General features: G+C 37.9%; 1 protein-coding gene across 2 annotated transcripts; it reads left to right on the top strand.

The window, feature by feature from the left end:
- The first annotated feature begins 2,971 nt into the window (after positions 1-2,971).
- On the top strand, positions 2,972-36,326 carry EDEM1 (ER degradation enhancing alpha-mannosidase like protein 1). 2 transcript variants are annotated; one of them, XM_088134323.1, is made up of 12 exons: positions 2,972-3,710; positions 8,131-8,203; positions 9,870-9,973; positions 18,365-18,536; positions 18,976-19,159; positions 21,532-21,706; positions 24,583-24,703; positions 25,370-25,540; positions 28,078-28,151; positions 29,219-29,315; positions 31,038-31,223; positions 32,903-33,015. In XM_088134323.1, exons 1-12 carry the CDS (start codon positions 3,253-3,255, stop codon positions 32,978-32,980), a joined length of 1,893 nt encoding a protein of 630 aa, XP_087990449.1. In that variant the 5' UTR covers positions 2,972-3,252; the 3' UTR covers positions 32,981-33,015. The 2 variants fall into 2 exon arrangements, with proteins under 2 accessions (XP_087990449.1, XP_007436393.2); XM_007436331.4 differs by having other exon boundaries at positions 2,975-3,710; positions 32,976-36,326.
- The last annotated feature ends 26,640 nt before the right edge of the window (positions 36,327-62,966 follow it).

The raw sequence follows: 62,966 nt of genomic DNA, 5'->3' as shown, positions 1-62,966 counted from the left end.
TCTAATTAAGGCAGTCCTTATAGATCACATTAACAAGAGAAACAAAATAAGCATTCAGGGGATAAATCTTCTATAATTATTATTCAACTCCTAAGAATTCAGCCATCTTGATTCCTAGTTTATAACCATTTTTATACACAGCACTGGTTGTTAATAACTAAAATGTATATTTTCAGAAATGGAGTATTTCTTAAGATTTTCATTCTTCTTAGCAGGCTTAGGACAATCTAATGAGCACAATCTAATACTACTGGACTTAATGAGACCCAATATAAAGGCTCTCCAGCATTGTAATTTGGTACCAATGTAATTTGGTACATTTGGTACATTTTCTCCAAGATCAACACATTCTTTTCCAACAAACTTCTTGAAATTCAAAAGCTTGCAACAATTGTCAGTTGTTTTAATATTACTTCCCCCCCCCCTTCATTGCTTCACAGCCATCACTGCTTTTGATATTTTGTTTAGGATGTGTGATTTTTCTTTGCTTTGTCATTGCCTTTTTTAAAAAAAAACAACGTACAGTGGTCAAGGCCAACTTGAGAAGAATATAACTCTTAGCTCATAATCCACAAGAAGACTCCTGTGCTGTTGAATGTAAATGTTTAACTGAAATAATGGGTCTTTCTTAATTCAAAAATGATTCCTCCTAAAAACGGAACTGCTGGTTTTGGTGCTGAGTTTCATAGCAGAACAAAAGCTAAATGCAAATTGTCTAAGTACTCTCAACATTTGGACCCTTCCTAACAGTACTTCTGGTTATGTGGGTTATGGAATTATGCTATCCATATTATTCTTGTAAAATTACAAACAAGTTCTAGTTATTTTCTGAAGCTGCATGCATATATGCCCTTCAACAGTAAATAAATTGCATAGCTTCAGAGTAATTTCATAACTTGTAGTATTTAGGGAATATCCATGATCTGGTTAGCTGATGAAAAATGGATACTTCCTGGTCTGTGTTTGTATAATACACTGACACAATCAACCAAATGCATTGTACCTGTGCATGTTGTGAGAACCCAGAAAACTGAGAAATAATGCTTCATTTAATTACTTAGTTTCCCCCTCAAGTCCTGCTATGCTGCCTCATTGTTGTGGGGGGTGGGGGTGGGGGGTATTCCTGTGAGGGATGAGCAAAGAATGCCGGATACCAAGAATATATACTCCCAATAGGGTCACCCAAGGTGTGAAGGCCATCTCTGTTAAAGCAGGCAGGCACTTACAGTGTATCAGGCATCAATGGTATAGGACAGTATTGGTGGCAGATGATCATTTTAATGATAACAGCAAGGCATTTTATACTGCATGGGAGAAGGCAACAGTAAACCATTCCTGTATTTACCAAGAAAACCACATGGATAAATAAGATAAAGTGATTGATTATACAGAAAGCTGTTAAAAGATGCAGTATTAAAATGACATCTGTAAAAACACACAGAAGATGGAAACAGATACGGAAAGATATGGAAAGTCTTCCAAAAGATCTCTGAAGAAGGTTCCAAACTCAGACTGGTTTTTTAAAGGATGGCACTGGACAGATAGTAACTGATTGCAAGAAGATCAAACAGGGATGGAAGGAGTGTCCTGAAACTCTGTAAGGTAGAGATGTCAACATCTAAGATACTTTAGAAGATAATTGTCTCCTTACAAGAACCTCTAGTACAGGCAGTCCCCAGTTTAAGAACAAGTTCCATTCCCAAGTTCTGATCTTAAATTGATTCTGTATGTAAGCCGGAACAGTATTGTATAAACTGTATAAGTAGTATTGTGTAATGAACTCAAACCATTGTGTATTTAAGTCAAATCATTGTGTATTTAACTCAAATTTTGTACAATAGGCTCCGTTCTTAACTATGGGTCATCCTTAGACAGGGCATTCTTAACCCGGGGACTACCTGTATTAGAAGATGAATTTAGATCAGCCATTATCAAGTCAGAAGGCTACAGGAACTGATACCCACAGAAATACGGCAAACAACAGAAGATCAGTAAAGGTTCTAACCAAGCTATGCCAGCACATCTGGAGGACGACACAGTGCCCAACAGATCAGAAGAGGTCAGTCTACATATAAATACATATAAAGACTTAGCAGTGTCTGCAAACTATTATACAGCACTATCCTTAATTTCACATGGTAGCAAAATAATGCTTAGGATCATCCAATGCAGATTAGAGCCCTATGTGGAAATGGAGATGCCAGATGTTCAAGGTGGTTTTAGAAAAGACAGAGGAACCAGAGAGATTAGTGTAGATGTACGGTAAATAATAGAGAAAGTCAAAGAATACCCAAAAGGCAGCAATATTTGTTTCATTGATTATAGATAGGCCTTTGACCGTGTCACATCAAGCTGCAGAACATCCTTGAAAAAATGGGAATCCAAGAACATCTCACTGTCCTCATGAAAATCCTATACACAGGACAGGAAGCCACACTCGGCGTGGAAGAGGAAGATGAACCGAATTACAATAGCGATGGGTGCACCGTGGTAACATCTGAAGGGCCAGGTTGGGGATAGATCACCCAGGAGAAATTACTCACGTGGTTGCCATCCGTGAGAAATTACTCACCGACTTGATGGCACCTAACCGAAAAGCATGTAGTGAAAAGATGGAGATCAGCATATAAATAGGTGGAAAGGCATTTAGGTGGGGGGGGCAAGAGGTTGTGGGGGGGGAGTTGTAACACGTAAGCTTTTCCCCGCTACACAATTAGTTAAACCGCAAACATCGGCCGCGCTGACCAAAGCGGCCGAAAGGCCACCGCAAGCCAACAAGCTTGCAGAGCCGCAGAGATATCGCTCCGCCCGAAGGCTCTGATTGGCTATGCCGGGCCGGGAAAAAAAATCGCAGCGTGCCACATCACTATTTGTCAACGGAAGCCCTTCCCTCGCGCTCAAAGGCGACAAACGCCGTAGACTGACGTCATTCTCATCCGTCCGTTCTTTGGTCGGAAGCCTATCGGGAAGTTGTGGAAGGCGAATCCAAAGGCGTTCTTCGTGAAATGTCGCAATGCTTCCTTTCTGCTCCGTCCTCCCCCCGCCCGCGGCCGCATATCACACCCGTCGGTCTTAAAGGAGACGCGTCACTCTTTGGACCGAGGAGGAAGAATTGGAGGAGGTGCTGAGCGGCTTCGCTTTCGGCCCCCTCCCTTGCTCCCCAGGCGCGGAGCGTTCCGAGCGAACCCTCCGCGAGAAGTATGCGCGTGAGAGGAGAGCGCGGAGGCTGTGGCGGCTGCGACTCCTCCGACCATGCAATGGCGGTCGTTGGTGTTGGCGCTGCTGGCCCTGAGGCTGGCTGGGCAGGCCCTCCTGTGGCTGGCGGGGCCCAGCTTAGGCTTCTACCAGCAGCGCCTCCGGGCTTTTTCCTGCGGCAGCCCGGCCAAGGAAGACGCCGCCCCCAGCTCCCGGTGCCTCAAAGCCCCCCACTGGGCCTCTTTCTTGGGCCGAGCCTGGGGAGGCGATAGCGGCGGCGGAGACGGCCCCGGCCCCGGCCCCACCGCTGCTTCTTCCGGGAAGGCCGGCCGTGGCGGCGACGAATATGAGCAGCGCTACAGCCGGGCTTTCCCGCCTCAGCTCCGGGCCCAGTTGCGCGATGCCGCCCGCACTATGTTCTCTTTCGGCTACGACAACTACATGGCGCACGCTTTTCCGCAGGACGAGCTGAACCCCATCGACTGCCGCGGGCGCGGGCCCGACCGAGCTGACCCGTAAGTTGGCGCGCCGGGCTCGGAGGGAGGGTAGGGAGTTACCCGCCGTGAGTTTCGAGGCTGCCTTAGCTTTGCCTTTCCCCATCCCCGGCTGTGCTCAGGGCAGGGGATGTGGTTTGCGAGAAGAGGTGGAAGAAAGAGGCATTAGGTTAGCATCATATGGGGGACAGCAGTCTTCATTGCAAGTTAAATGGGCAGTGAGTGTCTGCGGTATGGCAATTTAGGGATTTGGCTTTAGAGAGAAATGAGACATACGGAGCAGCTTTAGAGTGCACTTTTTCAAAAAGGAGATAGATTATGAGGACTGAGAGGTACACTGAAAGTAAATTTTAAAATAACTTTTACCCTTTTGATTCAGTTCATTGCTATGCATTGCATATATAAGAACAACTAAATGTCACAGATACTCTGATTTAGGAGTTTGAAAATAGCAGTAATAGTCCCCAATAGTATGTGTGGAAAGGAGTGCAAGGATGGAAAATTTGAAGGACACGCGAGTGAAGCTTGATTTCAAGATATGAACAGTTGAAAAGTAGAATTAGTAATGATAGTGATAATAAAATATGACTACTTATTTTTTACTGAAGTCAACTGGAGTGCCTGTCTTCCACTTCTTTGAAGATGCATACAGAAGGAGCTGCTAGAGGGTGACAACCACTGATTTAGTAGAGCTTTTTTCAAATTCTTTTTATTTGTTAGATTTTACAGTTCTGATAAAAGCATCTGATAGAATTATATTGAATTTGGTGATAATATTTTGTGTGTTGTTTATACTTCTGAAGATCTTTGACCTTCTTGAAAATTGCATAAGCATTGCTTCATTCCTCCCAAGAGGAATCTTTCTCAGGTGTAAAGACTAAGCTTACTGCTTTGAAAGTACTAATAATTTCTGTGTGAGCCTCTCTCTTGCAGCTACATATATTAACATCAGATTGCTTCTGAATAGTTGCATGTGAATGGTGTAGTGCACCCTGTAGATTAACAAATCTAAGGGGACATGTCTCATTCTGTATACTTTTGGGCAACTTGATTTAGAAGTGAGTTTTATAACACCTTGAAAATCAATACAGTCTTTTCTAAATAATGCAAACCTGAGAATATAATAAAAACCCTGTTGGATAATGCCTTTTCTAGTCTAACATTCTCTTCTCAGAATGGCTAATTCATAATAATAATAAATAATAATTTATTGGACAATAGATCATCTTTAATGTTGTTCTCAACAAGTGGCATTGATTTTGGAGATAGGACATGTATATATGTGTGTATAAAATTCATCATAACCAGTAGGTACAAGTCACTTGGAATAATACTTTGTGTGCAGCAAAACCATGTGTGCAGCAAAACCATGAGTGAAACATTGCTGATTTAGGCAGTTGGTCTTGCCAAAGGTTAGCATGGCCACTTTAACAGCTATACCTATGAGTACATTCATAGATTTCAACTTTGTTGGGACTGCTGCCAGATTGAAGCAACCTTCCGAATAATTTCTATAGCCCTAATGAATAATAGCTATTGATAGCTGCCAGTTCAATATAGACTTATTCTCTATGGCTATGCTTATATATTGCACTATAAGATTCGGTAGTTTAACAGGACATGGCATGATTATTTTTGACAATCCTAAATGCCCCTGTACTTCATTGGATGCTCCTAAAATCTGCTAGTTTGAGTTATGAGAAAAGGATTTTTTTTTTACACATATTTTGGCTGCCTTTTTTTCTACCTTTCATGGCTCTAAAATCTCCTTTTTTCAGTCTTGGTGATTAACATTGCATATAGTGTTCCAAATGCAGTTGAATTATACATGTGTACTGGTATTATAATGCATACAATATTGGGAGTCTTTATTTTTAGTCTCTCTTCTGGCGTTCCCTATATGGAATTACTTACACAGGTGCCACAATACTTTTCATTGAGTTATGTAACACATTCCCCAAGATCTTTAATCAACTTGGTCCTCATAAGAATATTTATAATGTTAATTTTTTGCTTCCATGTGCGTTCCATTTTACTTTGTAACAGTGATCTTCATTTGCCATTTTATTTGCAGTTTTGAAATATTCTTCTGAAGCTTCTTGCATTACTTTTTGTTTTTAGTAATCCTAAGACATTAAGGTCATCACCAAATGTAGCCAACTCACTGTTCATCCTTAACTCCAGAGATAATTCTTGAACAGTTTAAAAAGCATTGGGTCATTGAGAGATACTAGTTATAGTATTTCTATGTAGAAAAATTGCATGATTTCTACATAGTAAGTAATCAGTTAGCAATTCTCATATTGCTATGAGCATAAGTGGGTTTTGAATACTGTTTGAATAGAAAATAGTGGGAAAATGCCTCCTGCCTAACTGAAATATCATGATCTATCTGATTTCTAAACTATTTTTTATAGAAATAACAATATAAATCTGGGATCAGTTATCAGTTTGGCAACTGACACAAGTTGTTACTTATAGAAAGAATCAGTGTGAGGTTGACTTTCAAATTTGATCTGAACTAAGATGCTTGGAGCATATGGAATCATTCAGATTTATACATTTTTGTAGTCAACTTGATGTATCTTTATGGGAAAATGTTTTATTAAAAATTCTTCAAAAAACCTGACAGTTTATTGCAAGTGAATTTTGTCAGTGGAGAAATTTGAACCTTTATTAGAAATAAAGTAATATAATGTGATGTAGATTTTACCCATGTTATCCTTTTAGATGTTGTAGTGGCTATTTCCAAATGTGTGCCAATAATGAGTACAGTTGGTCAGATTTCTGTAATCGTTCCTTCCAAATAGCCTTGTATAACCTGATTTTTGTGTAAGTTACGTTGTAGTGCAATTAGCATAACACACTGTTGTGCAGGTACCATACATGTGTGTGTTATGTATATAAGGACATATGCTGTATAAGGAAATATTTGTGTAATTTTTACAGATTAGGTCTTCTATAATGTGGACAGTGTTTTAGCAGTGTTTCTGGAGTCATTTTGTTAGAATAATGAAGCATTAAAGTAAATATTAAAATTTTCTAAATAGCAAACTGCAATTTTGCTTATTTTTTTCTGGGTGTGTATAAACTCCCCAGTATTCTTGGAGTATTTTATGTCTTTTTTTTAGGGCAGATGCTCTTTCTATATTTTTCATAGAATTATCATAGATTAACTGTAGCTCAGTATACTCAATTTTTTCATCATAAATAGTGGACTATAATTGCTTATAGACCACTTGGTTAAATACAGGGACGTAAGTTCCATTTCTTGAAACAGAGAACATTTAAATGTGATCTTTACATAAATAGAGTTGACTATAGATATTTTTCTTCAAAACAGCTATTCTTAATCATTAACATTCTAAAAAGAAACTGTTTACTGTATTAAAGTGAGAAATGAGGCTTTTTGCCAAAAATAATTGATAACAGGGCTGCTGCATGTTAATTTTTGCTTTGGAAAATTTAATTACCAGATAGAACAGCTTTTCTTTCTCTATCATTTCTAGCACTGCATGTGGCTCCAAGCTTGAGCAATTACATAAATATTTCATATTTTCTAAAATCATGTAATGTGCTGTATAATGTGGAGGCTAGTTAAGAACAGTACAAATGGTCATAGGCCAGTTTATCTATAGGAAAAAAAAATCTGCATGTTTAGAGAGCTTAACGTGAAGTTTTTAAGGAAGTCTTTATTTTTAAAATGACAATATGCTATTTGGGCTGAACAATGGCTTGTTGTCTCAGCAATTGCTGTAGCAAAAAACTGCAAATTATGCTGTGGTTATCTGTGCTTTCTTTGGATCACTAAGAAACTATTATTACATGCATTATGACAAAGAAAACTCCATCCCTTTACAGTCTTGGCATTAATCTTTAGTGTTCACATACCTAAAGAGATAGAAAAAGGTACTTAATGGATAATAACTGCTGTAGGATGAGCAGTTTTGGTCCAGTTTTTCCATAGGTCAGCTTGAGCTGAAATCATCCTGCTTAGAGTCCAATACTTAATACACTGGGCTATATTGGTTGTGATGTAAATAATAGATTATTGTTTAAAATTTCATATGTGCCCAGTTTCTAAAATCAGACTTGCTGGCCCTGCTGCAATTCACTTGAATATTCTTTCTAATCTAAATTAAAACTTCAGTGGAACGTAAGTCCCACCTACCTTGGTCTCAAAGAAAGGTTTCATGCCATGACATTAAAATACAATTCCAAAATAGTTTGTCTGACAATGAGAGTGTTAATATTAGGTTTCAGCTATGTGGCTGCAGCTGCAATCTTTTATGCCCTTATCTAAGAATATTTCCCTTGAAATTCTTTGGGGTGTTCTTCTAGATAATGGTGTGTAGAATTAAGCTAGATCACTTATAGTTTACATAAGCGAATTAAGTCTTTTTAAATCTGATTGAACTAACTCTAACAAAATTTATTTCAGTTCAAATCTGAATATCAATGATGTCCTGGGAAACTACTCGCTTACTCTGATTGATGCATTGGATACCCTAGCAGTGAGTTAAATCTATTTTTTTTTTAATTACTGAAAGGAAAAACAAGTATTATCACAAGAAATATATCAAATAATAAAAAGTCACAAAAGTATCTTCATTAACACAATTCCCAATTCTTCAATTTTAGGAAAAGTAAAAAATAATCTCAAGAATTGTGCATTCTTGCTTTCTTGTCTTAGCTAATGAAGATGTTTCTGGGCCAATATTGACAATAGTCCTCATCTTGCAAGGTTATGGGAGGATGCCTTTCTTTAGCCTGTTGTAGGGAGTTAGTTCTTTTTTGTTCATGCTTGGCTTTGGAGATAGGCATGAGCAAGAAGAGATTCTTTTCCGTGTGCCACAGATTTAAGGAGTGGAGAAGTCTGTAGCAACCACAAATATTTTCAGTTAAAAAGTTTTGGCACTGAGGTACTGTTCATATTATTAAGTAGTTTTATACTTTAAAATATATTGTTTTTCTATCTCAAGTTGTTGCGTTAAGTTCCTTGCTAGCAGGGATGGGGAAGAAATGATTTTATATTAAAATACTTCATATTTTACTGTAAAGCTACTCAGTTTATGTTTCTCAATCTGTATGTAGACTAAACCACATTCACCATTTTACATGAATAGTTTTCCAGGTTTTGTGATGCAGTTATATGAACAAAAAAAATATGTATCAAAATACTTGTCATAAAGAAATATATAGTTACAACAGAACTCTGCAGGTGGCCCTTGTTATTTGTGGTTCCATTGCCCATGGTTTTGCTTATCTGTAGTTTCTAAAGAGAGACCACACTTTCGAACTTGTGGTAAAGGTTTTCACATATCTGCAGTTTTTGCTTGGTTTTTGTTACTTCCTGCACAAGCAAAATGTTTGTTTGCATGTACTATATGTAAAATACATTTCTTCAAGGGTTCATTATCTGTAGTTCTTTGGCTGGAATGGAACTTCTGCACATAACAAGGACCACCTAATTATTAAAGGGAATGAATGTTGCTTATAGAAACAATAAATTAAGAAAAATATCACATGAAGTTCATATTTTGTGGCAAGTATTCATAACAATGCATAATTTTTGTGTGTGTGGATTTTTTAAAAAATTGCATTGTGATGCAGAAATTGAATAGAAAATGTAACTGGAAAGGAGAATTGGAATTGACAGATTTGTCCAACTCTGTTTTAATGGGAGACTTCTATTTCAATTTAATCATATTGAAATCATCTGATTTTATTGCACACTGATAATTTTTTTTTTTACCTCAATATTACTAGTAAACAGAGTCTGTTCTAGCTGGGTGCTATAACTAAATATTTTTTAGTATGTTTTTAAATATTTTTTAAAATGCATGTTATGCATTTAATGCTGCTTCCTTATACTTTGTAAGTTTTTGTAGTACATTTCTTTCTTCCCTCCCTCCCACTCTCCCCCTGTTGCTAGTTAGAAATTAAATTAAGCAGGTTATGTAAATTAACACTTGGTTCCTCTGTTGTTTTGTTTTACCCTAGTAGGCCACTATTATCTATAATAGTATCATGAAAGAGTTTCTAGAAAATCTTTATAATAGAAATACATTTATATGACATTAATTGCAGATACTTATATTTATTTTTCATATTTAAAAACAAATTTGGTATAAAAATGTATGTATACATTTTTCTCAGATCTTCATTTTTTTCTTAAAGGTAATGGGAAATTCCTCAGAATTCCAGAAAGCAGTGAAACTTGTGATAGACACAGTATCATTTGACACAGATTCAACTGTTCAAGTCTTTGAGGCAACAATTAGGTAGGATGCTTCTGAAATTTGAGAACACTGAATGTGAATATGTTCAAGAAATTATGAAACAAAATTAACTCTGCTTGCTGTCCAACCTACGAGATTCATATTATCAATGTCATAAAATAATGATAAGTTTAAAGCAACATATTACAGTTTAATGAGCTGGACTCATATCTAATTGTTCATAAATTATTATTTAAGACTAATCCTCTTAATGCAAACTGCTTATTAAAATGATAATGAAGTATTTTATATTTTATACTTCAAATTTAGTCACCATTTGTCTCACTCAAGAGCGACTCTGGGCGGTTTATTGGCATCCTATTTGGCTCAGTCTTCTCTAGTAAGATGGTATATGTTCCACCAGACAACTGTGAAATGCAGGATTGAGGGAAAGGGTCAAAGCTTTCTGATTAAGGAATACTTATTTGTTTTGAATGAATTTAAATCTCCGGGAGCACATGAATTACATTCTTAAGTACTGAAGGAACTTGCTGCTGATCTGGCTGAACCTTTATGTATTATCTTTGAAAAATCTTGGAGAATAAGTGAAGTACCAGATGCTTAGGGGAGGGCAATGTAACTCTTACCTTCAAAAAAGAGGATCCAGGCAACTGGAGAAGGATTCTAGCCAGATAGTCTGATAAGTATATGGAATGGTCTAGGACTGATCTGTATGTACCTTGAAAACAACATGGTGACCATCAGAATTCAGAATGAATTTGTTAAGAAAATGTTTTGCTAGATTACTGTTATTTGTGGGACTGCTGTAGATGCAATATATATTGATCTCAGCAGAGTATTGAGAAAGTACCATATGACATGCTGATTAGCTAGTGAAGTATAACCTATATGGTATGACAATTAAATGGATGAATAGCTGGCTGAAAATTAGATTCTGAGAATGCTCATCATTGGTTCTTTATCAAATTAGAGAGAGATATAGAGTGGGGTGTCACACATGGAGTGTCAAACCAAGAAGAACTAAAAGGAGTTTATCAGGGAGTTCAACAAGTAGAAGAGAGGAGAGTGACCAGAGAAACTCTGTTTTTGGAAGGATTTTGTTCTGGACTCAGAAAGGTGAAAAGGTATAGGTGCTGAAGATAGAGCTCCTGGTGTAGGTTCTCAATAGCTGATGAGAAAGGAGGAGGATTTATTGGTTCAGAGAAAGGAGACTTTAAAACAGAAACTCCAATGCTCCATAAGAAAGACAAAAAGAAGCAAGCCCAGTGGATGACAGTAATAGGCAGAAGCAATAGTAATAGACAATATTTTGCACTACTGGAACTCAGTGTTTTCAGGCTCTTGCAGATGAGACAGGATGTGAGCATTCAGAGGAAGAAAAAGAAATACCACAGGATGTATTGTTTATATCATTTTATTAAAAATTTGATTATAATAGTAACATCTAATACAAACTAAACTTAAAGGAAAGAGTAGAAAGGAGTAAAAAGTGCAAGAAAAAAGAGACAGAAGGAAGAAAAAGAAAAAGGATATAATAAAGAGAATATATAAAGAAATAACTTCCAACCTTCATCACAAGTATAAACGAATTTACTGACTCTTCACCCCCTCTAAGGTTACAAACATTTATCTCTTCATCCCATATTTTATCTGTTATCTATAAAGAAATCCATAAAACATCACTTTTTCAGTCCTGGTGTCAGCAGAAAGTCCATAAAGTGTTGCCAGAACTAACAACATATCTTGTTTTACCCTTGATCAAATAAACAAACTTTATATTCCTTTCTTTTATTTCTAACAGTCTTAATCTTTAGTTCATTCAAATATTGTCGTAGGATTTGTTTTCTCTTCATTTCTTCTTTGTCCCATCACACAGAGTTCTTCAAGGCTTTAACAAGCCTCTTCTGTAAATTCAGTAGGAAAAAATTATCCAGGTCACTCTCTTGGTGGTGTCATTTGTATTTCCCTTTTAAATTTTAAAATTTAAGAAACTCAGCCAGTTTCTTTTGTAGATTCAGTGAAGCATCCTTTTCTAAGTCATTCTTCTGGCCTGTCAGTTGTAAATCCACTTTCAATACCATCTCTATCTTGTCAGAAAAAAATTGTTCTGCATCTGTCATTTCTTCAATAATATCTTTTGGATGTAGTCTATCCATAGAAGCAGACATCATTACTGACATTGTTGATATTGTGGCTACTATTTTCTGATTCCATTCTTCAAAAGTCCTTCAGTATTTTCATTGTTATACTGTTTTACAACATTTTACAGGCTTGTAAATCTTTCTTCTATCTAAAAACTTTAGTCCCCTCTAGTGTTCAGTTTTTGACATCATGAAATTGCTTATCTTTGTTTAGTCTTGTAAAAACCAAAACAGAATCTTTTTCCACAAGAAGTGTTTGTTCATTATAATTAATTCAAAATGTTATTATAAAAGTTCCAATATTCCAATTTTATCTGGACCCTTAGTCCGTTTATGACTTTCTAAGATTAAAATCTTATTTATCTTTTTGCTGTTTATTTCAGATTCTTTAAATTCTTAAGCTTATGATTAAAAATTTCATTCAGGATTGAAGGCAGACTCACTCATTGTTTTCAAACTTCTTGTTCCGAAGGTCTCTAATAACTTAGAAGTAGTTAATGAGCAATTTCAGAATGTTATTAAGAAAGTGAGGTTTGCGAAAGTCCCTGCTGTGGTTGTGAGCAAGATGGCTAATACCATCGTCTCCTGGTTCTCAAACCTGCAGAAAACCACTGTCCTGTGGTCTCCTGTGAGGAGCACATGTGGGCAATCTCCTGTCTTCTTATCCAGAGAGGTTCCAAGAATCTACTTCCTTCTACTCACTGGTTCCTTGGTCTTTGCTGCGGTCATCTTCAGTTTGCCATATGTCCCCCAGAAGTCCCAGGAGGATCTATTATTAAAGGGTTCAGAGAATGAAACTATGCTTTAGAAGAAAGCAGAAAGAAGAGCCATGTTGATGTTGGCTTATGATTGTGAGAAATTGAAGCAAATGTATAGTGACGAGAGTCATTGCCTTGTGAACTCTGCTGTCTGCCAGGAAGAAGGATTGTTAGCAATGACAGGTTAATCCAAGGTTATCAAGTCTACTGGCAAGTATCTCTTCCTGCTAAAATGCATGGGGACAAATAATAACTGCAAAGAACATCTACAGCTATCACCATGAACTTTGATTAATTGTGCCTCATAAAGATTGATTACAATGTCTTTGGCAAACACGTTAGCCAGATTGATTAGGTTGGCTTTAAACTGAATCCTGTGAGGATAGAAGTGAAAACCCTGAGTATGGACCACAGGTAAACCCTTTTGCACTATAGAAAGTAGGAGTGTTGCTGAAATGGGATCTTTAAACCACTCAAACAAAAAGAAAAGTAAAAAAGAACATTGGACCATTAGGCATAACAGAAACTGGTGGGATGACTCCTGCGACTGGAATATAGCAATTAAAGTGTACAATTTGTGAAACAGAAACCAAAATAATAAAAAGGGAAGAGAAGTTGCACTGTGTGATAAAAATATTGATCCAGCCTCAGAAATACGTATTAATGAATTTTTAATGCTGTCAAGAGCATTTGGGTTACAAATAAGAAGAGGAACAAATAAAAGCAATACTGCTTTATTGTCTGTTATCGCCTTCCCAGCCAAGAAGATGTGAGTTCTTCCACAACCAAACTGCAGTTCTTTCAAAAAGGTATCAGTTATAGTAATGGGAGACTTTAATTTTTCTGACATAAGTTAGAGCCCATTCTATCAAACATTTATTTTTTCAGGAGATTCCTGACTTGTTGATGACAACTTTCTCCTTCAGAGGATGGAGAAAGACACAAGATGGTAATGATACTTGAAGAAGTGAATATAGCAGGAATGTTAGAGGAAAGACATCTGGTAGTGATGGAGTTCTTATTTTAAGAGAAACTAACACTGATTAGATTTAAATCAACTCAGAACAATGTTAAGTGGGATCCTATGACAGGAGAAACTAATGGAAAAGGCACTCAAGACAGGTGGAAATTCCTAAAAAAGGAGATATTAAAAGCACAATTGCAAAAATTCTAATGCAGAAAAATAGTAGAGGACAGCAAAAGAAGCCAGTGTGATCACAGGTAGTCCTCGTTTAGTGACCACAATTGGAACCAGCAACTCGGCTGTTAAGGTAAGCAGTTGCTAAGTGAAACCATTATTATGCTTATGATCTTACTTCAGCTTTCCTTTGCTTTACAGACCTATGAAGGTTGTAAATGTGAGGACTGGTCACAAAGTTACTTTTTCATCACCATCTTAACTTCGAATGGTCGCTAAACTGGTTTTTATTGTACACAGTCCATAGTTATGTCTTGTGAGATGGGTGGCTATATAAATACAATGAATGAATAAATAAACCAGGCAGTCGCTAAATGAGGACTACCGGTACATAAAAAACTGAAAACAAAAAAGAACACACAAAAGATGGATAGAAGGTCAAAGAAAATGTGCCGATCTGTAGACCTGGTATCAGGAAATATGAAACTCATTATGAGCTGATGTTAATGAAGGATGTTCTGAATAACAAAAATGATGTTTTATAAATATGTTGAAAATAAAAAAACAAGAAAAATTATCGGTGTGCCTGCTATTCACTGAAGACAGAAGAATGCTAGTAGTAACAAAGAGAACAAAGTTACCCACCCATATTGGTTCTGTCTCCTTCACTAAAAAGGTCTGTGTTGTGTGAAGAAACAGGGATGAGCTGAATGAAGGGGCAGGAGTGAAACTTGTTACAGGTAGTCCTTGATTAATGACAGCAGTTGAGACCAGAATTTCTGTTGCTAAGCAACATTATAAAGTGCTACATCACATGGCCGTGCCGCTTAGTGATGCAGTTCCAGCAGTTCTGGTTGCTGTTGTTAAGCGAATCCCACAATGTCATTAAGCATGTCACATGGTTGCCGTTTGCGACCTTCTGTTGGCTTCCCCATTGACTGCTTGTCAGAAGCCAGCAGTGAAGGTCACAAATGATGATCACGTGACCACAGGACACTGTGACGTCGTAATTGTGAGTGGGTCACCGAGTGCCCGGATCATGATCTCATGACCATGGGGACACTGCAACAGCCGAAACTTGGAGGACCAGTTGGAAGTACCGTTCGGAAGTAAGTTCAGTGCCGTCACAAGTTTGAATGGTTGCTGAACGAGTTGTTAAGTGAAGACCTGTACTGTCAGAAACATAGTAATAGAATATACTTTTAATTTAAATCTCTAGGTCTAGATGAACTGGATCTTAGCATATAGAACAAATTATCTGATATCTTGGCTGAATCCATATGTATTATCCTAGGGAAATCCTGGACAGCTGGTGATGTGTAAGTTCCAGCAAATGACAGATGTCAGTCTGATATCAATCTAGACCAGATCAAAGAGAGGGTAATTATAAATATTTTTGAAAACAATGCTGTAATTACAAGAAGTCAGTGTGAATTTATCAAGAAGTCTTGCCAGACTAGTTTTATCTCATATTTTGTTTGAGTAATTTCCTTAAAACTTGTAGGGCTGGTGCAGTGCTTTGCACTTGACATCCAAAAAGTGCTTCAGAGTATAAATGTAGTATTCTTTTACATCCTCTTAAAGCAGCTATCCCTTTCCTTGGGCTTCTCAATATTTTTGTTAGACTTGAGGGCCTAAATGGCTCCAACTCTGTGTTTCTAAGTTCAGTCTTGGGCTGTCTATTCTTCAGCATTTGTATCAATGACTTGCATGAAGTGATGGAAAGAATTCTTTAGAGATTTGTATAGCTAATAACACCCTAGAAGACAGTAATAAAATATGAAACAATCTTGATAGTGTTAGAGAAATGGCCTGAAAATAACAGCATGAAATTTAACAGAAACAAGTACAAAGTTCTTCATTTAGGAAATCAAATATTCAGATATAGAATGGGTTGGCAGTGGTAATAGGTGATTGAAAACTGAATATGAGTTGGTGATGTCACTGCAAAAACAGCAAATGCATTTTTAGGCTACATCAGTAGAGGTATAGTTTCTAAATCACAGGAAGAATAATTCCACTTTTATTCTGTGTTTTGAGTGTTATGCGTGTGCATATTTGAATGGTAGTTCTTGTTTTTACTGAATATCATATGCAAGAATATAAATAAAATATAGAACACCATTTAAACACTCCAGCTTACCTAGAGTAGCAAACATTTTCACTCATTTTCTAACATCTCATAAATTAACTATGTCCAGAAACAATATATATATATATATGTATGTATGTATGTATGTGCCAGGTAGCATGCGTGTGTGTATACACACACATACACACACATGCTACCTGGCATATACCTGGCAAATTTTGAGCTAATTCACTTAAAGACTCACTTTCAGTTGTCTGGTTTTCTTTTTGTCTGAATGCTGAATTGGCTATTTGGAAGCCTCTGTGAATTTTTAACATAGGGCAGATAGAAGTACTTTATCTAAATTTGCAGGAGGTCACATGCAGGCTCAGAGCTGGAGCATAAGTCCCAGAATAAACAGGATTGAAGATTTGTTATGCCATATGCTCCCAGACTCCTTATACACAAACTAAGACCAGTTTGAGAGTGCAGTGAAACAGAAACATTTATTTAAACAGCAATAATTGTAAAAAAAAAATATGTTGGGACACTACCCAGTGTTATGATTTGTCTGTGACTTTAATTTACACATTTTCAGTTATACCTGATTGTCTTTGAGTCACTATACATCCTCTGGCTTTTGTGGCTGAGCCAAATGTCATTTTGGTATTGCTTTCCTTTTTTGTAAGAAAGATACCAGACCAGGGATGTATATTTTGTTCTACTGAGAGATTTACTCAGCTTCTGATTTACCAGTTCTCAGTACTGGGCCTCTGTATAATAATGGACTTTGCATGCAAAGGACCAAATTTACACAAAAAGCATAAATTGTATCAATTTACATTAATTATCTAATAAAGTTATCATGCAAATGATGTAAATCCCAGGACAGCATACTCTCCAATTTAACTGACAATTGGAAATAATGAACACCACCTCCCCATTGAACTTGGTCTATTAAACTGGGGTTTCTCTCTAATAGTAAATAGTAAGACTATAGGTTAATGGTGGCACCGAAGCCCACTGATCTACTAGCTCTTGTCTCAGTGGAGTGATATCTGAAATAGCTTGAAGATTATATTAACCTTTGGAATGGATTAGGAAATTGCTTGCAAGATTTATACTCTTTAAGCTCATTTCAAGTTGTTAGTTTGAATCAGCTCAGTTTAGTCCAGTACTTAAAATTAGATCAGATAGGTTCTTGCCTAGGATATAGAAGAATCTTAATTTTCCTAAATCAAAAGTTGAGCAGAGGGTGTATATGAAGAGCATTATAATGTGTTCAGACAAGTGGAGAGTGTTTATAAAGATAGTTTAATACATTCATTTCATACATTTGTTTTCTGTGGAGAACATTAATTAAATTTTGCAGCAAATATAAATGAATAAGTAAAAACCTTTTGCCAAAATACCCCAAAACAACATACCTCCCCACATTGAGGAAGGTATTAAATAGCCTATAACCTTTTCCTCTGTTACAGAATATTTTAAAATGCTTCTGCAATAAAAGAAGCATTTGTAGACCAGATTTGGAAGGATTTTAAAATGCTGGTGTAGAAAAAGAATCTTTCAAATAGCTGATTCTTGAATTGGGTCTGGAAGTAAATAGGCAGATAGTGAAGTTCTTTCAGGTCATTTTGTTCAGTACTGTATGAACAGGCTTGGCTTGCCAAAATTCAGTGATCAAATTTTAGGCCAGTTCATGGTTCCAAGTAGTCTTTAGGATCATCCCAACTTAAAATGCATTGCAGATCTGACCAGATGGATTTTGAGAGCGTATTATCACTGTGGCTAAATGATCCCTGTCCAGAAATGAACAACAGCTTGTTAAAATTGGAGGACATTGTAACTACAGGAAACTTTGTAAATAATTGGCACAGCAGATACTTGATAAGAGTATTGCAGAACAAGAGTTTTTTCCCATGGTAGGGATAACCAAGGTCATACTTATGAAATACCTTCTCTTTGGAAGATGTTAGGATGCTGATATCAGCTGGTGCTGATACTATTTTAAGACCTGGCTGATCAATGCAGCTTTTGAATCTTTGTGACCATAGATTGACTGTAACTTTTCTTCTCTTTATGTTGCATAGTGGAATTTACTTTTTGGGTGTTTCTATTGCTTTATTGCACTTTTCTGCCTTTTAAAAAAATATCTTATTGTTCTACCTTGCCTTGAGGTCCACTGATACAGACAGACTATACATACTTTCATAATTTTCTTACTCCTAATATGAAGTGTGATCATAATTTTGTTATTTCTGTTACTATAATGTACACATATACTGTCTCATTTAAAATAATAACTCATCTCATTTTTTTTAGGGTTTTGGGAAGTCTGCTTTCAGCCCACATAATAATTACAGATACCAGACAGCCTTTTGGTGATATGACTATTAAGGGATATGATGATGAACTCTTACATATGGCTCATGACTTGGCAGTAAGGTTACTTCCTGCTTTTGAGAACACCAAAACTGGAATTCCTTATCCACGGGTATGTATAGAACAATTGCCAATTTTCAGGCAAATGAAATTAAGTCTTTAAACACAAGGTGTAACTTGTTAAATATCTGGATTTAACTTTATCTTTAAAGATAACCTCTGTGTATATCCCTTTCCTCTTAGCTCTGTCCACAAACTTAAGCTGAATATGCAGCTGCCATTGTTTAGATATGTTTTGGAAAGGAGATTTTGTAGTAGATGTACTGAATGAACTGCTGTTTCCTCAAGGATTTCAGTGTTCTGTTTTTTTGATAGCTAAATACTGACCTGGTCTAGCTACCCCTTTAAGATAATTTCCCTGTGGAATATGATGCAAGTTCATGACAGAGCACTGATGAAACATCTGTCACTAACTTTGAAACTTGCAAAAGATAGTAATGCAGCTGCTTAATCTTTAGTAAGCTTGCTTATAAACCTTCTTGTGTTTGCAGGTGAACTTAAGAACAGGAGTTCCTTCTGGCAGCAATAACGAGACTTGCACTGCAGGAGCTGGATCATTACTGGTGGAATTCGGAATTCTTAGCCGGCTTCTTGGGGATTCAACTTTTGAGTGGGTTGCCCGTCGAGCTGTAAAAGCACTCTGGAGCTTAAGGAGCAATGACACTGGGTTATTAGGTGCTTATCTTATTTCCTAGATATTGTTCATATTATTGTGCTTGTATTCATACAGATGTTTTGATAGCTAATCCTATCCATTCATGTGGATATGAGGGCAGGATCTTTCACCACTGAATTAACTAGAACTCTAGACATTCCCAGTTGCTTGGGAATACTAAATTAATCACTACAGCATGTGCTCTTCCTTCTCATTTTATTTTATGTATAATAGGAATGCATGCTGCCTTTATTTGTGGTAAGTTTTCCTTAATCTTATAATTAATATTAGGTTGAAATTAGTTGTTCTAATCAAATGGAACAAGTTCATTTATATGTTTTATATTTTCTATTTATTCAGTTCTTTATAGTCCTGAGTTCAAAAAGTAGTTTTGGTGCTGCACTTGAGAGTAGTTTAGAAAGACCAGGATGTACTCTTCTTTTTTTAAAGCTTCAGAATGGTAAGAAGCACTGATACTGAGGCAACCATTTCTGAAAACACTGCAGAAGTATATACAGGCATTCATAGAACATGTACATGTACTTCTTTGTATTGTGCCAACATGGTGACTTAGTAAGACACTGGACTTGGTGTTTTTTATGAGTCTAATCTTTTCTAGACAAATTATATAAATATCCATTACATAGAAAGGCAAGATAAGATTATTAAATTTAGATGTAGTTCATAATAACTCTACAAGTTGTGTGGATACTGAAAAATATAAGTTCAGTTTTTAGCATTGATAGTTTAAAAGCATAGCTGAAGAATAATTTAAATGAGTCAATTTCTTTCTCTTATTTGACTTTTTCCCTTTTGTTATGGAGAGGCACAAGTATGTAGGTAAAAATATAAAGTAACATCTTTTCTTGGATCAAATAGACCTCAGAAAGTAATTTTTGTACCTCATGTTAAAGCCTCCTAAATTCAAGATCTCTCTATTTTTGTTGGAGGTTTGAATTCAGCAGGAACCTTTGTTAGAATACATGCTTTTAAGTATGTGCAGAATACTAAAAGAATACTGAGTAATTAAGTAGCAGAAAGTTCCATGAAAAAGAAAAATACACTCAGTATACTTGTCTTGGATTCAGAGTCTGAACTTAGCCCAACTGTCAGTGAATGTTAACAAACCTTCAATATATTTTAAGTAAAAGATAGATTTAAGTAAAAGGAGTACAATTTGTACCTTTTCATATATATGTAACTTGTTTTACATTATTGAGTTTTATTATGTGCTGGTCTTTGACCACAATAACAATTTTAATTTTATTAAGAAATACATAGGGTAGGAAAGACTCTTTCTACCTAAGTTACATCTAGAAGAGAAGGAGACATGAGAGAGAGAGGAAGTTATTTTTTTCTCTTAAACACAGAGACTCATTTAACTAACAATGAGCCAGGTGAGAAACAGCCAGAGGGACAATGTATGGAGACCCTTTCCCCTTACCTATCTTTTCCTATCAGAACAGCTCATAGGTGCAAAGAGATGATGCAATCACCAGCAATTCTTAACTGTTAATCTTGATAGATGGTTGGGAGCGCATCTAGTTCTGAAGTCTTTTTGGACTCATTGTTTGTGAGTAACGAAAAGGCCAGTGGGTTTTTATGCTTTGGGTTTCCCTAAGCCATAACACAAGGCCTGTGTACAATCCATTCCTTCAAGGTCAGGTTTCTTATAAGTGAGTCAAGGAGAATTGTGCAACAGGAAGTAAGCTAAATGTAGAATGTTCTGAAATACAAATTTAAAGCTAGTCCTGTATGGTTCCCAGTAAATCATATACTTTTCTGCCTTTTAAATTGATGAATTTAAAGGTTCCTAATTGACTTGTTTTTAAAAAAGCCTTATGTGAAATCCTCTAAATAATAGGCTTTACACACTGGGCTAATGGAAAGTTCTATGATTGAACAGAAGCTTCTCTAAGTTGAAAGAGAAGGGAGGGCTTTTCTTTAGCATGGCTGGCTGGGGAATTCTGGGAGTTGAAGTCCACATATTTTAAAGTTGCCAAGGTTGAGAATCACTGATCTATAATAATAAACCCATAACTGGCTTTCAGAGGCACAGATAAATATATTAATAAAACATGTTTTATACAGGTTGTTATTTAACTGCACAGAATTCATATACTTAAGTAAGGTGAATAAGGCATTTACTTATCCAAAAGTGTTCATATTTGGATACTTTGTATCCTGTAGTTTTATTGTACTCGGTGTTATGCTTGATTTTAATATGTAGGTCCTATGTGAATTTTCATAAATAGATGTTCTTTAATTTAGTATTATTGTATTTATATGGGAATTTTATGCTCCCTTGAGAGTTATTGTTTAACTAGATTATGATTCAGATATGTGCATTTACATGTAAATAATATTTGCCTTTCTCTTATTCACTTCATAGGTAATGTTGTAAATATTCAAACTGGCCATTGGGTAGGAAAACAAAGTGGCTTAGGAGCAGGCTTAGATTCCTTCTACGAGTATCTTTTGAAATCGTACATCCTCTTTGGAGAAAAAGAAGATTTAGAGATGTTCAATGATGCTTATCGGAGTATTCAGAACTACTTAAGGCGAGGGTATGTGACTTACGGGTGCTGTTTTTAAGTTGTTACAACACTTTCTGGAGACCCAGTTTGGTGTAGTGGCTAAGTCATCAGGCTGGAAACTGGGAGATCATGAGTTCTATTCCTGCCTTAGGTACGAAGCCAGCTGGGTGACTTGAACCAGTCATTATCTATCAGCCCTAGGAAGAAAGCAATAGCAAGCCACTTGTGAAAATCTTGCCAAGAAAACTGTGAGGACTAGTTCAGGCAGTTACAAGGAGCTGACAGACAGACAGACAGACAGACAGACAGACAGACAGACAAATCAATCACTATTGAGCGATAGAGAAAATATGAAATGGATTGATTCTTTCATATTACAGGTAGTCCTCAAGTTACGACCATTTGTTCAGTGACTGAAGTTATGGTGGTGCTGAACGAATGGTACTTATGCCCGGTCCCCAAATATACTAGCACCAGCAGTCACGTAATCAAAATTCAGGGACATGGCAACTGTCCATACTTATGACCGCAAGAGCGCTTCAACTCCCCCACCCGCCTATCTCCTCCCCGTCTGTGCCCTTTTGGCCCCCTGCAGTCTGTAGCCTTTGCCACCCTATGCTCCGCTGACCCACCTGACCTTTGCTGTTTTCTTGCTCCTGCTGTTGATCAAGCACACCTGGCCTGACCATTGGCCTCCCAAGGCTTTCTTCTTGAGGTCGCATGTTGCAGTTTCCTCATGAGACCTGGGGAAGAATGCCTCATACGGCCAGCAGCTGCCTCACGAAGAGCCAGGTCAGGCATGCCTCATCAGCAGTGGGAGCAAGAAGACAGTGAAGGTCAACTGGGGTGGCAGAGCGCAGGGCAGCAGGGGCCTTGGAGTGCAGGGTGGTGAGGGTGGCTGTGGCTAGGCTGGGCTGGGGTGCTTGGGACTTACTGGTGTGGATGTGGCTTCGTGCTGCATTGCTGGGCTGAACTGGGGTGGCTGCAGCTTTGCACCATGTGGCTGGGCTGGGCTGGGGCGGCTGCAGCTTCATGCTGAGCTGTGTGTCTCAGGAGTGTCTTGCAGCCCCAGAGATGCAGTGCACCAAGAAGCCCTAGAGCCGCAACATGGCAAGCAGCCTCAGTACCACATGGTTCTGGGGCTGCTTGCTGCCCCAGAAGGCAGGGTGTAGGGTGGCCAGAAGGGCATAGATGGGAGGGAATAGATAGTTGAATGAGTTGCAGGAGAAACAGTCCCTTAACTTGGAAGAACTGAGGTTCAGAGCTGGGAGGGACCAAACTGGGAATGGCTTGGATCAGGGTGGGTCCTCGGCTAGCAACCAGTGGAATTTGGTTAACAGTGACAAGGGGGAGTGCCAGGATTGCCGTTGCAAGGCGATGAGGTCATGTGATGTTGAACTTTACGACCACATCGCTCAACGATGGAAATTCTGGTCCCAATTGCCATTGCAACTCGAGGACCGCTTGTACATCCCTTCCCACTTGTTTCTGAAGAAAATGCATATATTTTAGAAGATTTCTTTTAAAAATTGTGAGTTAACTTTGTCTTCCAAACCTTGCTGAAATCCCTCATTTCACTGTGGTCTTTGATAAACCCATGCTTTAATGTGTTGCTGTAGAGGTGAGCACCCCATCAGCTGATGTCATCCCAGAATACTCCTAAACTACACTGATAAAATTTGGCAGGAAAACCACTGATTTTTGGTGGCACAATCGTCTGCTTTTTTAGTTCTCAAAAGATACAAAATACTATTTATTGGAAGTATTTCTATGTCACTTCATTATAGAAGACCCTAAAGCAATTCACAATAATAAAACCTTTCTAACAGAAGTTAAAAACAGGATAAAACAATATTTAAGTACAAATACAGGGGAATTTAGTGGCTGAGAAGTGCCAGAATAGACTGGTAGGTTTATAAAAGGTAACTCAAAACACGTCAAAGCAGGGGTGAAGGGATTCTACAGGAAAGTTGCCACTGAATCACCCCAAGCAGATAATGGATGAGAGCAGGCCTTCTCATGAAAATCATACTTTGAGATTGATATAGTTGGAGATATTCCTTAAGGTACGAATACTAGTATCTTGAATCCATAAATCTTCAATTCTCTTTCCCCACATCCCTGGCAAAGGAAAAGGACTGATAACTTTTTGGCCTTGCCTCCTATTGACATCACTTCCTTGCAGTTTTTAGGGAAGACATTTCATATATATAAAATGTAACCCCCAGTCAGAAAGTTGTCCATGCTGTCTATATATACTTAAGGGTACTTATTAGGTGTATTAATAAGCATACTTATATATACTTATTAAGTGTTTAATGTTTGCTGTGCCTTTAATGTTCCCATCATTTGTTGTCCTGTGTCAGGTTACAGATAAGATGCATCTTTGGGGTTGGAACTGTAATGTAACATGCGCTTTGATGGGATGCAAATTTTAATAATACTCAATATTTATTATAATTTTTGCTATAATTCTTGCATTGAGTGATACAGAATTGGATTAGGACTTGAAATGATAATTTTCAGCCTTTTTAAGTTGCCCAGTTTTCAAAATGGAAATTTAATAACTGGACTATTTATTATTAATAACAACAACAATAATAGCAATTTATTAAACTTGTATGCCACCTGTCTGTCAATGGCTCACAACAATCAAAGAAATCAAAATCAGATCAATAAACATAAAATAAATAAAACATAAAAGATAAAGGTAAAAGATAGCAAGCACAGTGAAGTGAGGGCTCTCACTCTCCCTTGCCAAAGGCCTGGGTGATACTTAGGTAAATGCTATCTGTAAAGATTGTGTGCTGTTTGACCACGGGAACTAAAGTTACAGAGAATCTAAATAATTGTTCCATGCTTGCCCCCAAATATTGATATGAAACATTGCACATCATTTTTCATAGGAGGGAAGCCTGCAATGAAGGTGAAGGAGACCCACCTCTCTACGTTAACGTTAATATGTTTAGTGGCCAGCTGATGAATACCTGGATTGATTCTCTTCAAGCATTTTTTCCTGGACTCCAGGTATTTTTTCTGTGGTGGAAATAATATAGGAAATAAATGTATTGTAGTACATCAAGAACTCCCAATTGGTGTGATAGTGGCTGGGAATTTTATTAGAATGGGCTAAAAGTATGTGTGTGGTGGGGAGGAGCAGAAGCCTATTTCTTTACCTGGGACTTTGAAGCCCTAACTCTCCCTAGGGAATGTCATGGTGTTTCCCTCCAAATTCTTTAACTTTGGGGATGCTTTTTCTCCAACTAATGCAAACACAGGTATCCCCGGGGAGGTCTGTTCCCAAGGTCTGTGGAATTTGTGTGTAAGCCAGGACAGTATTATCGTATAATATTGTATAAGTTGTATTGTGTAATTAACTCAAACCATTGTGTATTTAACTCGAATTTTACTACAGTAGACTCTGTTCTTAACTATGGGCTGTCCTTAAACTGGGCGTTCTTAACCTGGGGGCTACCTGTAATGATATTGTTTTGCTTGCTTACATAAAAAAAAGCATGGTGGATGTCTCAGAATGTCTGATAGTGGTGCCTTCTTAACTTTAGGGTGAGATAATTTCTGGCTCACAATAAAGAGTAAGATCCATTTCATCTTCATAGATAAAATCAGCAATATTAGTGTTCTATTACCATTAAATGTCTTATAGAAAGTGTTATTCTTGTTATTTTGCTTCAGGTTTTAATAGGTGATGTAGAAGATGCCATTTGCCTTCATGCATTTTATTATGCAATATGGAAACGATATGGTGCTCTTCCAGAGAGATATAATTGGCAGTTACAAGCACCTGATGTTCTCTTCTATCCTCTAAGGCCTGAATTAGTAGAATCTACATATCTCCTGTATCAGGTATTTAACATTTTTTTTCAAAGCATGATTTTGAAGTTAAGTCCTTTTATAGATATAAAAGCCTTTATTATTGTTACTGCTGAGATGTGACTCATTGCATATGTTAGAATTGGTTCTCAGCTGTTGGTTTACTGTTATTTTTCTTTTAAATAAGCACTCAAATCTTTGTTAGACCAGAGTATAACAACACTTGAAAATAGTTTGTAGAGAATTTAGATAGCAATTTGTAGAAATTTCAGCATGAAGCCTTTCGGTACTGTTACTCTATGACCTGTGGATTAGAGCCCTGTTCCTCCTGGGTAGTGAAAGCTACCAGAGCATTGATGGGAGGCTGGGGGTGGATGGTGGTGAATACATCCTTGAGTTAGGGGGTTGTTCCCCTGCTCTACAATAGGTGATAATGTATCTTGTCAGGAAACCATTGCTTGACCCAACTATTATCAATTAGTGTCGACTCTTCTCTTTTTAGGGAAAGTTGCTGAGAAGGTTGCAGAAAACCTTGGCTTAGATGGATTATTTTTAGTTGAGATTCAGCCATGGGCGTGAAGCTGAAACCATATTAGTCATTCTTGTTAATTAACTTTGGTCTGACCGGGATAGTGTGAATGCTACTCTCCTGGTCCTTCTAGACTTTTCAGTGGTTTTTGATACCACTGACCATGATATACTTCTGAACCCCCTTGAACTGTGAAGGTTGGACATGGGTGGCACTGTTTTGCTGTGGTTCTTCTTTCTGAGTGAGTGGTTCCAGTTAGTGGCTATGAGTGGGGAGAGGTCATGCTCTTGGGATTTTGGGTGCAATTCAAGTTTCTGGTAGCTACCTTTAAAGCCCTAGATGGTTCAGGGCCTTGGTATCTCCGAGACCTCATGTTATGAGTTAAAACTGCTGATCTGGTAAAATCTGGGGGAGAATGCGTGCTATGGGTTCCACTGCATTGGGAATCTCATTTGCAGTGGCCATGTAGTTGAGCCTTTTTAATAATGCCCCTCTCCTTTATAACAGCCTATCACCCAGATATCTAGACTACTCCTTTCCTATTATATTTTTGAAGAGCTGCAAAAACTAGGCTCTTCCGAAAGACATTTGGGGACAGTAGAAGTTATGCTACATCTAATTGGAGGTGTATCAGTTATTTGTTAATATTTTGTTTTCAACCTCCTGTTTACTTGTTTATAATTCACATTTCTAAGGCCACTCAACTCTTCAGAGACTGATGCACAGAATTAAAAACAAAAATATAAACAAAACGGAAAAGAAAGGTGGTCATCCTAGTGGAACAGAAAACCCACTAAAAAACAGTAAATGCCTCATAGAGAGAGTCTACATCCTGCTCTAGCTCAAAGCTTGGGGAAAGAGCCAGATCTTTAAAGCACATTCAAAGGAAGCAGGATCAGGACCATATGAATCTCTGAGGAGATGCTGTTGCACAGGCAGGCACCATAATATATAACATTACTCTTGAGTACCATCAGATAACATTACTTGATGGATGGGACTTGGAGCATACCAACTACATCTGATCTTAGGATGGGCAGAAACAGCAGGTGAGAGGCAGTCCCTCAAATAACTATGTCCTATAGCATGTATGACTTTGTAGGTGACAACCACACCTTGAATTGCACCTAAAAGCCTACTGGCAGTACAGCTTGCATAGCAGAGGTGTTACATGGGTGTAGCAACACATCCATAATTGCTTGCACCACTGCATTCTGGACCAACCTTTCTCTTCACTAGCACTGAATGGAACCAGCCATTTTTTTTTTAATTGTAAGCCACCCAGAGTCACCCTCTGGGGGAGATGGGTGTCATATAAATTTAATAATAAATATAAATATAAATATAAATAAATAAATAAATAGGGGAAGGAGGAAAATCACTGAAATGCTGTGTTCCACCCTATACTCCCCAATAGCTGGTCCAGAAGGATATCATAATCAGTGTATTGAAAACTTCTGAGAGATTAAGGAAGGCCAGGATGAATGCACTCCTGAACCCCCATCCCAGCTCTGCTATAGGTCACTGACAACTATGATTGATATCATCTCCATACTATGTCCAAGCCTGAATTCTGACTGAAAAGGGTCCATATAATCAGTTTCTTCCAGGCCTCTCTGCGATTGCAAACTCATCACCTCAACAACCTTCCCCAAGAAGAGGAGGCTGGAGACGGGATGAAAATTGTGCAGGGTGGTTGGGCCCACCAATGGTCCCTTAGGGAGGGCATGCAGCAACATCCTCTTCAAGAGATCTGAAGATTGCTATCATATCACCCCTCAGTCTCGTCTTCTGTAGCCTAAACGTACCCAGTTCCTTTAATTATTCCTCAAAGGACTTGATTTTCAGTCCCACCCTTAGATCATAATTGGTTCACTGCTAGTAACTGAACTATGTAGCTTTACTCAGCTTTAATTAACATTAATTAACCACCCAGAGTCGCTAGGAGTCAGACGGCATATAAATTTAATATGTCGTCGTCATCATCATCATCATCATCATCTAGCATCGTTTTTTACATTTATTTCCTTTCTTTCATCAGGCCACAAAGAACCCTTTTTATCTTCATGTAGGAATGGATATTCTTCAGAGTCTGGAGAAGTACACTAAAGCAAAGTTAGTTTTCATTACAAATAATTAAACCCTTGCAGAATTGAACTGTGTTGGTGTGATATAATCCACACATATATGCCTTTTAAATGTTGATCTAACAATTGATGTTGAAATCCCATGTGTGCTTACATGAAAATAAGTCTTATTAATTTAATGTTGAGTGAATATGTAGAATTGCACAAGTGTTTTATTAGAAACACTAAGGTATATTCCCAAGGGATGCTTGGAATTGTGTTTCCAAATAGTCCTAATCGTATGGCAAATCAATTATTGATTTTATTTTTTGTATTTATTTTTGCCTAATAACCAATGTTCCTGAGGCAGCCTGAATGACTAGATAAGTTGCAGTGATTGGATTTTCCAACTGTAACTCTGTGGCTAAATCTGGGCCACTGGAAACAATTCTGGCCAGAAATTGTCCAAGTGGCTGATTAGGCTATTGCTGTTGACTGTCCTTAAAGCTGAGGAGAGTTCCATGAAAAGTTTTACTTTATGGGCAGAAGTGAAAAAAAGTGTTTGAAGAAGAAAAAGATTTTAGACATACATAAAACAGTTTTTTTCAGTTTTGATCTTCATCTAATAGGAAATAATAATTCTTTTTTAAAATGCCATTTGTATATATCATGTAAGGCCACCAAGTAATATGTACCTAGACCTGTTCTCTGAATTATTAGGGTTGCCTGCAAGTTCCTTTGAAGCCTGTGTTTCACCAGAGAATATGAAGTTCTGTGAGATTTTTGTTCATTTTTTCCAACTTGGCTAGAAAATGTTGCCGCTGTGCCATATTGTGCAGTTGGATTTCTGAGAAACAAAAGAAGATGTTTCAGTTGTTGCAGCATCTTTATTCTAAACAGAGGCAATGCTTCTGTTTCTTCTTCTTCTCTTTGTTGCTATTGAATCTCTAGTCTGACCTTGTAAAATTTTATCTTCAGAGGTCTCTGGAGAAAATCTATCCCTCTTAAATTGTGAGACCTTCATAAAATGACCAGTTTAATGTCTGACCTTTGCTATGCTTGAAACTATGTTTAAAGCTAAAAAGGGAATGAAAAGTGTTCAAATCTGTTTTTCAGATGTGGTTATGCTACTCTTCACCATGTTATAGAGAAATCCAAAGAAGATCGAATGGAAAGCTTTTTTCTTAGTGAAACGTGTAAATATTTGTTTTTGGTATGTATCTTCCATAGGAGCACTTTTTCTTTAAAACCTAGTTTATTCACCAGAACTGCAATTAGGAACATATTTTAGGTAATAGTAAAATGAAGCTTAAGATTTCCATGTATTTTAAGTATGTTGTTATTAAGATGGTAAACCAAGAAGGTATATTGCAAATACTTTTATGGAACTTTGCTGTGGTATAGACTGTTACCTGATCTATATCCATTATGAGATACTTTGTAGCATTATCATCATATTATCATCACTGGTATAATTCAACCAAGTAACTGGGATAGAATCTTGTCAGGTGACCTGGATTCATGGAACTTGATGAAGAGGGCAGAATTCTCCATTGTCAGCTCAGACACTTGGATCCTTGTCTTCTGTTTTTTTTTTTTTTTTCTGGCAGCCTGGAGTGGTATGATTGCCTAGATTTGTGAGACGGTGTGCCCATACTTGAAGAGTCATCTCTATCCAGCCATGTCAACCTTCACCTTTTAGGAAAGGTTTTAGAGAAGATGGGTGGATGGTAGATGTTTTATAGGAAACAAATTGTCTGGATCCTCTGCAGTCATGATAGAGTCCCAGATATGGAATGGAAATGGCATTGGTCAGTCTTGTAATTCAGTGGTTCTTGGATGGAGGGAATTACTCCATAATATTTGACACCATTGCCTATGGTATCCATCTGGAAGCCTACAAGGATTGAAAATTGGGCTACGTTCTACAGTGGTTCTTCTCCTTCCTGAATTGGTGGTTCTAGTTGATATTAGTGTGAGAAGACTAATTGCTCCCATGGCTCACCAGATATTTGGTGCCACTGCACTTGGCACTATCTCCAGTATTATTTAACATTTATATAAAACCTCTGGGAAAAGTAAACTGTTTATTTGGAGTGGGGTACCATGAATATGAAGATGATATCTATATCTACTCTAAGCTGGACAGGAGATACTAAGGTTATTCTCCCCCAGTGTTTGCTTTTGCCGAATAATAATAATAATAATAATAATAATAATAAAAAAATATCCTGTGACAACACCTGTAACACCATCAAACAACAACATCTGCCTATCCCAGGTCCTTGGGAAGGACTCGATAGGTGGATAAAAATGCCAAATCCAGTCTAAACATCTGGCTGACTGTGCAACCAACCGTAATAATAATATCTGCAAGAAATACCATTTGCCTGCAAGCAAGAACTGTTGGGACCACAAAACAGACAAAGTAATAGGTCTTTATATTTTGTGATTTTCTCCAGTTCTTTCTCTTCTATTCTGCTGTCTCCAGGTATTGCAGTGTCCACTATCCAGATTTCTTTGTCTTTCTTACCAACAGTTGTTAAGTCTGGGGTGTTGTGTGGCAGGTGCTTGTCTGTTTGAATTCTAAAGTCCCAGAGCACTTTAGCTTCTTCATTTTCTGTTACTTTGTCTATTTTGTGTCCCCACCAGTTCTGGCTTGCAGGCAAATGGTATTTCTTGCAGATATTCCAGTGCACCATTGTTGCTACTTTATCATGCCATTGTTTGTAGTCAGTCTGTGCGATCTTCTTGCAGCAGCTAATTAAATGGTCCACTGTTTATTATTATTATTTGATTGTTTTAATGAGTTTTTATTTGGATGTTGACCTCCTGCAGTCTCTGGAGTAAGATGAGAAATAAATATTGATAAATAAATAATGTTATTGCCACATTTGGAGCATTACATTTATATATTTTGCCCCTTAAATTTCAGCTGTTTGATGAAGAGAACCCTGTGCACAAATCAGGCAATAAGTACATGTTTACTACAGAAGGACACATAGTATCACTGGATAAGCGCCTTCGTGTTTCAGTGTGGCAAAATACTTTCCCTGAGGAGCAGAAGAAACCTGGAAAGATAAAGCCAAATGAACTAAAAGCAAACAATTCCACTTCTAATGTAAGTATAGGCCAGTACCTTACGTAGTTTGAGTCTAGAAGTTTCGTACAGCAGTTGTCTGAAAAACTCTTTAATAGGCTTGTGTGAATTCATTGCTGTTCTTCTTGGTAGCAAATATATTTCCACCCTGACATTGATAATGCCAGACACAGTGTGAAATAGTTAGGACAGGAAAGAGCAGGAAAATAAAGTTGATGGAATTGTGAGGGTATACTTGAAGCCTAAATATGGGCCTAGTTCTCCTTAGAATCTAACATGTTTATTCTAGAGGCAGTCTCGATCACCTAGCACTCCATGTTTATGCATGCTCCGTATGGTACTCAAGCCAGTGTGGTGTAATGGTTAGAAGTCAAGCAGAAGCTGACTAGTTGACTTGGGAGCTAGTCATTCTTTCCCAGCCTAACTTACTTCACAAGATAGTTATTGTAGGCGAAAATAGGAGGGAACGCTATGTATTCTGCCTTGAATTTGTGAATGAAAAGGTGTAATAGAAATCTAACACACCTATAAACAACTTCTGCAAGGTGAATTAAATAAGTTATAAGAATTACTATTGCTTTACTGGTGTAAGCAGATTTTCTATTATTTAGCGTATAAATTCTAGCATTGGGCATGCTTTGAAATGATTTAGAAGGACTCTGGACACACAGCAGCTTTTTGTTCTTTGTAAAAGTTCCCTGACTTTTTCACACTTCTGTTGAAATCTGAAAAAAGAGGCTGTTTTAATGAATAGCAGAGAGGAGCAGTGTTTGCATGAAGACTGAAACATTCTCGAAGTGTGTGTGGCCCTAATATATTTCTATTTCCTCTTGAAATGCCAGCAGTATTCACATTCATAGGACAGTTGATGGGGTAGTCTGAACTTCACATCCCTTTTTTGAGGACTGTAGTGCAAATTTCCAGTCTTTCATTGCAAGACTGAAAGGGAAGGATCCTGCTTTTTCCCTCTGTCTCTCTTTCTTTATAATGTATATAAGGCAAATCAAAGTATATGTATGCATGTATGATGAGGAAAGGGGGCAGTCACCTAATTAAATGAAAGTTAAATATTACATATTTAACTTTCAATTAATATTAATTCTTTTCTGTCACTTTTTTGGGAGTCCCACCATGCTGCTCAAATGCTAAAGCAACTTTTCCCCTGACTGAAGTTGTCTATCTTAATGTAGGTACAAAAAGTGTATTCAGTTGTTTTCTAGTTGGATTTTAAATCTACCAATTTTTATTTAGCAAGGGGGGAACATATACCCTTTTCCAGGGGAGAAGTAATATTTAAATTAATCTGAAGAAGATGGAGGTGGGTGGGAAGCAGATTGGCTAGTCAGAATGATACTCTATTCAACAGGGACAACCATGTTTAATTATTTTTTTTCTATATTGCTATATAACTGACAAGCAGTACAGATATGTTGAATTGATTATTTGCTCTAGATCATTTCAATTAAATAACATTTATTCCTTGTGAAAGTCAGTGTAATTAATTTTGTGTTGCTTTAGAGGGAAACCTTTCAGTATTGTGGACGGTTTCCCCACTCCATTTCTAAAGATGCAGGTGTCTTTGAATAACCTCAAAATGTAAAATATTTGCACATTTGAGAAGTTTTGGACAGAGAACCTTCTAATGGCAAGTAGTACTTGAGCATCTGGTCTTTTTCAGGTAGATCCTTTTTTTTTGACAGGTGGCTTTTGCCAAAGTGAACTTTAGAAAATGTGAGAATCCGCAATTTCAACTTAAAAAATGTCTGTTTACAGTGTAACAGAGTACCAGATGAGAGAAGATACCTGCTGCCTTTGAAGAGCATTTATATGAGACAGATAGATCAGATGGTGGGCTTGATCTGAATAGCTGTTCAATAGCTGTGAAGTCATCCTAAGAAGATGCTTATTCTGAAGATTATGATCCTCTTGAACCTCAAAGCTAACAGCAAATGCAGGTGCTTAAGCAGTCACTCGCTGTAATGAAAGTCTGATCTCATGCCGAAAAGAGCATTCCACGTTAGACTGCAGTTATTGTAGCTGAAATGGAGTAAAACATGGCACCCTCAGCATAATACAGCTAAACTCTCATGTATCAAAACTTCAGAGCTCATAATGCTGGCAGGTAAAGCTGAGGTTGCTTAGTGAGTGCGCCTGAAATGCTGCCTTGCTATCGCCTACTTGCATTCTGAAAAAGAACATTTGGAAGGAACTTGCAATTTGAAATACATTTCTAAAAAACTGGGGTCGGAGAAAAAAAAGGGAATGTGCAATTACTCCCACCAAGTTGAAAGGTTTCACAAGCAATAAGCAGTACTAATTATTGCTCAGGTAGGAAAATGGCTATAAGTTCTGGTTTACGTAAAATATCTTGCTGAATATATCATAATTGAAATGCAGCTTGCAGTACCAGCCAAGCTATTGTGGGACCATGTTCAGGACTAACATCATATTGGTTGATGTTGCAAACAGTGTTCTTAATTTGAATTGCACATCTAAGGGTGTATGGAGTTTACTAGTTTCTGAAACTGATATTTTTCTTTTCTTTTCAATGTGCCTTCTGGTAGATAAAAATGCAAAAGAGCCACTGAGTTTCACTCACTGAATGGCCTTGCATTGCTGATTTGAAGAATCTTGCTACATTCTGACGTTTCGTATTTATCTATTCTTTCATGCCTTTCCTAGAAATCAACCTGAATTAATACAAAACTCAAGTATTCACATTCCATGCAGTCCTAATATGCAAGCTATTGGAACTAGTGCCTTGTTACTTTATGACTCAGAACAGAACCAAGGATTTTAGCTCAGTCTTTCCTAAAAGACTAGGAAAGTAACTTTAGATTAACTGTGTTCTGAAACTTAATTAGCTTCAGGAGAGCTGTACACTCTTCAGATTCATTTTGAACTGAGTATTTTACATATGATTGTAAGCTTTATTCTGGACAAGTATTTTTAATTTGGAAGACATGGAGAGGAACCAATTCTGAAAGAATTCTAATGTTTAATTTCAACTTCAGTAATTGTGACGAGAATTTTCATTTGTTTGAAGGTGACTATATTGGTGTGTCATTTTTAAGAAGGTTGGGCTGAAAGAACCAAAATGTCTGTATCCACAGGCTTTATGTATTTCTGAGGAATAAAATCTCTCACATTCTCCTCCCCCACCCGCAAATTATTTCCAGTGGCTACAAGAATTGAAAGTATCTGCCTTCCTACAATTACAGAACACAGTTTTAACATTCTTCAGGATTATCTCAGTAGATTGAAGCATGATTATTACTATTTCTCATCAAAGAATAAACTAGGCTTAAATTCCTAATCAGAAGTGAGATAACTTAGATCACATCTTAAGCTGCAATGTGTAAATATTCTTTTTATTACATAATGCAATCTTATTCTCTATAAAGTATATATTTTACTGTTATAAAACACATTTTAAGTTAATCAGATAAATTTATCGCAAATAATAAGGGTTTGCTAAATCTCTTTGGCAAACAACAAATCTCAGGGATCTCAAAGTAGGGTTCTGTTTGCCTAATAGATTTTGTTTCCCTCTAAAGTTCGTTCCTGTTTCACAATTGCTATATCTTGAAAAAGTTGGCAGATCAGAATCCCTGTAGAGCAGCATTCTGTGAAAAACAAAACAATGTCTGTGACTGAGGCTAGGTTTAAATTGTTTCCTTCCCTCCAAAATTACCCCTAGAATGTTTGACTTCAGTACTGATTTAGAAGCCAAACATTTTTTCAATGGTGTGCCCCAAATGTATTAGGACAATGTAGTTGATAAAAGTGAAGAGACCATTGCTTAGTTCTTCAGTATCTGCAGGTCTGCTAATCCTACAGAATTCAGCAGTCTAACAATAGCTGCACTGGTAGACGGAGTACCCAGTACTCAGAAGGTAAGATTCCTTTAGAATCATGGCCTTTTAAAGTAGGAAAACTCAAGCCAGTTTAGATGCTTTATTAGCTTTATTCTTTATTAGCTCAGTAGATTTCTCAGCTTTATCCAACTGGACTCCATCCCAGTTACCATTCTGCTCTCGACTCTGAGCAGTTTGGCACTTAGAAAATAAGGTCTTGATGCTTCCTTGGTTTGAGGAATGGATTTCATGGATCCTGATCATAATAAGCACTCGGTATGAAGGGGAAAAAATGCAAACCAAAGCAGTTTGGTTTACTGCTGTAATCATGTTGTCAAAGCATGTAATTTCTCGCGGCATATCCGTATTAATGTGGATGAGGACTAAACATCTTCTGTTCAGATTGCTTGTCTTGCTACACCACTTTTCAAACTTTGTGCCTACTAAAATGTTAAGTATCCAATTTTTAAATTACTACTTTTTTTTTAAAGTAAAGTAATAATTTGAGATATAGTTTTTTTAAAAAAAAGATTAAGCTTTTGTTTTAATCAGGTTACTAAAGTTCGAAGTTCTGAAGTTTATGGCACTAAAAGAACCAAGTGTACCTCAAATAAAAGTGCTACAATGTGATTGAATCAATACAATTCTGTTTAATAAAGATGAACATAGAAATTGATGAGGTTGTATCTGTAGAGCAGCAGTGGGCAATATAGGCCTCTGGATTTGTTGGGTTCAAATCACATCAGTGCTAGGCAGCATGTCCAGTAGTGAAGGATGATGGGAATTGGAATCCAGCTATTTCTGGAGAGCCACATGTTACCTCTGCCTTCAAAGTTGCTTTCTGACTCTACCCATGAGTTGTAATAATTTCAGATGGATACTTGACAAATTGATCTAAATTTCCTAAAATCTATCTGAAGAGATTATAGAGGGACAAACTCAAATTTTCAAATGAAAGATTTGAAATTTCTGGTTTCTCAATTCTGGTAAAATCCATGTTTAGTTCATGAAAAATAAGTTGACCATTCTATTGCAAAATTAGTGTTAAGGCCGAGTCTAAAACATTATTTGGGCTATTTGCCAAGTCATAATTTCAGGCTGAATTTTTCACTGTAATGTGCAATATGAATTTTTCTAGCCTAATGTGGCATTGTTACAAAATGTATTTAATAGTGTGGGGGTTAAGATTGATTTTTAAAAAAGAATGTTCTGGAAATTGTAAAGATTTAAAAATGAATAAATTTTACATATAATTTGTATTAAAGGATTATTTCTTAACTTGTTGGTGTCTGGTCATCTCTGAATAGTTATAGATACTAAAATGTTCTAAATTATATTGCATGGAAAAGGAATTTATTTTCCAGATTAATGGATAAACTTTACTACAGCCATTAAATACTTGAAGCCCTCATAAGAGAACTACTTGAGTCTCCCCAGTTTTGTCCTCTTGAACATGCTTTTTCCTTTAAACAAGAATCCAGTGAATCTATCAGAGGCCTAAAACAAATTTAGTGAGGTTTAAGGACAATCAAATCTTATATCTTTGATTTTTCACATCATAATTTAAGAACAGTATATAATATATATAAAAACTTGTGAAGGGAAGACATGCCAGCTATATTCTCATTTTTCTGCGGTAAGATTGATAGGGGAGTGTGTTAATCTTAGACTTACAAGCCAAAAGCTAGCATATGTTCAAGAGTTGTGATTTTTTTATATTTAAATTTAAAAGAAGGTATCATATTTTAAGGATCAGAATTGTGAGAGACATAAGTACTTTAAAAGTACAAAGCTTTTTAGCTAGTGTTTAACATATGCAGGATTGTGACTTAAATATTAACTGACAGTATGAAAGCTGCTGTTAAGGGCGGTTCATATATTCTGCTTCAGAAGACTGGGTAATGTGCATTCAGTGGGAGGAATCCCACTTGCCAGTTTATTAATATCCAAGCCTCTGGAATAGCTGAGAGGAAGACCAAAAGGAGGAGAAACCCTGTCTTTTTCAAATCTGACAAGCGGCATTGGATTTGGTTCATTGTTTACATATGTGTGAGTTAGTCAAATATCTTGTTTACTACTTTTGTGCCTTGTAGGTGTGATTCATTACCACTAGAGGGCATCCTGGCTGCATTGAATTTTAGGAAAGTCAAATACTGAAAACATTTTGATCAATACATAAAAGAACCAATTGACCAATCTTTGATTGAACAAGGATGATAGAGAAACTGTCGATACTACAGCTGTGTGCAAATTACCCATAGTGTAATCTGTCATATGTAGTCAGAAAATTAGGGGACCACTTATTAAATTTCTGGGGGAGGGTAGTAATTGGAGCAGTAAATTCCTCCAGAAAAGAGAAATTCTTCCCCTATTTCCTCAGAATGAAGCATACTATTACCAGTGTTGTTATCACAAGCTTGGTTTTTCCCTGTTGCAGCAAATGGTATGTGGACCAATTGGACTGGTAGATTGGCTACCACTCTGCATTCTTCATACTGACAAATTTTCTCCCTCTCTTTCAAACAGTAGGACTGGGAGACAACTAATGAAGCTGTATGGAAGGCCCCAAAGATAGATAGATAGATAGATAGATAGATAGATAGATAGATAGATAGATAGATAGATAGATAGATAGATAGATATTTTATAATGTATACATATGGCATTCATGAGTGGGGGCTATTAACTAGGCACAGAATAAGGAATAATTTCTTGAAGGACAGGTCTGTGAAAAGCCATTAGTCTTGAGAAGTCAAAGGGTGCAGTATTTGTGGCTGAAGTGGGCAAAAGAACTACATATCAAACATCTTTGCTGAACCTATTGTTAGCTCCTTAAAGGAATAATCTTTTCCTAGTCTTGCAGAGTAGTACCCCATGATATGCATTTGAGTTGAGAAGCTTACAGTGCTCCTTGTAAACTATGAGAACCAGGGTGGTGGTGTGGTGAAGGTGTTGGACTAGGACTGGGGAAGGAATGAGCAAACTGCTAAGATTACTCAGTCCTGAGAAAGAGTGAAGTGTGAGAAAGAAACTCAAAATAACCGTTGGTTTTGTTTAGTATGAGATTGACAGGCTTTCAAGATTCTGTTACTCTACAACAAAGAGCATTTCTGGAATCTCTGCCATGCCTGTGCCTTTACCTTGTCTACCTTGAAGGGCTGATCATGCAAGACCAGAATAAGCTGCAGGAGCCGGCCACAGGTACAGCAAATGAGTCCATGCTGGATCTGAAGCATCTTTGCCCATTTTCAGATCTGAGAACTTGCCAGCTGTATTCTCAAGGCAGTGTACCTTGGAGTTGGAGGCAGCATGCCTCCAACTATCACAGTGAAACGGTGGAGAAGGTACAGTTAGGACCAGAAATATTGGAACAAGGGTAACTCTTTTGGCATTTGGCCTCTGTACACCGCCACACTGAAGTTGAAAGGAAACACACCCAGATGGGAGTGAAGTCAGGACTTTCAGCTGTAATTCAAGGGGTTTGACTAAAGTGGGGCACTAACCATTCAGGAAGTACAGCCAGTGGCATACACACACACCCATCATTGGTGGCTCATAAGTAATGGAACAAACCAACATCATGACAAACATAAGGATCGCCTTTAATACCTGGATGAAAATCCTTTGCAGTCAGTGACTGACTGAAGTCTGGAACCCATGGACATGACCAAATGTTGAGTTTCCTCCCTCGAGATGCTTTGCCAGGCTGCAGCGGCCTTCCGCTGCTGCTTGTTTGTGGGTCTTTCTGCCTTCAGTCTTGTCTTCAGTAAGTGAAAAGCATGCTCTATTGGGTTGAGACCAGGTGACTGACTTGGCCATTGAAGAACATCCCACTTTGCCTTGAGAAACTCTTGGGTAGCTTTTGCTGTATGTTTTGGATCATTATCCATCTGTAATATGAAGTGGCGTCCTATCAGTTTGGCAGCATTTGGCTGAATCTGAGCAGAAAGTATAGCCCTATACACTTCAGAATTCATCCTGCTGCTTTTATCAGCAGTCAGGTCATCAATAAACACCAGTGACCTGGTTCCATTGGCAGCCATACATGCCCATGCCATAACACTGCCTCCACCAAGTTTGACAGATGATGTGGTATGCTTTGGATCATGAGCTGTTCCTTTCCTTCCCCATACTTTTCCCATCCTGGTGCAAATTAATCTTGGTTTCATCAGTCCATAGAATCTTATTCCAGAACTGGGCAGGTTTTGTTAGGTGTTTGCTGGCAAAGTCTAATCTGGCCTTTCTGTTCTTGAGCGTTACCAGTGGTTTGCACCTTGCTGTGAAGTCTCTGTATACATTCATAAAGCCATCTCTTGACTGTAGATGTTGACAATGACATGCCTACCTCCTCAAAAGCATTCTTGACCTAGCTAGATGTTGTGAAAGGGTTCCTCTTCACCATGAGCAGAATTCTGTGGTCATCCACTTTAGTTGTCTTCCATGGTCTTCCAGACTGTCAGGGAAAAATCCATGTTAAAACACGGGAGGCAGACACACCATGAAACAAGTCACTTCAAAGTTCCAAGTGCTACTAAAACTTTAAAACTTTATTGAAAATAAATTCAGCAAGAAAAATTCAGCGAGTAAAATGCAATTAAAATGCAATTAAAACACACAAGCACAAGGTACTTACACATTGCAATGCCGACCTGCTTGTCCGAGCCGTCAAACTGACAGCTCGTTCAAGAGGTACCATTTACCTAGATGCCATCCTTTTTATTCCATTAAACCACAGACCACATTATGACGATCAGATCATTCCCTGAACTGATGTTGACACGTGTCATCTGTGCCCTGTTCTTGGCACCTTTGTTCTCAACAACATATCTGTAATTTCCTTCATTTTGTAAGTTCCTCTTCTTTCTTGTAAATGCCCCCGCAGGTTACATATCCGTTATCTTGGCCTTACTGAATGCATTCAAACCTTCATTAAAACATATAATAAGCTATTAATAATTTTCCCCTCACAATCCCCACTTCTTGTCCTATGGGCAATTCTTATATACTCAAAAGAAGCTGTAGCATCTCCTATGATATATGATCTATAGGGGCAAACATACTTAGTTCATAATGTACCCTTTATGATTTTAAGATCAATAAGGGAGTCTATTTAGTTACTGTAGCAGAAGCTACAGTATTATTATTAAGCAGTACAAAATTAAGGATATTGGGAGACATATGGATGGTCTTCTATTGTCTCCATTGTTACAGATGTAGGGGTAATACCTTGTTTCATGATGGCATACAATGCCTCAGTACTATTATCAGGAATGGTATCATAAACAGCATCATTCTCAGGAATACCTAAGGATGAGACTGTCCATGAAGGCACTTGTGATACTTCAGATATAAGGTCTGTTACCTCGGGGCTTGGTAAAGGACGTGAAATTTTAGATGAAGTAACATTTTGGCTAATAGTCTGAACCATCAAGGGAACAGAAGATGTCCCTGAGAATGTAGAAATGCGTTTCCGAATTATCAAAAATACCAAATAAACCAAAAATAGAACACAAAAAACTGTAAGAAGAAACATAATAATCTTTCCTCCCAGGCCAGAAAAAAAGAAGGAAAGGAAATCCCATCCACCTTCTGTTGTAAAAGTGCCAAAGGGAGTCAAGGTGTTTTTTTTATAATTTGCCACTGCCTTTTTCAATGCCCCAATATTATCAAATAATGTTTTATTCCCATCTGGGATAAAGACACAACATGAATGTCCTATAAGCTTGCACACTCCACCTTGTTTTGCCAAAACATAATCCAAGGCAATTCTATTTTGTAATGTAGTCTGTCGTATGGCAGCCATCTCAGTAGCAATAAGGGTAAACTGAGAAGTTGAAATATTAGTAACTTGACGTGGTTTAGAAAGAAGCGAGCAAAGAGCCTCACAATCGTGAGGATCTCCATCAGTAGGATGGCGCAAGGCCTTTTGCTGATCCTGAGCTTGCCAATTACTTCCTTCTTTTTCACAATGTTCCAAACTGTTGTATTGGCCACTCCCAATGTTTTTGCTATCTCTCTGATGGGTTTATTTTGTTTTCTCAGCCTAATGATGGCCTCCTTCACTCGCATGGACACCTCTTTGGACCTCATGTTGAGAGTTCCAGTGAACAGCTACCAAATGTAAATGTAACACTGATAACCACCTCCAGGCCTTTTATCTGCTTGATTGGTCATGGGGTACCCAGGAAACAGGCCACACCTGGCCATGCAGCTGCTTGTCAGCCATTCGTTCCATTACTTATGAGCCACCAACGATGGGGGTGTGTATATGCCACTGGCTGTACTTCTTGAATGGTTAGTACCCCACTTTTGTCAAACCCCTTGAATTACACTTGAAAGTCCTGACTTCGCTCCCATCTGGGTGTGTTTCCTTTCAACTTCAATGTGGTGGTGTACAGAGGCCAGATGCCAAAACAGTTATCCTTGTTCCAATATTTCTGGTCCTGACTGTATGTCTCTAATTGTTGCTTGTGAGAAACCCAAGAAATATCTGACTACCCACTGTAAGAAACAAAATTGTAGGCTGTGATAGTCCTTGGGCTCCTCCAGATTTTTGTTTTGTTTTGTTTTTGTTCCTACATTCTTTCCTAACTTCATAGACAATTTATTTCAAAGCAGTTGTTAAGCACACCCAATTTGAAATCACACATCTGGGGCACACAGTGCTGCTAAATATCTGTTCACACATGTATAACCAGGGATCTCCAAGGTGCAGTAAAACTCTTAAAAAACCTCTAAGGTATATACTGAAGTACTCATAAGGGATATGACCTTGAATTTGAATCTGATGACCTCTTAAAAGAAGACGCAGATCGAAAAAGTTACATTCAAAGAGAGAACCCTGTGCAATACCCAGCTTCCAGAACTTCCCAACCTAACTTTGCCAAATCCTGCTGAAAACCATTTTGGAAATTCCCTCCTAGTGCTGCCACCCAATAAGTGTGTGCATGTGACACACTTGCAAATGTCTATGTGTATGCCTTCTAAAAGCCACGCCCCTCCTCCCCACCCCCACCCCAAAAAGAAAGTACAGTGGAACCTCGGTTTACGAACTTAATTCGTTCCGTGACTCTGGTCGCACCCCGAATTGGTCGCAACCCGAAGGAAATTTCCCCATAAGGTTCAATGTAATTACCGTTAATCCATTCTGGCGTGGAGGACAGGGAGGCGGCTACTGCTTGGAGGGAGAGTCCCCCTCCCTACAACCACATGTCAGGGGTGGAAAATGGCCGCGGACCACGTGTCAGGGGCAGAAAAATGGCCACGGACCACGTGTCAGGGGCGGAAAAATGGCCGCAGACCACGTGTCAGGGGCGGAAAAATGGCCGCGGACCACGTGTCAGGGGCGGAAAATGGCCGCGGACCACGTGTCGGGCAGAAAAATGGCCACGGACCATGTCACGGGAGGGAAAATGGCCACGTATCCTGTTCATACCCCGAGGTGGAGTTCGCAAACCGAAGCAAAATTTTGTGGCCGGAGCTGGTCATAACCCGAAAAGTTCGTTAACAGAAGCGTTTGTAACCCGAGGTTCCACTGTAAAGGCAGGACTAGAACAAAACTAATTGAATTAATAACTTCTAATGAAAAAATAACCTGTAAAATAAGGTACTCCATTTACATAAGTAATTGATCTCCCTCTGCTTATTCCAACCATTTTCACTCAACTCACAAACCTCTCTCAGTCACAGAAATGACAAGTATGGATTGATGTACACAGTCTCCTCTTTTCTTTGGAAACAACAAAAAAAGAAGGAAAAACCAACTGGATGAGATAGTATCAGAGGAGGGGGTAACTGTGCTGGAAAGGGAAAGGGAGTGAAAGGGGAATTCAACACTGGGTGGAGATGAAGCCAGGGGAGAGGGTTAAGTTCTCCATGCAAGGAGGCTAATCTACCATTCTTTCCAGCTCAGGCAATCCTTCTGTTCTTATCAAGGAATGAAATGTGATTTCCTGTCCCCCTCCAATTCACCAGTCATTATTTGGGGAAACCCTATACATTTCCTCTTCTCTCTAAGAGGTCATCTCAACAGCAGGAAGGTGCTTGTGAATCACTTGTATGGGAAAGAGAGCAGATCGTGAGCTGATTTCCAATGTCCCTGCAAACCACTCACCTGCATTTCTACCAATAGCCACTGTTCTTTCCCTGAGCAAGGAGGGCATGGCAGAGAAATTAAGGTTTTTTCTGCTGTTTTAAAAATTCCTCCTCCTTTTGATCTGCTTTCACGTACACTTGTAACTTTTGTATTTTTTTTTTTACCCAAGAACAATAAAAAGGAAACATTTCAAAGAAAGAGAGAGCCATGTTAGACTGTTGGAGCAAGAAATAAGAGGCTTGCTTCTATCAACCTACAGACTATGTCTTCAGGCATTATCAGTCATTCATAAAAACAATTTGATACAGAAAATCAGTAGTAAAACAAACTCCCATTGAATAAAACATCAAAACCATGAGAACAGAACAATTAAAACTTTGTTTTGCTTTTTTTAACAAGCAAAAGCAAGAACATTTTACTTCTTTTTGCTTTTTTTAACAGGTCTATAAATAAAATACAGAATTAAAAAGGAAAATTAAACTAAGAGTGATTAAAAGAAAAAGAAATTACATACACACAAATACACACACACTGTAACTTCAATGAGAAATATAAATATTTAAAACATCCTTATTCAATATATGGGCAACATTTTTGCAGATCAGGATCTCATGTGTTAAAAATGATTCTTCTGATTATTTTCAGTGTTTTTTAATTTGTTATTTTGTTTCATTTTCTGCCTAATAATGGTCCTTTGTTGAATTGTGACTGAATTTTGGAAATGTGACATTTGGCCTCCCTGAAAGAGCAAAAAAGGAGCTGGAGGCCATATGTAGTTCAATGGTTTCCACCTTGATCTTCCAGAAAAGGCAGCCATTCTGTGTTGACACTGTGCACATATATCTATGAGAGAGAAATACAATTTTAACATAACAGAATTTAGACTGCAGAAAAATTCAGCCGGCTTTACAGATGGAGATGTGCATAGCTTCCCTTTTCTCATGGCCAGTAACTGCAGAAATGACAGATCCACTGCCTGGCAGGCAGCAAAGGGAAGACAAATGAGGAATCTTGGCTAGGAAGCACTACTTCAAGAGATAACGTCTGTAATATTCCTGTCAACCTGATTTATTATTATGTTTCAGTTCGAGGATTTTTAGCCCTGCCCAAAGCAAGATGGATCATCTGGACAGTTTTATTGCTGCCTATAACAGATGTCAGTCTCTCTCTCTCCCTCTCTCCCTCTCTCCCTCTCTCCCTCTCTCTCTTTTAGATAATGATCAAGTTACCCTAAATCAGGCAAGAGTCAGAGGCTTATTTTTAATACAAAAAAGGGAAATAACATTCCTTACTGTTTTGAGAATAATCTGTAGTAAGTGCTTAAAGTTATGAATGAAGGCGCCTTCCTAAAACCAACCAATGTTTTCATGCCAAGACTTTTCTTGAATTATGGCATGCGTCCCTTGAAACACCACAAGGGGGTTCAAAGAAAGGAATGGAAATGAAGTTGTCAGTGCGGGCTGATTTGCACAGATGCAGGCAAAGCGAGATGAAACAACTGAATGAAGAGAGTCTCCTACACAGAAATGCAGTTGGCATACCACAAGCATTTATTAAAATGGAACATTTTGCTCCAATTAAAGTAACACGGTTGAACAGCATCAGATAAAACCAAGAGCCTTGGGACACCTCAAAGGCAAGCTCATTTATTGTGGCATTTGTTTTCATGAGCTAGATGCAAGGTGCAAGCCAGTTGTCTGTAGCTGATAAAGAGGTTAAACTATTACAGAATTAGGGGACAGCTGGGTTATATTATACAAGCAATCTAGATCACTTATTTCAGCCAGGAATATAGCAACTAGATCATCCTAAAAGCTTCTAGAACATAGAGCCAATTTGGTGTAGTGGTTAAGGCACCAGGCTAGAAACTGGGAGGCTGTGTCTTCTAGTCCTGCCTTAGGCACAAAGCTAGTGGGGGCCAGTCACTTTTTCTCAGCCCTAGGAAGAAGCAATGGCAAACCACTTCTGAAATCTTATCAAGAAAACTGTGGGGGCTAGTCCAGGCAGTCACCAGGAGTCAACACTGACTTGAAGACAAAAAAAAAAAAGGAAAAGGAAAAAAAAAAAGAGTGAGAAATCTTCCATTGTGAAAGGGAAAGAGTCTTGGCTGAGAAGTATCACATATTGGAACAACAATTGACTCTTCCTTCCTTCCTTCCTTCCTTCCTTCCTTCCTTCCTTCCTTCCTTCCTTCCTTCCTTCCTTCCTTCCTTCCTTCCTTCCTTCCTTCCTTCCATTTCTATAGCCAGCCACTCAACACATGACTCAGTGCAGCCTTGTTGCAGCATTCTTCATTCCCTTTGGATTTGATGTTAAGTGTAACTCCAAGTTACTCTTTTTCAAATATGCACTGTAGAAATTTTGCACTGTCTTCTGAGGACAGCCACACACAGCTCTTGATACAATCGTTTGATACAATCAAAGGATTTATTATCTCAGACCTTAGTGTCCAGATAATCTGTATGGGATTTAAGTAAGGCCAAATAATATCCACTATCTTTGATTGTTAAGATGGGGGCAGGGGTGGGGGTCGGGGAGGTAAAGTTGCCTTCTCTTTAGTAGAATAGAACTATGGTTCTGAAAACAGTTTACTCAAAATCCTTAATCAGACACAATGCTAGGAAATGCCTAAAATCTGCCAATTTCATTTTAGTTTTCCATGTTTTCCCAAAAAAGTATTCTGAAAAATGGAAAGAACCTAATAATTCTACACTGAGGTATCACAAACGGGCCCTCTTTTGCTCTGATAAGCCTTTTCCAATTCTTTGTGAGGGCATTTTGCTTGCTAAAATCTAACTTGCTGTGGCAGTAAAAAGGAAAGCTAATCTTTGGGCCACCACAGGAGAAGTTTTTGAAAAGAAAATTGCAAACACAAAGCTTCTGTAGGTTGCGTGGGCTTCTACACTCTGCTTCTGAAACTTCGCATCATACTTTGAGTTCTGGGATGTCTGGGTGTTGCTGGTGGACAAACAGAATGAGAAGTGCAGCAACAGATTCCAAAGCATTATACAGGACTCATTTAATAAATTTACATCATCTTAAAGTAGTGTAGAAATAGCAGAATAAAAATGATTAAAATGCAAGAATACAATTTCAACAAATACAATCAGCTAATGTAAAAATTTGCCACAGCACAAGAATTGCACTGTTTGCCAGTTTGCTTCCAGGTTCAATTCAAGATGCTGGTTTTGACCTATAAAGCCCTAAATGACATAGGACTGCCTCCCATCAGTTCTGGCAGGAGGGGCATGTTTCAGGTCCCATCTGCTAAGGAGTTTCATATGATGGTACCCAAGAGGACAGCCTTCTCTGCCGTGGTACCTGCTGTATGGAACATCATCCCTACCCCCGAGGTGTGATTGGCTGTGACCCTACTGATTTACCAGAAATCCCTTAAAACTTGGTTTTGTCAGCAACCTGGGGGATCCCATGGAAATAGGGAGCCTGTGAAATGGCTACATTGCATGTAAGATCTTGAAGGCACTCTCCCATGGCTTTAGTTATATTTTTGCTTTAATTGTTTAATGGATTTTTAAGTTTTATTTTAATTGTTCTGTTTTTATTGTTCACCACCCAAAGTCATGTTCCTGAGATGGGTGGTATATAAATTTGATAAATAAGTTGTGGGAAGGAAATCTTCCTCTGGCCATCCAGTCTTCCTCCCTCCTCCCCACCATGCAGTCTTCCCACTATAATCAAGGCAAAAGGTGAGAAACTAGAATTAGAATGGGCCCAATACATAGACTGAAATGCAACAAGAAATGCCAATTTAATAGCATTCCTTCCTGGCTGAAGTTTAACCAGAGGTCTCTTTGATCAAATGAGAAACGATCCTTTCCCCAAGAGATTACCATTTCAATCAACAAATGCTAAACAAGCAGAAACCACAACTCAGCAGGGCGCCTGGCTGCAGAGCGCTCCTTCCTGGAAAGCTGGCTACATGGACTTTCTCGGAATTCCTAAAGGGGGCGCTTTCACACACTCTGGAGAAACAATAGCCAGGCTTCCCTATAAAAGGGCTCTAAAAGGAGAACTTAGCACAGCTGCCTCTGTCAGCTGACTCTGTACCTTGTGCTCTCAGAAATAAACCACACCTCTGATTCAAGCAACCGCCTGTGCATTTTATTCCTGGCTTGGAAATGAACCTGGTAAGATTTCTTTCTAGCAACATATAAATAAATTAAATAAATAAATAAACAAATAAACAAGTGATAAAAAAATCAACCCACCTCACGCAGGCATGAAGTGACTCTTTGTGGTCATGCTTTCTTTAATGACATTTGTTTCTGTTATTTCCAATGCTGAGATCTAGAGGGTTGCCTTAATGTGAAACTGAATGCCATTAATGTTTCATAACCATGGTAATTAACATGTTTAATTCTTCATATTAATAGTTCATGAAAAATATTGTGTTGGGATTCATTATCGCTAGAAGATAATAATAGCAGGGTGAAATTTGGTCTTAAACCAGGAGTAAGCAACCTGTGGCATTCCAGGTGGCACTCACCTATAGTTCCCAACAACCCTAAGAAATATGCCCAGGAAGCTGGCAGTTATAGTTTAATGCTCTGTCCTATGTTAAATGTTTGTCTTCAGGACCATAAGAACATGAAGTAGCCTCAGGGGATCAAAGCAAATGGTCACCTACCCCTGCAGCAATTTTCCTCAGTCAGTGCCTTAAGGGCTCAGTCATCTTCAAGAAGTCTTGAAGCATAGTCTGATTTCAGTACAACTCTTCTTTGCAATATTTGACTAATGTGATTAAGGTATAGTGGTTAAGGTGTTAGACTAGGACTGGAGTGGAATAGGCACTGTTCTTTCATTGCAAGATATAACTCAGGTTTAAATGCGGAATCCTTGGGGTTCTCTGAGCTTGGTTCTTTTCTTGCAAACGTTTCATTACCCAGCACTGAAGATGTTACCTAGCTGGGTAATGAAATGTTTGCAAGAAAAGAACCAAGCTCAGAGAACCCCAAGGACTCCATAGTTCAACCCTGAGCTACACATATTCACCTCTACTGATAAATATAAATGCTTCAGATAAGTAAATACTGGTATGTGAATTAAAGCACAGATACCTGGCAGGAAAACCTGTTTGTACTTGCTAATTAGAGGTCAGTCCTCAGCTAAACAAAATAATACCATAGAGCAACATTTTACTTCCAGTGTACACAAAGCTCATTTTCTCATCATAGTTGACTGCAAATATTAGCGATTCCATCAGATAGCTACAGTATACCTCCTTACTGTGCATTCATTTTATTCAAGAACCACTCAAAATGCCAGCTGAGGTCATTTGGCACTCTGGATAGCAGAGAGGACATTCTTCAACCTGTATAACACTTGCAAAAATGTTTCAGGGAGCAAGGAGCAGTTTCAGATCAACAAGTTGAGAGGGAAACCATCTATTTACAGAACTATTTAGTTTAAGTGCCTGGTTTCAAAAGCCCAGGTGTCCATCAAAGGATTTGTGATAAAACCAACAATGCTACCTACAAGATGATTATTACAGTGGTTGAGTAATATCTATGCTTTTTCTCAAAATGGCAGGTACCAAAGACTACCAAATGCAGATGCCTTGATGGTCGAAACCAGAACCTGTCTGAAGCAGCTATGAAACTCCAGCATTTTAATTATAAATACCAAAACTGAAACCATCACATTATCATTTAGAATCCTCAAAGGTAGTTTAAGAGTTCCTGGCAAGATAACCTACCCTCTTTTTAGCCCACCTTACTTTAACAGCCACCTTTGGTCATTATAACTTCTGCCAGGTCAGTTTAACTCTTTAATTTCAATCTTAATTTACCCAGTAATTCTGATTATTTTTAAAATTCTTAGTCTCTCAATTAATTTGAGAAGATCATTATCTACACCTCTTTATTTTGATTTTAAAGTTAATTCATGAGATGCTGCTATGTGATCATATATCTGTTCAGCTGTTCATAATCAAGAATTTAAAATTTGGAGGTGTATATTTTCTTCATTCAAGCATAACAAGAGCATTTAAAGTCCCCCCTACCCCCCAATCTTTGAAAGCCTAGTATTAAAAGAATAAAGACAATCTATTATTGGGAACCCTATGATTACTTGTGAGGTCCTAATCACTGCATGGCTTAACTACAGTGGCAAACTACATAATTACAGGCAAGTAGCCAGGCTTTCACATTTGAGGGTATACTTCAGAGGTGTGAAAGCATGGGTTGCAGTCCTCAGAGATCTACAAAGTTGTTCCCAAATTGTAGTTATTAATGTGCCAGAAGGGGCCACGTTGAGGCCTTGTAGGCATCCTTAAGGTAGGTACCTTCAAGCCAGTGCTTGCTTTGTAAGTGGGTGCCTAGAAAAAAGACAAAGGGAAGAGGGGGTGAAAGAGAACATCCTTGAAGAGGTTAGCTTGATCTAATGAAAAATGAATGCTTGGTGACTGGACACATCCAATATGGTAGCCATTTTGTGAATTGGCAGGCTCCTTTCCAAAACTGCCAATTTTGCGGGAGTGGCTGTGACATCCCAAAATTTCATCTGCATGCCCAATCCTTAAAACATTACTATCCATGTTCTTGTACAGCCCATTGTTTATTTTAGCAAGCCTGTTTCCTGTTGTGAAAAAGCCTTATATTCTTACTGTATGTAGTTCAACAGTGCTCCTTCAGGTATTTTATCACTTGGTCAAGGAATCTGAATACAGGCAAAATCTCTTTTTAGTTGCAGTTTTGGACAAAAATACACAAAAAATGAACAAAAACAAATAAAAGTAATATAGCCACATCCATCAGATAATCTAATGAAATGTTCAGTTATAATACAAAGTACACAAAAGAAAAACAACTCCCCCCAAATCTCCCCAAGAATTGAGAGTAACTGACCCAAGGTCACCCCTCTGGCTTCATGCCTAAGGTGGCTAGAAATCAAGGTTTCCTGGTTTCTAGCCTAGTGCCTTAACCACTACACCGATTCATTAAAACCGGACATGACCAATTCATGAATTAAAGTACCCTTAAATTTCTTACATCACCAACAAAGAAAATCTGTAATCCTTCTTATCTGATACATTTTTGAGGGGTCCAATAAACTTGGAATAAAATCTTTAGATGAATTAATTTCAACCTCAAGTCAAAAAAACCCAACCTTAATATCCTTTAATATTCCATTGTTGGATATTCCGATTCTTTATTCCATAAATCATACGTATCAGTAATTTCAAATTTAAATATATTTTAAAATTTCTGATATAGATTTGAAGTCAGTTTGATTCCAAAGACATATTTCAGAACTTAATTTAAATATATAATAACTTTCCAATAAAGCCAAAAATATTGATATTCACTTCTCATTCCACATAAATATAGATGATAAATAAGTGCTCAGTGATATTTTTGAAAATCTGAGAACTTAAAAAAGCTTTCATCAAAAAATAATCTCTGCAATGAAATTCTTGATGGCCTGTCTTCCCATATAAATTTAGTTAATATTCTATTGATCTGAATATCTATTTGGAATTAACATCAGTATGTCTTTTAAAATATACATCTGTTGAGGAGTAATATTTATTTCATAACATTAATCTTACTCTACAAACATAATGGATTTTAATCTATTTATTTATTCATCATATTTATATGGCTGCCCATCTTACAAAACGTGACTCTGGGTGGTATACAGTAAAACCCCCCTATAAATCAGTGTTTTAATATTCATTACAATCTTATGTATAACATTTAACATATAAATATTCACATATTTTGAGATTTTAGGTATACATGATCCAAAATATTTAATATATTCTGTACACATTACAAAGCCTAGAGTCCTATATCAATCTGCTGATACATTAGATCCCAAAGAAGTAAATTAGATTTTTCTCAATTAATCTTATAACCTGAATATTTACCAAATTGTTGAATCACCCTTATCAAGTTAGGCAATGAAGTAGAATAGTTACCCAATATTGCCACCATAAATAGGCAAAATGTTAGTAAACCTATCCAACATTTAAAATAGGAGGCCTCTTTTCCAGATTTATGCAGTTTGGAAATTAGTTAGATGGCATCCTGATTTGTGAACTCCTTGCATCCCAAATGTATTTTAAATGGCAGACCAAGACTGTTCTATTTTCCCATCCTTTAATGGCTCCTTATATAGTTCTGTTATCATACGTTTATGCATTTTTAAAGCTACTGGCTTTATCTTAAGCTATTTTAATAAATATTCTGTCTATTGTTACAATTTTATTGTAGTGAATCATATGAATGAAGTGGAGTAAAAATGCTTTAAAGTAAAATGCATATCTTGTTTTCTTTCCTGGTTTTCAGTTGTTTTCCCCTGCAAACAGTACGTAGTCCCTTTTGATCTTACAAATGGAATGGATCTTTCTGTGGTTAAGGTTATGTCCCACAAAGGCCATACAGGGACAAACTAATATAAGTAAAGCCCTACAGGTAGTTCTCGACTTACGACCACAACTGGGACCAGAACTTCTGTCGCTAAGCAATGTGGTTGTTAAGTGAGTCATGCCTGATTTTACGATCTTTTTTGCTGCAGTCATTAAGCAAATCATGTGATCATTAAGCGAATCCAGCTTCCTCATTGACACTGCAACCGTTGTAAGTACATGCCAGTTGCCAAGTGCCCGAATTTTGATTACATGACTGCTGAGACACAACAGTCTTAAGTGTGAGGATTGGTGGTAAGTCACTTTTTTCAGCACCATCGTAATTTCAAACAGTTGTTAAATGAATGGTCATAAATCGATGACTACCTGTGGTACTTGAAGACCATGCAGAATCCTCATCTTGTAACATTTTGGGGGTAGGGTTGGCTTTGAGTCTGGCTTGCAGTTTCCCAGGCAACAGTTTTGGAAGTGGTTTGCCATTGCCTCCTTCCTAGGGCTGAGAGAGAGTGACTGGCCCAAAGTCCCCCAGCTGGCAAGGCAGGGCTAGAACTCATGTTTTCCTGTTCCTAATCTAACACCTTAACCATAAACCGTTGTAAAAAAACTTTTAGGCTTATTTCTGTTTAAAGACCAAGTGGCAACATTCACAATTATGATTTTGAATGTTACAGCCATCATTTTCCTTTTTTTTTTCCTTCCTTTTTTTAAATCCCACCTTTATTATTTTTATAAATAACTCAAGGTGGCAAACATAGCTAATACTCCTTCCTCCTCCTATTTTCCCCACAACAACAGCCCTGTGAGGAGAGTTGGGCTGAGAGAGAGGGACTGGCCCAAAGTCACCCAGCCGGCTTTCATGCCTGAGGCGGGACTAGAACTCACAGCCTCCTGCTTTCTAGCCTGGTGCCTGAACCACTATGCCAAACTGGCTCTTTCATCTGCTTTTTCCTGGTTCTCAAGAGTAACAGTGAGTGATAATGCCATTATTGTCACCTTAAAAATAAGGTGGCAGTTTTATTGCAGTGGTGAGAATTCATCTTTACTAGCATTACTAGATTTGTCAGAATCATATTTTACCATTGTACATCCCCTCATTAATAAAACCCAGGAGGGTAACCCTGTGCGAATTAGGAAAAAGCCTCACATTTGTAACTGCCCTTTCCTTCATCATTCTCTGTGAATCTCTGTTGTTAATTGACTAGAACCAAAAGGTTTCTAGAAAGTGTTTTTAATGAAAGCCCATTTCCTTGATCTCTGTTATAGCATGTTAATGTAAACATACCTTATTTCTGCATCTAGTTTCACTCTGATCTCTCTGCTTACAATCTATCTTCCACCACCATATATCTATGTGGTGTGTAATCATAAACATAAAACTATATCTGATACCAACAGACTGCAGTCTACAAAGACTTGTGGCACAAGACTGCTTGCTTGTTTGTTTTTCCTGCAACCGCTTAATTGGGAATGGGCATTCTTGCAGTCGATCGGGCAGGTTTATGTGCTCTGCGTGCTGACAGCTGATCTGACTCTGAATGTGTGATCTCAACCCAGCAAGTAGCCTCTGATTGAGCACTGCACCCAAATAGTTTGCTCTCTAGAACCCTGTTATTTACACCTTGTCTCTGACAGTCCCCTGATCGTGTGTTGGATGAGGATACTAAAGTCAAATAGAATTAGTTTGATTAAAGATTATGAGATATTGCAGGGTTTCAGGATTTGAGAAATGAAAGTGATATTAAAAATGCTTTATTCATAACAAGAAAACTACTGCTTTCCTCTCGTGTTGACGCATGGTTATTATTTCCCGAGGCTTGCTCTACCTATGCCTATTTTGTTAATGACACAACATATACTAGAACTTCTCTAACCTCAGATATAATTTAGAAATTCGGTACCAGCAATGAAGAAAAACAGGCTTTGTTGGCACAGAATGATCCTAAATAAATACAACTTCAATTTCATGGCTGACCTGAGTCGTAATTTGATACTAGTGCTTTCTCTAACTGAATGCACATTTATTACTCTGAATTCCTAGCTGTTAGCAAATTTAGTTCAAGTTCTCATCTGTTGGTTAGATGGATTGATGTAAAATAAAAAAAGGTTAAGCTAAATTCTTAAGAGACTTCCCATTGTGGTCATAACAGTAAAATTTTTGCTATTAATGAAAGGCCCCAAGGATTTTAAAAGCTGTGATAATTTTTGCTTTAGATCTCCACCAGCTATCTTTATAGATTAAAAAAGTGTGTTTTATGAGAAATATGATCCTCATTCTTGCATTTTGTATAGATAGCATAGATAATGAAAAAAAAAATCACACTCTCTGGGTTATATTTTCCATTAATTTTTGCATAGTTCACTTTAAGATAGTTTGGTTTTCTGCCAGTGACAGTTTTTTCTCTAAAGAAACTTCAAAGTTGGCCAACGGGCAAATCATAAATTTGCATATGCTTAAATGAATTAATGTTCATTTCTGATTTATCTGGATGGTTTTTAACTTATCAAGTCCTTAAGGCTTCTGAGTAAGGTCTTTATCCCAACCCTTATCAAAATCACTTGTCTTGTTTCAGACTTGACTTTGTTTGCAAAATATTCCATTGCATTTTTTGTTGGTTGAAGTAAATATTGAGGGCAACTCCCATATCAAAATTATGATGTTGAGAGTGGGAATTGAGTAGATGAGTGTAAGGTTACATATACAGTGGAGACAAGCAGAGAAATATAGAATCATTGAATTGTGGAGTTGGGAGTTGACACCTTGGCAGAACTAAAAAAAAAAAAAAAAAGCTAGACAGGTTTGGACTGGGATAGTATTTCAATAGGAAGCCACTAAGAAATCCTATAGTTGTGAACTAGATGGGGAAGTAAAAAAAATTCTGAAGGAAGAGTGGCAAACGAATTTTGTACTGTTGCCAAGAAAACCATATGAACCAATCAAGTGTCTACCAGGAACTGAACTTGGTTTAAAGACATGTTTACCTTACATTTGGAAGGGGCACTTCTTTATATTTATTTATATTTCAAATTTGGTCACCGCCCATTTCATGAGGAAGTGACTCTGGAAGTGACCCAACTTATACCATGAAGTTCATTCCTCTGCTGAGTGCAGGAATCCTGCTTGACTATATCTAGCAGGGTATCACCTTCTTTTGGACATGGTTCTACTGCTCAAGTTCTTTTACTTTTCAAATGTTTTCTGTAGTGTTCAACCAGAACCTGTCTTCCACTGTTTAAGGCCAAGAAGACTATAACCTTGCATATAATCTATTATTCAGTTACACCAATAATCCAAATAGATAAAAAGTCCTTTCAGCAAGTCCTCCTAGCCATGAGTTGGTCTAGGTTTGGCACCCTGATTTGAAGAGTTGATATTTAAACATAAAATAGTATCAAGAAATAGATTTAATCTATAGAGTCATTTGAGTAGGTAGCATACAAACAATTGTGTGAGAGAAAGAAAGCTGCAAGGAGGGAAAAAAGTGAAGTGGTTGAGAGATTCCCAATCATCCAGCAACTGCCTTCATGAATTGTCTGAATGTAACTTTTTGTTGTTGTTCTTGCTAAGACCTTTTGTCAAGGTAATACATTCAATTACAAGTGTTCTAACAAAGTTTTCAAACCTCTTACCTCTCCTTTCCCACCCCATTTCCCTGTCAGTCAAATGTGGATTTCAATGTTTGAGTATTCTAAAACAGGAGAAACTGCCTTGTTTATGGATTAGTAAAGCATCCAGCACGATATTATAACTGTACAGCAACAATGCTTGGTGGTTGTCCTTAAGTCCTGGCTTTGAATAAATTTTCCTTTTTCTATGCTACCCATGATTGGATATTCAAAATTCTGTGTGAATCATATCAGGCAATATGATGGCCTCCAGATATTCTGAGTGGCCAATTCCAGAATCCCTTGCCACTGGCCACATTGGCTAACGGCTTGGTTGTCTTATGGTGCCAATCTGGAAATTTCAGCTGCTTTCTAAAACAATAGTTATGTTTGATTCCTATTATTGTGTATCAGTCATGGGAAAGTGGAAAATAGCCTTGTTCCTATCGGTCTTATTTTGAAGGAAAAAAGCAAAGTGGTATGAAAAGGTGGGATTGATCTGAGTGATGTAACCATCAGTATCTTGCCCCCCTATGAGTTTGTGTATCTCCACTAATATAAAAGTTCATACTTGTATAGGTCACCAAGAGGGTTGGCTTGCTTGCTTGCTTATTTATTTATATATATACAGTGGTACCTCGGTTCACGAACTTAATTCGTTCCGCGACTCTGGTCGCGACCCGAATTGGTTGCGACCCGAATCAAATTTTCCCATAAGGTTCAATGTAAATACGGTTAATCCATTCTGACCCCTACGAATTTGGTCACGACCCGATTTTGGTTGCGTCCCGGATCAAATTTTCCCATAAAGTTCAATGTAATTATGGTTAATCCATTCTGAACCATATATATATATATATTTAAACCACAAAAATATGAAACAAAATACAGTACGAAGAGAGAGAACGCTAACCTTGCTCGACGCGACTTCTGGCATGGAGGACAGGAAGGCGGGTGGGGAGGCGGTTATTGCTTGGAGGGAGAGTCCCCTTCCCTACAGGAAGCCACGACCACGTGTCACGGGAGGGAAAATGGCCACAGATCCTGTTCATCACCCGATTCGGCGTTCGTGAACGGAAGCAAAATTTTGCGAACGGTGCTGTTCGTGACCCGAATTGGTCATGAACAGAAGCGTTCGTGACCCGAGGTCTCTCTAAATATAAATAAATATATATATATTTAAATAAATAAATTTATTTATTTATATAAATATAAATATAAATATATATATATATATATATATATATATATATATAGCTTCATAGCTATTGCAATGAGAAAACTGGGTCTGATATTGTCCTCTTCTTGAACATTATTTGTTGATGCTCCATAATTGAAATGCATGTACTACTGCTGTTCCCAAATATACAAGAATATTACACTCTTACCTGATCCAAAGCATACAACTCAGCAGAAAGAAATATATGGTGAGGCAGAGCAGTATCTACAAATAGGTGGCTGCCACTCTAATACACTTAAATAATTCCAGTAATGATTGTGACTCATTCATTTTTGCTTTACCTCTGCTTGCAAACCTTAAGTTAGGAATGCCAAGATAGCTATGTGAGGTCTCTTCTTTTTTCATTGAGTGAGAAATGTCTCAATTATGGGGTTAATTAGCACTGTCGTTTAAACCAAGAGCACAGTCTCATTAAATTAATGCATCTTGTTGGAAATGTTTTAATTAATGAGGCAATAAAGCCACTGCACCGATACACACACACACACAGACAACTTTTGCAGGTTAATGAAGCTCATGGATCTATTCATTAAGCATTAAAAGGTTTCTCCTGTTGTAGTCTCTCTTTCTGCTCTTTCCCAGGACTCTTCAAATCATCTTTTCTCTTTCAAATCCAAAGTGCTGCAGAGCATAAGGAAAGGATTTGTTTCTATAAATTATAGATTTGCATCTATTTCTTTTAAGGACAGCCATTAGCAACCCTGAATAGAAAAGGCCTGACACAAATGTAAAACCCTCAAAATATATTGTGTTTCTCATGACAGCTATTAACCATCCTTTCTTCAACATGCTATAGTGGCCTAGTTCACACATAATCCTAATTAGTTGACAGACCTCAATGACTGGGCACACTAACAAAGCCAAAATGAAGCAATATATTAAGGGGAGCTCAGCAAGTCCCCACTCAAAAGATAGACCATAGTTCCTTGGCTACCATATGAAAGGTCTACCTTCTACTGGAGCCCAGCCTTGCTTACACATAAGCTGTAGCTTGAAGTAGGTCTCCCAGGTTGACCTTAAACTTTGAAGAAGTTGGAAGAAGAGCTGGTCCTGAACATCAGTGTAGTTTTTAGAGTTTATTCTGTCTTTATTTTTGGTCAGATAAAGATGGTATACATACTTAATATGCCAGCCTCCTATTTTCCCCACAATAACAACCCTGTGAGGTGGGTTGAATTGAGAAAGAGTGATTTACCCAAAGTCACCCAGCTGTGGTTCATACTGAAGGGAGGACTACTCATGGCCCCCTGGTTTCTAGCCCAGCACCCTAGCCATTGCACCAAATTGACTCTAATGACTTGCTTCATGATGGCATTACTAGTTTATCCACGATACCCCCCACATTTAATATAAGGTAATAGAAATAAGTATAAATAAAATAAATATACATCCTGAAATAGCAGCTCAAGCAGCCAACACAGATGAGGATGGGGAGAATATGCTTTTTAAACTAGTTCAGAGTTAAATATTTAGTCAGGACTAACATTTGAATAAACTTGGACTTTTTTGTGACATCATATACAAGGTGGGGTCCCCAGTTGGTGCTCATGGATATCTCCACTTGGCCCCATCAGGCCCACTCTCTCTCTGCTTTTAATATTTTTAAAATACTGATTTAATTTTAAAGAGAATTAAAAAGGGAAGTTGCAATAAAATCTGCTTCAGCTTGGTGCTAATATCAGGTTAACAACAACAACAAACCCTTGTATTTGGTGACAGAAAAGGAATTGGCTTCACTACCCCTGATGTATTTCCTCCTCAGCTGGTGATTCTTTGCGAGATGGAGAAGATACTCATTGTAAGGTATAACCATGCAATCATACTGGAAGCAAGTATTTGTCTGAAAGCCCTAGGAGGGCAATAACCATGCCACCAATAAAGCAGTTACTAATGTACTCAGAAGGCACAGACCCCCAATGTCCTCCAGGGCATCTACACTGTAGCTATTGCTCCTCATCCCGAATCATGTACTCCGTTGTCTCATGGGCCATTTTGTAGATCTAGAAGCAAGAGTGTCTTATTGAATTTTGTTCTCCCAGGAGCCAATTTGTATTGGCTTGCTTGGGGAGGTATGCAGGTCAAGCTTTTGTTTCCTGATTAATTTGTTTAATTATTTTCTGTTGCTTTTTGTTCTGTGGATTTTCTTAACAATCCTTCATAGTGCTTTTTAAAGAAAACACTCTGCCAACTTCTACAGCTAAGTATTTCTTTTTTAACCATCAGAAAGGACTTCATCCTCCAAAGATTTTTCTGAAACTGACCACAGTTAATCTTTTCTCCTTAGCTCTATGAAGCATAATGATTTATTTCCCAAGACACACTGGTGAGCTCTTCCAGATAAGGATTTATTTCTTCAGCTTGTTCATTCACATTTAATGGGAGGTTGAAATATGCCAGTCTGGTACAATGATCAGAGCTTTGGAATAGGAGTGGAGAAAAATACTTTCAATTCCACACTCAGTCATGCAAGTCAATGTCTTTAGGCCAGTCACTGTGACTTGGTTACTATATCCCACTAAGCCATAATATCTGTATGGTTTTGGTTTAAAGTGATGTGTCAAATCAGCATATCTTATTTCACATTATGTTATATGGAAAGGGAGGGAGGGAGGGAGAGAGGGAGTAACATGGCCATCCCTGTATGTTCTTAGAGGCAAGGAGATTAGAAACAGGAGCAGCAAAGATCCAAATGACCATTAGATGGCAGCAGATAGAGAATATGAACTCTTTCCTGACATCTAAGTGGTTGTCCAGATTTTTGCAACCCAAATCTGATAGCTCTAATAGAACTCTAAGCAATAAATAATATGAAATAATATCATTCATTTATAATCTTCCTGTATCTTCCACATGCTGCTTTTTCTAAAGAAGCACGCTTTTGTTCCAGAAAGATGAAAGAGTTATGCAATTTGTAGAGATAGAGGTAACTCAGTGCAGTAAAGTTAATTTAAAAAAACTCATTGAAAAACTTTATACCACATTAATTACCTTGCTAAAAGTAGAGAGTTTTCATTATTACCAAAAAAAAAAAAAAAAAAACACAAAAGAATAACGTGCTGAATGCCTGTATTGATTGCATACTGAGGTTTTCTGAAGACTTGGCTACCTAATAAATCACAACTCAACATTTTTCGCTGGTCACCTAGTGTTTTTCCTTTCAGTGGCTGGGCAACACTCATTCCTACTCTTTAGAACCTTTAGAAAGTGATTAACTCGTTAAATGCTAAATTTATGCATTGATATGTAGGACATTTCTTCCGAGATTCTAGATGTCTTACATCCAAGGATAACAGAAATAATTTGCTTGCTGACATTTTTCCAGCTCTGTCCTGGCCATCTGATTGTTATTAGAAATTCTCCCTCTGGGAGCGGGTAGTTGGAACAGACACCTCAAGCAATACAAACTTCTAGGGCTCTCCATGAAGTCACAAACCCACCCAGGATTTGACTATAGACAAATCCCATCTATCTCTAGTAAGAAGATGAACTCTCTTGAGGGAGGAGGAGAAGGAAGGAGGAGTTTTCTGAAAGCTTTTGTTCTTTTAAATTTCAGTGGAAAGAGGCAGCTTACTCAGAGGAAAGAAGAAAGGAATCACACACGCCCCCGCTCCCTTGAAATGAAATCTTCCAGGATGCAGGAAGGAATCAAACTCAGAGATGTTTATGCTCAGTGGGTTAGGGCTTGATTTTTATTTTTTGCCTGTGCATAAGACAGTTTTCTTGAAAGTGATTTTTTTCCTGAATCTAATCCCCCTCTTGGATGAACCCACCTGTTGTTCCTTTGATGATCCTGCTTCTTTTGAAGTCTAATCCTTTCCTCTATGCTTAATATATATGTTTTCTTTGGTGGTGTGTGTTCCTAATTAACTTGAAATACATTTAAACAGGCATTTTTAGTGCCAATTTGAGGTTTTTTTTGGGGGGGGGAAGGGGCTGTAATCTAGTAACCTGCTTCTCTGTATATTAGAGCCCCAGTACTGTGCACAATAACTACAGTATCCATTACAATGCAAGATACTTTTTTTTTTTTTTACTGCTGTCACTATTATTATTTTTAAATCCTGTCATTTCCATAATGTGAGTTTTTCACAGCCTCTGGATGTATGCACATCTTTCTCTTATCTCTATATGCTGATATCTGTGCTCCTTTACAAACTAGCAATATTTCCCCAGACGTGACGTGTTCCTTTAATGATCCCTTTTAATAAATGTTGTTAACATTATGGTGGGGCTGCTGGAGAAGAAGAGAAAAATTCATTGAATCAACTGAGGCATTAAAAAGAAAAAAGACAATCCTTTGTGTGCGTGTGTATGTGTATGTTCATGTTTGTATGCATACGCTGTGGCTGCTCATTGCTACTGTGCAAAGCAAATTGTTTGGAAGTCAGAGCATTTGGCTTTCACTGTAGAGATGGAATTAGTTTCCGTGCTTTTATTTCTGAGAATGCTCCAAGAAAATGGATTCTAAACATTTCTCTAAGGAGGTGTGATTCAGTGTGTCACATTTGTTCAGAAATATATGCAATGAGTGTGAAAGAGAGAAATGTGAGTGTCCAGTCTACTGAACCTAGTTATTGTATGCTTGGCCATTCTAGAGGATTGTTCTCTCAAAATATCTGTACATATCACAGGATAGAAACACTTGCTGCTCAGTCTGTATATCCAGCCCTGATAAAGTATTTAAATGTATTCCTCTTTCATGTGATTTTTTTTTTTTTTAGTAGAAGCAACAGCGGTGGAAATCGATTTCCATTTAGCTGTTTATCGCAGCCAACAACAATGTACTGAAAATGGAGCTCCCTCTTTCCAGATTGGCTGGTTGGTTTCCACAAGGATCAGGCACCCTTTGCCTACTAACTGAGGGCAACCTTCAGGGTTAAATTCTAGCTAATAAAGGAGGGTCCGGTCAGCCTAGAGATTTGGTTAGGCATGTATTGTGTCCTTTGTCCACAGGAGGAAGATTAGAACCATTGGCTCAGTTTACCCATGGTTAAAAAACCAGTAGCTGTATTCACACGATACATCAAGCAAAAGCTGAACAAACATAACTTAGCACAAAGCTAAGCTGTGTGAATGGAGCCAACATCAAGACAATTTCATTCTTTTGTATTGGAAGGGTTTACCATTTTTAACAGCGGCAGACCCCATTTTTTTCCATTTGTTATTATTATGATCAACGCTGGGGAGAAGTATCGCTTCTTTGGGTTATTTTAACTTACCATTTCTATATTTCTAAAATATTGAATGTGGACTTTCTTAACATACCTCAGACCTAGGGTTCTTCCTGAAGGAGGTGTAGATCCATTAATGGATCCAGATGACTCTTCTGGATTTCATGTCTCTGCCACTAGCTATGTGCAGTTGTCCCCAGTCACAGCTTTCAGCTGAGACTATTTCAGTTGTGTCAGTTTGGGAAGTTCCTAATTTGTCCAAAATCACACAAATGAGGCAATGGGAAGTCAGGGTCTGACAAAATCACATGCCCACACTGTATCAGTGCTGTATAAATGTGAGATGGGAAAAATGTTTAATGTTGATGGGTCGTCATTCCTGTTTGGAAGAGACTGCCAGACTCCAGATAGAGATAAGGCAAGTGGCTTTTGTAAGGTTTACCCCGTTCGTCTCAGAGAAACTCTCGTGACACGTGTGTTCAGCAAAGTTTACTCAAGCGTAATGTAAGTAAGTACAGACAAAGCCAGGGTTGGCTTGGCACATCTTACAATGTATTTTATAGCTTCCCCGTTCCCGCGTTTTGCCCGTTGCTTAGTTACAGATACCCGCAGTAATCCCCCCTCACCCAAATGGCAGATTCAGTCCGGTGCTTTTGTCTTTCTGATTGCTGTCTATGGGTTGTGCTGTTGTTGCCTTTGTTGGGTTTGCTTGTTCGTGCGCAAAGCCGGGAGTCCTCAATTGCTTGATTGCTTCGCTTCCGAGTCTCTGCGCTTTCCTTGGTCTACAGCGCTCGAGGGAAGCTGGCGCTGATACAAAGTATCCGCTTGCGGTTTGAGTTAAGTGCCACCACCTGTCAGTAATCAGTTCGCAGTTTCACTTCCCCTTTTTCTCTGCTAGCGCCTGGGCGGTGAAATTGACTAGGCGAAGCTGAGCAGCACTTTCACCGTGCTGTGCCGGGCCGGCTGAACCTGACAGCTTTCTCATGTTCAAATTTAGTGATACTTCTAGTTTAACTGGAATGATAATAGTAATCATACTTCAATGATAACTATCCTCTGCTTCACATGATTTATTTTTGTACAGGGATGTATTCAGTGAAGACCCAGGGCACCTTCACACCACAACGTTTCTGTTACCACTACCATTTCCATTCTCCAATCTCTCAAAAGCATTTTGAAACTGACCTGTAATCTTCTCAGTCCCACCAACCTTGAATCTATGGTAAGAGAAAGGAGTTGGAAGATGGGGTGAGACAAGAGATCCTGCTAACTGGGAACAGAAGTGGGATGAATCAAGTGTTCCCAATAGTGGGAAAATCAGCCACTCAACTACAGTAGGTTCAAGGAAAAAGATCAACTTTGCTGCTATTTCATATATGCAACAGTGAAACTATCAGTTGATCAAT

The sequence above is a fragment of the Python bivittatus genome, unplaced genomic scaffold (genome assembly GCF_059951505.1).
Source record: "Python bivittatus isolate LINGU-HERP-01145 unplaced genomic scaffold, Pbiv_v1 ctg000080_np1212, whole genome shotgun sequence".
Lineage (NCBI taxonomy): Eukaryota > Metazoa > Chordata > Lepidosauria > Squamata > Pythonidae > Python > Python bivittatus.
The sequence above is the reverse complement of the archived record's forward strand: the minus strand, read 5'-3'. Positions and strand labels throughout refer to the sequence as shown.

Excerpts from the sequence above, each read along its gene's own strand:
- EDEM1 (XM_007436331.4), top strand. The coding sequence starts at position 3,253 with ATGCAATGGCGGTCGTTGGTGTTGGCGCTGCTGGCCCTGAGGCTGGCT. Across the intron at positions 8,204-9,869 it reads ATGCATTGGATACCCTAGCA|GTAATGGGAAATTCCTCAGA; the intron begins GTGAGTTAAATC and ends TTTTTCTTAAAG. Across the intron at positions 29,316-31,037 it reads CGTGTAAATATTTGTTTTTG|CTGTTTGATGAAGAGAACCC; the intron begins GTATGTATCTTC and ends CTTAAATTTCAG.